Source organism: Mytilus californianus, unplaced genomic scaffold, assembly GCF_021869535.1.
Source record: "Mytilus californianus isolate M0D057914Y unplaced genomic scaffold, xbMytCali1.0.p SCAF_3, whole genome shotgun sequence".
Taxonomy (NCBI): domain Eukaryota; kingdom Metazoa; phylum Mollusca; class Bivalvia; order Mytilida; family Mytilidae; genus Mytilus; species Mytilus californianus.
The window spans coordinates 140815-212903 of record NW_026262679.1 but is presented as its reverse complement, the minus strand read 5'-3'; the positions used below and the strand labels follow the sequence as shown (position 1 = coordinate 212903).

The 72089-nt window shown below is 32.5% G+C and overlaps 1 protein-coding gene across 3 annotated transcripts; it reads left to right on the top strand.

Moving 5' to 3' along the window:
* Window positions 1-26706: 26706 nt before the first annotated feature.
* Window positions 26707-47352, top strand: LOC127733779 (uncharacterized). 3 transcript variants are annotated; one of them, XM_052243093.1, is made up of 2 exons: window positions 26707-26847; window positions 45957-47352. In XM_052243093.1, exon 2 carries the CDS (start codon window positions 46013-46015, stop codon window positions 47252-47254), a length of 1242 nt encoding a protein of 413 aa, XP_052099053.1. In that variant the 5' UTR covers window positions 26707-26847; window positions 45957-46012; the 3' UTR covers window positions 47255-47352. The 3 variants fall into 3 exon arrangements, with proteins under 3 accessions (XP_052099053.1, XP_052099054.1, XP_052099055.1); XM_052243094.1 differs by lacking the exon at window positions 26707-26847 and adding an exon at window positions 33429-33554; XM_052243095.1 differs by lacking the exon at window positions 26707-26847 and adding an exon at window positions 42153-42310.
* Window positions 47353-72089: the final 24737 nt, after the last annotated feature.

Genomic DNA, 72089 nt, shown 5'->3' with positions numbered 1-72089 from the left:
TAGACCAATAGATACATTACATACAATCAATTTTATAATGTTATAACATTCAAAGTGAAGGTAAAAGTTACAACAAGGTCAATAAGAACAAAGCAATAAATCAAATAAAAACAAGATCATTATCTCCAACGCATCTAAGAAAATAAATGACAAGAAATTAACTCAAAAAATTAAAAACTGTGCAACATAATCAGGTGTTAGGTAATCAGACAAAGAAGTCTAACCACACTGTCATCAATAAAAGACACAATCATCGAGAACAAAACATGCATATAGACAACCATAACCACTCAGTTTTGACATCTTAGATATACTAGTTGTGAAAATGTACTGATTGATATTTTAGTCTTAGATACATTTTTTTTTTCATTAGTTGTTATTGGCTTTGAACTAGCTGTCAGTAACTGCGATTACTCTTAGATCTGTACTTAGTGTCTTTTTGTATTTGGGATGTATAAGTACCCGTCCCCGTCCACTTTGTTTTTTTGTTAGATGTATTTCTGCTTTGTATCCATCTGATGAGTTAAGCCTTTTTCAACTGCTTTATAGTTTGTTCTTATGTTGTGCTGTAACACCACTGTCCAAGGTTAGGTGAAGGGTTGAGAGCTCACAAACATGTTTAACCCCGCCACAGTCTTTATTTGCCTGTCCCAAGTCAGGAGCCTGTAGTTCAGTGGTTGTCGTTTGTTCATGTCTGTCATATTTGTTTTTCGTAAACGGTTTTGTTATAAATTGGCCGTTAGTTTTCTCAATTGAATTGTTTCATATTTTTCATGTCGGGCCCTTCTATAGCCGACCATACAGTATGGTTTTTTTTCTCATTGTTGAAGGACGTACGGTTGTCTCCTATAATTGCTTAAATCCACTTCATTTGAACTTTGGTGGATAGTTGTCTCATTGGCAATCATACCACATCTCCTTATTTTTATATTGATACCATTGAGAAATGATAAATTAAAATGATATTAAAACTTAAAATAAAATAATGAACATTTGCTTGATATTAAAAAATAATTACAAAAAAAACGTTTACTTTCAAATATTGTGTATGCGTACTATTTTTCTGTCAATATGACCTATATGAATTCTTCATAAAGAATTTTTATAAAATAAACAAAGAATTCACTTCTGGGATTTATCAGCAAAAGATTGGAGACATATCTTTTCAATCCATTTAGATGTACAGCAAAATGTTTCCGCATTATATACTGACAGAAAATAAGAACAGACATTTGGAAATATACATGATACTTGATACAACCTCAAATGAACATACCATGAGTTAAAGGAAAGGCGATTAAATTTCTCTGCTTCGTTTGAAAGTCAGGAATTCTTAACTGGTCACAAGTATTTTGATCCAAACATATTGTAAACCATTTCAACAGCAACGTAATTCATCAACTATGCAAAGTATTTGACACGAATCTGACAAGTCGCTTTGAGGTTAATTAAAGTCAAATATGATTATTTAGGTTGACTTTAATAGTTATAAAGTAATTAATCATAAACAGATAGACATTAAAAAAAATTACCTAAATATAAAAAAATGCTACGCAATTCTATAATGGAACACATTTAACCGCTGGAAAATAAAAAAAAATAAATATAGTAAACTGGTAATTAGAAATTGGCAATTAATTGCAATTACTCCTATAATAATATTGATAGTACCAATTTTACTGCACCAGATGCGCAGTGAATTTATAAAATTAATTAGAATTAATAATGCAATAAATTCATGAAGACTAAGAGTTATTTTCATTTTCAATGTCTCTTCAGTGATGCTCGAGGTCAAAACATTTGAAAATTCAAAATCTAATACAAACGTTGAAGAGGGGTCAATTGACAATTTATATCAGTAGTTATTTGAAAATGTATATAAGGAGTAAATCCTTGTGTGTTTATATCAGTAGTTATTTGATAAGGTATACAAGGAGTAAATCCTAGTGTGCTGATCAGGCATGATTTTGATATTTTCTCTCTGTACTTGTTAACTTGTCGATTAACAATTTTGGTTAATAAATTCATTGTAGATCGTGTTAATTTTTCTATCTTAATATTTTTTTTTTTTGTATAACGTTTCTCTTTATCGATTATATATAGTACAACAAAATCGGGCCATTCTTGTACACGCCATTGAAGGCCAATAACGCCTATAACAAGATGACTGACGGTTTCTGCCTTGTTTTAATTTAATATTCTAACTTGTCCTTTGTGCTGTTTAATGACTCTCTCTTTTTAAAAAAGTGTTCAAGTTGATTCGTTTTTCTATTTTGAAATTGAGTAGTCGGTTTTGTCTTCGTCTTGAGAAGTTTGATTGTCTCTTTGATATCTTTCGGCTCTTCTTTGCAAAATACGATGTTAGTTTAAAACTAGAGGCTCTAAAGAGTCTATGTCGTTCACTTAGATTAATGTGCATCTTCAACAGTGAACACCCCCAACAATATCTTTTTTTTTTTGCTGATCTTGTATTGCTCTTATTTTTTTTTTCTATTTATGGTTTCTATCTATCTTTTTTAGCTTTTGCACAAAACACAAAAAGGGTAAAACATTGTCATTTAAGGGCAATAACTGACAAAGAGTCAACTTACGATTTCGGTAAAAAATGACTTATTTGTAGATCTTATCTTGTTGATCATTTTTTCATTATAAATTTCAAGATAATATGCAAGAATGAAAAAAAATGGTAAAATTCGTCATTCAAGGCCAATAACCCTTATACGAAGCCGTCTGACACTTCTCTGTCAACTTGTCTGTAGGAAGATCTTAACATTTTGAACATTTCTGCGTCTGTCAGATTTTCTCTTTTCGTAGCGGTTTTCAAGATAATAGACTATTTCATGTTATAAGCATTTTACTCTTATGTTATATTTTTAGCCATATCGGCCATGTTGACTGGATGATGGTGTCGTCGGATACATTTTATTAACTATGATGATAGTGGTCATGTTAGGTTAAACTTATCCCAGTAGTTTCAAAGGAGAAGATTTTTGCCAATGTCAACGTACGACGGACAACAGACGCCAAGTGTTGAGAAAAGCTCACTTGGCCCTTGGACCCGGTGAGCTAAAATAAAGTCTTCTCACTGCGTTTGATAGCTGTGTTTGGTCAGTTTAATTCAAATAAACCTGGAATATATATCTATCCCTCATTTCTTTTATCTGTGTTCTCTATTTCATTTTAAGTATGTAATATTATGCACAAATGTACAACTTCACAAAAGCCAAGATTAAGTCTGAATGGATGTTATCTTCAGGAGTCAACTGATTTTTGCCAGCGGTGCCGATCTGGATTTTTCTTTATCGCAAAAGCCTTGTGGCAAATGCAGGGAAAATGAAAAGCTTTTTAAACAAAAAGGACCTGTAATAAATATTAGTATCCAAAACCTTCTAAAGGGGAGGTGGTTCGAGTTGCTCAGTCTTTGGTTTTTTCTATGTTTTCTGTTTGTCTTTTTTTCTTTTTTAGCCATGGCATTGTCATTTTATTTTCGATTTATGAGTTTGGATGTCCCTTTGGTATCCTTCGCTTCCCTTTGATAAAGCGGAGATAAGAGGTGGTTATGAATAATGCAAAATTATAATGACATAATAGAAATATGAATGTATGAATGAAACTCTCTTTTAATGCACATGTCATTGTGACAATTCATAATAAGTCGTCATCTAGTTCAATTTTTTGGCGTCAAATTTGCATACAATTCAATACCACAATGCTACTTTTTGCTGCGTACAATCCATTTTATCGCAAGACATATTTCTGTAGGTATATACAAAGCAAACCAATCTCCAGGTTATAACGTTATTTCAGTTTGATATAATGATAAATGAGGTTGTTTTCTTCTTTTTGAATTGTTCGTTAAACGTATTGTTTATATGGCAAGCCGTTATAGTCAAAACTATGTTTAAGCTATTTTTCGAGAATAAAAATAATTCAGTGAGATTTTTAAAAAGCATATTGACATTAAAAAAGACTAAAATCGTACACTACGAATTACAAATTACACATATTCACAATGCAGATAAACACATTGAGTTTATAAAAATTAAAAATATACACTGAGATTTAAAATTACACATTATAAGAATTACACAATGATATAAAAACAAAATGAAAAAAACATAGGCCGAGAATTAAAAAATACACATTGAGGTTCGTGCGAACATTTAAGGCGCATATGTCTCAATATGATACTTAGGGAGAGTTTGGATATGTATTTTAGGTCAACTATGATTTTCCTAAAGTACCATAAGGTACCTATCCTTGAAAATTTTGAAGGTTTATCCTGATCATAGGTTACCTTTTTTACCCAGAGTTCACACACCTTCTAATTAATTGACTTCCCATAGTTAATTAATAATATCCACACATAATAAATTGGTCAGTTTTAAAGAGATTCCAGTTTTAAAATGCATTCGTTAATTAATAGATAAAAGTAATATTTGCTTTAGTATGTTACAATAAACTAACAATCGTTTGTGGATATTCACCGCTGAATGTAGAAGTTTTCATCGGAAACAATCTTTTGTGGATATTCACCGCTGAATGTAGAAGTTTTCATCGGAAACAATCTTCAGTATATTATTTGAAGGTGCGTGGAATCGGCAAGGGATGAGAGTGGATGCTGTCTTAAAATTGCAATTGTACATGCTAGGAAAAATACTCAATTGTGATTACTTTTTGTCGCAAATTTTATTATAGAAGTATAAAATAAACTTTACACGAGACAAGAGAAATTAGGGAAACAAGAAACAAATGGCCAATATGGCAACATAGGTTCCAAAACACACTCTAGGTATGATAAAATACATACTGAGATATAAAATATTTAAATATGAGAAATAGTTTTACCCCCCAAAAAGTATTTTGCTACGAAATGTATTTTATAAATATGTTTATGTGTCTAAAATATCTTTTTGGGTAAGGGTTTTGCTCATATATAATAACAAAAATACAGAACTCCTAGGCAAATTTAAAAAGTGGAAGTCCATAAAAAGTGACAAAATCAAATGCTATTAATCAACGGAACAAGTGAAAAATAACTGTCATATTACTTAATTGGTACAGGCATAGTCCGTTATATTGACAAAATTGGGTAAGCAATCCAAACAGACAGAATTGTTTTACATTTGCATTTCGGGGCCTTTTATAGCTGACTATGTGATATGGGTTTTATTCATTGAAGGCCGTACGATGGCCTATAGTTGTTAATTTCTGTGCCATTTGGTCTCTTGTGGAGAGTTGTCTCATTGGCAATCATATTACATCTTCTTATTTTTATATATAATAGGTAAGTGTGACAATAATTATCATCCAGCAGCCAAAACTGTGTAAACATACATCACAGACATCAAACAAAACCACAGGCACTTGTCTCTGAATTTTTTTCCCTATATACCCTTAATATAACACAAGGTACTTAACTCACATTTTTGAAAAATGACAATCGGTCGCGAACTTTCGTTTTATTTCGATTCTTCGATTGTCTACCCCACTAAAACTTATTATGCCGCAAATCTACTCAAATTTTCCCATTCCATCAATTTCATTCAGACTTTCTCTGGACTTTACATATAAAATTGAAATAAATCCAAAACAAATATTCTTAGCAATAAGATTTGACCATTCGGAAACCGAGATATGTATAAGAAAGGGGAAAGATACCAAAGGAACAATTACTATTTGTACTGTTTATTTTTTATACCACACCAAAACTGCATTCTACAGGTTTCATTCATATTTTTATCCGCAAAACAAAAACCTTGCAAGAATAATTCGCAATACCTTTTTCATATCAAATACTGTAGAATCATAGTTCATATTTCTGTTAGTCTACACTATTTGTAATAATTTATTTCTAGAAATTAGGAATCATAAACAAATAAATTGGATATACCATGTTATTAAAACGATTTCATACTGGTAATTTTTTTTTTTATATAACTTCAACCATGCCTTAGAGAATCTAAGAAAAATACAACAGGAGTGTACTTTCTTGCTCATCTAGCCCCATGTGCATGCCCGGTATTATCATCGTTTTGAACTATTAGACATCTTCTAAGAAACAATTTCGAACATTTAAACGAAATCTTTCACTTATGATACTGGAATGATCCTTAACTAATTTACAGTTCCAAGTAAGAAATGACCACCACAACGGACATAAATAGAACCATACGAGAAGAACGAGAAGAACACACATACAGGTTCTCATAAACCATCTTTCAAATTACAATTACATAATGCAGAAATGCAGCTAATGTGTTCCTCCACTAATTTTGAGTTTTTGCTTTTATCCAAAAACAAGGAAGTGGAACATATTTTAACAAATTCATTTGGTAATCCATATAACATTTACAAATAGTGTCCCCTCCATGACAATCTTGAACATAAAACATATTGAATAACTGACATTGCAATTTTTTGTGTTTGGTACTGGTCTGATATACAAGATGTGTGTCACTGTGAAACACAGCTTAACATAGAACACAATGGAAAAAAAACATAGAAAACTTTTTTTGTCAGAAAACACTGTCAAACTTTCAAACATACTATCCACATTGATCTGTGTCCACACTTGTTCATTTATCAATAAAATTAACATAGTATTGAATGACTTGAATATTTTTATTATCTTTGTAATTTCATGGTCAAAATAATGACTCCTCCTTTAAAAATTACCTTAATGTTTAGGAGAAAGTAACATTCAAAATATGAGGAATCAATGTGTTGTGTTTAATGCAAAATATATTTATACTTGTTTCCCGTTAAACGTAAGGCGTTCGTCTGTTTATGACTGAACATTTAAGTATTGTTTTTTTTAACTTTATTTATAAACAAATGTAAAAATACATCTGATCTAAAACGGAAATCATTAACAAGGAGAATATTTATCATGGAAAGTCTTCGGCAATAAATGTCTTAAACATAATATATTAATAATCATAAATTAATTAACACAACATAAATTATAACCTCAATAAAGGTGACAAATAATTAATGTCATTCACGCGTTAGATCCATGATTTTATTCTGATTGTCACGTTACATTATTTCATACATCATACTTTGAACAGTAACATGACATCATAGGACAAGCTGAAAATATGCATACAAATCAGCCATATCATTGCTTTCTACATAGTCTTGCACATATGTGCCATTGATGTTCTATATTCAGTATGTAAAGGGTTTGCTGTCTCATTGACATTTACCAAATATATCCTTTCTCTAAACCTAAATAAGAGGCGTTAGTAGTTAACCGATGTTTAAATCCCGTAAATAAATTTTAAATTTACTATCAAATTAAAATAGAATATGAAATCGCACGAGCTCCAAAAGGAGCCAGACAAATTGTGTCGACAAGGTAACCGTCTACAGTTACGTATGAATCAACAGCCATGTGAATCCGGACTCAGTCAAAATGTCACGATCGGTAATACGAAATAATTAGAAAATTAACAGAATAGACGACTTTTTCGGTATTTGATATGTTAGACCTCAAAACATGTCTCTCGTGATTGTGACCATAATACTTGTGTAATTTCTGGTTAGTCGTTCTTACTCATTACACTGTTGCACAAATTTTAACGTTATGAGCAGTAAATATAATTTTATAATGTATGTAATTCATGTCTATTATTAAACGAATATTTTTAAGAATTTGTGATTCGCCAATCCTCGTGTGTTTAGCTTTTCGTAGGTCAAAAGCAGCATATTACACAAGACATACAGCATGTTACATTCTAGAAATCCCCAATTTTACATTGATCATGTAATAGTTATTGATTACTAATATAACAATTGTAGCCTTTGGTTTAGGTCAATACAATGTTATATCGACCTAGAGAAGCATATCGACCTCGGACTTCGTCCTCATTCAATATGCTTCACTTAGGTCGATATAACCTCGTATCGACCTCATACAAAGGCTATAGCTGTATGATAGCATTGTTATTAAGCATGCACGCACGAAACTATCAATTAAGATATGCAAACGCCATACGATGGGCAGAGTGTATGTTACAAATAATTTGAATTCCTCTATCTGTGTCAATTACAAGAAAAAAATTCCAGGTCTAAAACAGACCTTCTATTTTCAGTAATATCCCTAATGTCAAGTTCATTGGGATAATTGAGACAAGAGCAATCTCTGAAATGTGGATTATTAAGTGACACGACACCATGGGTTATTGAGATACATGCCATCATCGAAAGAAGTGAAAATTAAAATGAACTTTTCCTTAAGTTAAGTAATAATTGAGAAATATAATAATTTACAATAAAAAGATAAAATCAATGCATTTTAGAATGAAGAGTTTTGAAACCTCGGCTTGTTATCAAGAATGGACTCTTAAAGAGAATAATATATCTTCCTTCCAGTCAAATGTTCCTTTTGTATAGTGTTGACATGTGTACATTTGCATACACTAAATTTCGACTTATGAACATTTCAATTTTCATTTCTTGACATTTCAAATTTCCTCTGTTTAGGAGTACTCATTTTGATTATCTAAGTATGATTATTCTCAAACATCTGGAATATCATAGCAGTTCTGGAATAATTTTTCACCAAAACTGAATGAAAGATTGGAATATAAGTTCTTTAAATAACGTCCAACGAAATCAACAATAAGAAATGTAGATGTGGTATGAATGCAAGCAAGAAAGGTATCCATTAAATATAACAAGACCAGGATGTAAACTATTATAGGTCACAGTAATGTTTTAAACAAGTATACGTAGCAAACAGGAATTTTTAGCTGTTTAGTAATTTTGTTGATATAGCCGGATAAGTTACGATCTAGATGGAACTTCGTAAAAAGAGAGGCGGAAGATATCACAGGGATATTCAAATTCATAAGTCGAAGTCAAACTGACAACGCCATGGCAAAAATTAACGATCTAGATTCGTAAAAAGAGAGGCGGAAGATATCACAGGGATATTCAAATTCATAAGTCGAAGTCAAACTGACAACGCCATGGCAAAAATTAAAAAAAAGAAAAGAAAAGACACGCAACAGTTTAAAAAGCACAACCAAGAAAACAATGCCACCACAATACAGTTTATTCTTTTACAATATTGTCTAAGAACAGGGGAGGGTATAACGTTAACAGACATGTTTGAATCCGCCATATTATTTGTTTCCTTGTCCAAAGTCTTTATCCTTTAATACAGTGGTTGTTGTTGATTGTTGCCTTTTATATTTGTATTTTTGCTTATTGTTTAAGCATTAAGCAGGTCGTTGTGTCACATTTTATCATACCGGGGCCATTTATAGCTTACGATACGGTATAGGTTTTGCTCCTTGTTAAATGCCGTATGGTGACCCATAATTGTTTAAATCATTTTTCTTTGGTCATTTGTTGATAGTTGTCTCATTGCCAATCATATCACATCTTGTTATTTTAATAGTAAATCTTAAGAAGGATACACCTTTACAAAGGTCAAAAAGCATGCATCTTGGTTTACTTAATGGACACCTAAATTACGTATATTTTCTGATATAAACACCGTTTCAACATTGGTTTGAAATGTTCTCAGAAAACCTCATTCCAAAGGACTAATTTTCATAAGCATTAAAAACCAGGTTTGAGAATCAGACGTGGACACTTTAAAGATCAGAGATTACAAACCAGTTCCTCTCCTAAATAGGTTAAAACATTTATAGACTTTTAGAAGAAAATTGCAAATGTAGATACAAAAACATTGTTTTTGTAAAGGTCCCAAATACAAAAACCTTGTTTCAGAAAGGTCCCAAAGGTAATGAAATTAAAAAAGGTTTTTCTAAAAGAGAATTGTTTGTTGACGAGAAAAAAATCCACGTTTCTGTAGAGAGTTATTCTATAGAAATCAGATTAAAATAGGATAAATTAGCAAATGCCATGATATATTCCTTTATAGGAAGTATAACAGATGGCTGCTCTGGTTTCCAATAGAAACAGTTATCTTAAAGTACATAAACAAATGTAAATGACACGAGTCAAATAAATCTAACATTTTTCTACAATTTCTAATCATTTCAATAAATTAAAGGATTGTAGCAAAAAGAAATTGATAACGCATGTTTAAGCGTTATATAAACATTCTGCAAACAAGCTTGAACACTGATACAATTGGATCCTTCATCTAAGGTTTCTACTACAAGTTTTAAATCAAAAGAAGATTTTGTGATGCAGTCAGTTACGATACAATATTAATATGATGACTTTTGGTCTTTTCAGTCCGAAAATTAAAAAAAAGTTTCGTAAATCTATCTTTTTTAGATACTATAAAAATATTGGCCTGTCGGATACTATTTACCCCAAAAAACCCATTAGATACGGGTCGGTAGGATACAAGTAAGCACAATAGAACCCATTATATACTGACAGAACGTGAGTCTGTCGTATACAAGTATAAGCACAATAAAACCCATAAGATACTGACAGAATATGAGCCTGTCGGATACAAGTAAGCACAATAAAAGGCATTAGATACTGACAGAACACGAGCCTGTCGGATACAAGTAAGCACAATAAATAGATATATGAAGATGTGGTATGAGTGCCAATGAGACAACTCTCCATCCAAGTTACAATTTATAAAAGTAAACCATTATAGGTCAAGGTACGGCCTTCAACACGCAGCATTGGCTCACACCGAACAGCAAGCTATAAAGGGCCCCAAAAAATTACTAGTGTAAAACCATTCAAACGGAAATACCAACGGTCTAATCTATAAAAAAACGAGAAACGAGAAACACGTATGAACTACATAAACAGACGACAACTACTGTAATCAGATTCCTGACTTAGGACAAAACCCATTAGATACTGATAGAACATGAACCTGTCGGATACAAGTTAGCACAATAAAATCCATTAGATACTGACAGAACAAGAGTTTGTCGGATACAAATTAGCACAATAAAACCCATTAGATACTGACATAACATGAATATCTCGAATACAAGTTAGCACAATAAAACCCATTAGGTACTGACAGTCCATAAGTTTGTCAGATACAAGTTAGCACAATAAAACCCATTAGATACTGACATAACATGAATCTCTCGGATACAAGTAAGCACAATAGAACCCATTATATACTGAGAGAACACGAGTCTGTCGTATACAAGTTAGCACAATAAAACCCATTAGGTACTGATAGTACATAAGTTTGTCGGATACAAGTTAGCACAATAAAACCCCTTAGATACTGACATAACATGAATCTCTCGGATACAAGTAAGCACAATAGAACCCATTATATACTGACAGAGCACGAGTCTGTCGTATACAAGTTAGCACAATAAAACCCATTAGATACTGACATAAAATGAATCTCTCGGAAACAAGTTAGCACAATAAAAGCCATTAGATACTGACAGAACATGAGCCTGTCGGATACAAGTTAGCACAATAAAACCCATTAGATACTGACTGAACATGAGCCTATCGGACACAAGTTAGCACAATAAAACCCATTAGATACTGACAGAACATGAGTTTGTCGGATACAAGTTAGCACAATAAAACCCATTAGATACTGACAGAACAAGAGCCTGTCGGATACAAATTAGCACAATAAAACCCATTAGGAACTGACAGCACATAAGTTTGTCGGATACAAGTAAGCACAATATAACCCATTAGATACTGACATAACATGAATCTCTCGGATACAAGTAAGCACAATAGAACCCATTATATACTGACAGAACACGAGTCTGTCGTATACAAGTTAGCGCAATAAAACCCATTAGATACTGACATAACATGAATCTCTCGGAAACAAGTTAGCACAATAAAAGCCATTAGATACTGACAGAACATGAGCCTGTCGGATACAAGTAAGCACAAAAAAACCCATTAGATACTGACTGAACATGAGCCTATCGGACACAAGTTAGCACAATAAAACCAATTAGATACTTACAGAACATGAGTTTGTCGGATACAAGTTAGCACAATAAAACCCATTAGATACTGACAGAACATGAGCCTGTCGGACACAAGTTAGCACAATAAAACCCATTAGGTACTGACAGTACATAAGTTTGTCGGATACAAGTTAGCACAATAAAACCAATTAGATACTGACAAAACATGAATCTCTCGGATACAAGTAAGCACAATAGAACCCATTATATACTGACAGAACACGAGTCTGTCGTATACAAGTAAGCACAATAAAACCCATAAGATACTGACAGAATATGAGTTTGTCGGATACAAGTAAGCACAATAAAACCCATTAGGTACTGATAAAACATGAACCTGTCAGATACAAGTTAGCACAATAAAACCCATTAGATACTGACAGAACGTGAGTTTGTCGGATACAAGTTAGCACAATAAAACTCATTAGATACTGACATAACATGAATCTCTCGGATACAAGTTAGCACAATAAAACCCATTAGATGCTGACAGAACACGAGTCTGTCGATTACAAGTTAGCACAATAAAAGCCATTAGATACTGACAGAACATGAGCCTGTCGGATACAAGTTAGCACAATAAAACCCATAAACTACTGACAGAACATGAGCCTGTCGGACACAAGATAGCACAATAAAACCCATTAGATACTGACTGAACATGAGTCTGTCGGACACAAGTAAGCGCAATAAAACCCATTAGATACTGATAGAACATGAATTTATAGGATAAAAGTAAGCACAATAAAAATCATTAGATACTGACAGAACATTGGTCTGTCGGACACAACTTAGCACAATAAAACCCATTAGATACTGACAGAACATGAATTTGTCGGGTACAAGTTAGCACAATAAAACCCATTAGATACTGACATTACATGAATCTCTCGGATACAAGTTATCACAATAAAACCCATTAGATAGTGACAGAATATGAGTTTGTCGGACACAAGTTAGCACAATAAAACCCATTAGATACTGACAGAACATGAGCCTGTCGGACACAAGTTAGCACAATAAAACCCATTAAGTACTGACAGTACATAAGTTTGTCGGATACAAGTTAACAAAATAAAACCAATAAGATACTGACAAAACATGAATCTCTCGGATACAAGTAAGCACAATAGAACCCATTATATACTGACAGAACAAGAGTCTGTCGTATACAAGTTAGCACCATAAAACCCATAAACTACTGACAGAACATGAGCCTGTCGGACACAAGTTAGCACAAAAAAACCCATTAGATGCTGACAAAACATGAGCCTGTCGGACACAAGTTAGCACAATAAAACCCATTAGGTATTTTTACAGTACATAAGTTTGTCGGATACAAGTTAGCACAATAAAACCCATTAGATACTGACATAACATGAATCTCTCGAATACAAGTAAGCACAATAGAACCCATTATATACTGACATAACATGGATCTCTCGGATACTAGTAAGCACAATAAAACTCATTAGATACTGACAAAACATGAGTCTGTCGAATACAAGTTAGCACAATAAAACCAATTAAATACTGACTGAACATGAGTCTGTCGGACACAAGTAAGCAGAATAAAACCCTTTAGATACTGATAGAACATGAATTTATAGGATAAAAGTAAGCACAATAAAAATCATTAGATACTGACAGAACATTGGTCTGTCGGACACAACTTAGCACAATAAAACCCATTAGATACTGACAGAACATGAGTTTTTCGGGTACAAGTTAGCACAATAAAACCCATTAGATACTGACATTACATGAATCTCTCGGATACAAGTTATCACAATAAAACCCATTAGATACTGACAGAACATGAGTTTGTCGGACACAAGTTAGCACAATAAAACCCATTAGATACTGACAGAACATGAGCCTGTCGGACACAAGTAAGCACATTAGAACCCATTATATACTGACAGAAAACGATTCTGTCGTATACAAGTTAGCACAATAAAACCCATAAACTACTGACAAAACATGAGTCTGTCGGACACAAGTTAGCACAAAAAAACCCATTAGATACTGACAAATCATGAGCCTGTCGGATTCAAGTTAGCACAATAAAACCCATTATGTATTTTTACAGTACATAAGTTTGTCGGATACAAGTTAGCACAATAAAACCCATTAGATACTGACATAACATGAATCTCTCGGATACTAGTTAGCACAACAAAACCCATTAGATACTGACAAAACATGAGTCTGTCGGGTACAAGTTCGCACAATAAAACCCATTAAATACTGACAGAACATGAGTCTGTCGGACACAAGCAAGCACAATAAAACCCATTAGATACTTTCAGAACATGAATTTATAGGATAAAATTAAGCACAATAAAAATCATTACATACTGACAGAACATTGGTCTGTCGGACACAACTTAGCACAATAAAACCCATTAGATACTGACAGAACATGAGTTTGTCGGGTACAAGTTAGCACAATAAAACCCATTAGGTATTGACAGTACATAAGTTTGTCGGATACAAGTTATCACAATAAAACCCATTAAATACTGACAGAACATGAGTTTGTCGGATACAAGTTAGCACAATAAAACCCATTAGATACTGACAGAACATGAGCCTGTCGGACACAAGTTAGCACAATAAAACCCATTAGGTACTGACAGTACATAAGTTTGTCGGATACAAGTTAACACAATAAAACCAATTAGATACTGACAAAACATGAATCTCTCGGATACAAGTAAGCACAATAGAACCCATTATATACTGACAGAACACGAGTCTGTCGTATACAAGTAGGCACAATAGAACCCATTATATACTGACAGAACACGAGTCTGTCGTATACAAGTAAGCACAATAAAACCCATAAGATACTGACAGAATATGAGTTTGTCGGATACAAGTAAGCACAATAAAACCCATAAGATACTGATAGAACATGATCCTGTCGGATACAAGTTAGCACAATAAAACCCATTAGATACTGACAGAACAAGAGTTTGTCGGATACAAGTTAGCACAATAAAACCCATTAGATACTGACATAACATGAATCTCTCAATACAAGTTAGCACAATAAAACCTATTAGATACTGACAGAACGTGAGTTTGTCGGATACAAGTTAGCACAAAAAAAACTCATTAGATACTGACATAACATGAATCTCTCGGATACAAGTAAGCACAATAAAACCCATTAGATGCTGACAGAACACGAGTCTGTCGATTACAAGTTAGCACAATAAAAGCCATTAGATACTGACAGAACATGAGCCTGTCAGATACAAGTCACCACAATAAAACCCATAAACTACTGACAGAACATGAGCCTGTCGGACACAAGTTAGCACAATAAAACCCATTAGGTATTGACAGTACATAAGTTTGTCGGATACAAGTGAGCACAATAAAACCCATTAGATACTGACATAACATGAATCTCTCAATACAAGTTAGCACAATAAAACCTATTAGATACGGACAGAACGTGAGTTTGTCGGATACAAGTTAGCACAATAAAACTCATTAGATACTGACATAACATGAATCTCTCGGATACAAGTTAGCACAATAAAACACATTAGATACTGACAGAACATGAGCCTGTCATATACAAGTTAGCACAATAAAACCCATAAACTACTGACAGAACATGAGCCTGTCGGACACAAGTTAGCATAAAAAGACCCATTAGATACTGACAAAACATGAGCCTGTCGGACACAAGTTAGCACAATAAAACCCATTAGGTATTTTTACAGTACATAAGTTTGTCGGATACAAGTTAGCACAATAAAACCCATTAGATACTGACATAACATGAATCTCTCGGATACTAGTTAGCACAACAAAACCCATTAGATACTGACAAAACATGAGTCTGTCGGGTACAAGTTCGCACAATAAAACCCATTAAATACTGACAGAACATGAGTCTGTCGGACACAAGTAAGCACAATAAAACCCATTAGATACTGATAGAACATGAGTTTGTCAGATACAAGTTAGCACAATGAAACCCAATATATACTGACTGAACATGAGTCTGTCGGATACAAGTTAGCACAAATAAAACCCATTTGATACTAACAGAACATGAGTTTGTCAGATACAAGCTAGCACAATGAAACCCAATAAATACCGGCTGAACATGAGTCTGTCGGATACAAGTTAGCAGAATAAAACCCATTAGATACTGACAGAACATGAGTTTGTCGGATACAAGTTAACACAATAAAACCGATTATATACTGACATAACATGAATCTCTCGGATACAAGTTAGCACAATGAGACCCATTAGATAATGACATAACATGAATCTCTCGGATACAAGTAAGCACAATAAAACCCATTAGATACTGACAGAACACGAGCCTGTCGGATACAAGTAAGCACAATAGAACCCATTAGAAATTTATAGAACATTAGTCAGTCGGATATAAGTGCGCACAATAAAACCCATTAGATACTGACAGAAGATGAGTCTGTCGGGTACAAGTTCGCACAATAAAACCCATTAAATACTGACAGAATATGAGTCTGTCGGACACAAGTTAGCACAATAAAACCCATTAGATACTGACAGAACATGAGTTTGTTGAATACAGGTTAGCACAATAAAACCAATTAAATACTGACTGAACATGAGTCTGTCGGATACAAGTAAGCACAATAAAACCCATTAGATACTGATAGAACATGAGTTTGTCAGATACAAGTTAGCACAATGAAACCCAATAATACTGACTGAACATGAGTCTGTCGGATACAAGTTAGCACAATAAAACCCATTTGATACTAACAGAACATGAGTTTGTCAGATACAAGTTAGCACAATGAAACCCAATAAATACTGAATGAACATGAGTCTGTCGGATACAAGTTAGCACAATAAAACCCATTAGATACTGACAGAACATGAGTTTGTCAGATACAAGTTAACACAATAAAACCGATTATATACTGACATAACATGAATCTCTCGGATACAAGTTAGCACAATGAGACCCATTAGATAGTGACATAACATGAATCTCTCGGATACAAGTAAGCACAATAAAATCCATTAGATACTGATAGAACATGATCCTGTCGGATACAAGTTAGCACAATAAAACCCATTAGATACTGACAGAACAAGAGTTTGTCGGATACAAGTTAGCACAATAAAACCCATTAGATACTGACATAACATGAATCTCTCAATACAAGTTAGCACAATAAAACCTATTAGATACTGACAGAACGTGAGTTTGTCGGATACAAGTTAGCACAAAAAAAACTCATTAGATACTGACATAACATGAATCTCTCGGATACAAGTAAGCACAATAAAACCCATTAGATGCTGACAGAACACGAGTCTGTCGATTACAAGTTAGCACAATAAAAGCCATTAGATACTGACAGAACATGAGCCTGTCAGATACAAGTCACCACAATAAAACCCATAAACTACTGACAGAACATGAGCCTGTCGGACACAAGTTAGCACAATAAAACCCATTAGGTATTGACAGTACATAAGTTTGTCGGATACAAGTGAGCACAATAAAACCCATTAGATACTGACATAACATGAATCTCTCAATACAAGTTAGCACAATAAAACCTATTAGATACGGACAGAACGTGAGTTTGTCGGATACAAGTTAGCACAATAAAACTCATTAGATACTGACATAACATGAATCTCTCGGATACAAGTTAGCACAATAAAACACATTAGATACTGACAGAACATGAGCCTGTCATATACAAGTTAGCACAATAAAACCCATAAACTACTGACAGAACATGAGCCTGTCGGACACAAGTTAGCATAAAAAGACCCATTAGATACTGACAAAACATGAGCCTGTCGGACACAAGTTAGCACAATAAAACCCATTAGGTATTTTTACAGTACATAAGTTTGTCGGATACAAGTTAGCACAATAAAACCCATTAGATACTGACATAACATGAATCTCTCGGATACTAGTTAGCACAACAAAACCCATTAGATACTGACAAAACATGAGTCTGTCGGGTACAAGTTCGCACAATAAAACCCATTAAATACTGACAGAACATGAGTCTGTCGGACACAAGTAAGCACAATAAAACCCATTAGATACTGATAGAACATGAGTTTGTCAGATACAAGTTAGCACAATGAAACCCAATATATACTGACTGAACATGAGTCTGTCGGATACAAGTTAGCACAAATAAAACCCATTTGATACTAACAGAACATGAGTTTGTCAGATACAAGCTAGCACAATGAAACCCAATAAATACCGGCTGAACATGAGTCTGTCGGATACAAGTTAGCAGAATAAAACCCATTAGATACTGACAGAACATGAGTTTGTCGGATACAAGTTAACACAATAAAACCGATTATATACTGACATAACATGAATCTCTCGGATACAAGTTAGCACAATGAGACCCATTAGATAATGACATAACATGAATCTCTCGGATACAAGTAAGCACAATAAAACCCATTAGATACTGACAGAACACGAGCCTGTCGGATACAAGTAAGCACAATAGAACCCATTAGAAATTTATAGAACATTAGTCAGTCGGATATAAGTGCGCACAATAAAACCCATTAGATACTGACAGAAGATGAGTCTGTCGGGTACAAGTTCGCACAATAAAACCCATTAAATACTGACAGAATATGAGTCTGTCGGACACAAGTTAGCACAATAAAACCCATTAGATACTGACAGAACATGAGTTTGTTGAATACAGGTTAGCACAATAAAACCAATTAAATACTGACTGAACATGAGTCTGTCGGATACAAGTAAGCACAATAAAACCCATTAGATACTGATAGAACATGAGTTTGTCAGATACAAGTTAGCACAATGAAACCCAATAATACTGACTGAACATGAGTCTGTCGGATACAAGTTAGCACAATAAAACCCATTTGATACTAACAGAACATGAGTTTGTCAGATACAAGTTAGCACAATGAAACCCAATAAATACTGAATGAACATGAGTCTGTCGGATACAAGTTAGCACAATAAAACCCATTAGATACTGACAGAACATGAGTTTGTCAGATACAAGTTAACACAATAAAACCGATTATATACTGACATAACATGAATCTCTCGGATACAAGTTAGCACAATGAGACCCATTAGATAGTGACATAACATGAATCTCTCGGATACAAGTAAGCACAATAAAATCCATTAGATACTGACAGAACACGAGCCTGTCGGATACAAGTAAGCACAATAGAACCCATTAGAAACTTATAGAACATTAGTCAGTCGGATATAAGTGCGCACAATAAAACCCATTAGATACTGACAGAAGATGAGTCTATCTGTTACAATTAAGCACAATAAAAACCCATTAGATAATGACATAATATGAGTCTTTCTGATACAAGTAAGCACAATAAAACCCATTAGATACTTTCAAAACATTGGTCTGTCGGACATAAGTAAGCACAATAAAACCCATTAGATACTGGCAGAATATGAGTCTTTCTGATACAAGTAAGCACAATAAAACCCATAAGATACTTTCAGAACATGAATTTATAGGATAAAAGTAAGCACAATAAAAATCATTAGATACTGACAGAACATTGGTCTGTCGGACACAAGTTAGCACAATAAAACCCATTAGATACTGACAGAACATGAGTTTGTCGGGTACAAGTTAGCACAATCAAACCCATTAGATACTGACTGAACATGAGTCTGTCGGATACAAGTAAGCATAATACAACCCATTAGATAATGACATTACATGAATCTCTCGGATACAAGTTATCACAATAAAACCCATTAGATACTGACAGAACATGAGTTTTTCGAATAAAAGTGCGCACAATAAAACCCATTAGAAAATGACGGAACATGGGTCTGTCGGATACAAGTTAGCACAATAAAACCCATCAGATACTGATAGAACATGAGTTTGTCGGATACAAGTACGCACAAAAATACCATTAGATACTGACAAAACATGAGTCTGTCGGATACAAGTTAGCATAATACAACCCATTAGATAATGACATAAAATGAATCTCTCGGATACAAGTTAGCACAATAAAACCCTTTGGGGACTGACAAAACATGAGTTTGTTGGATATAAGTATGCACAATAAAACCCATTACAAAATGACAGAACACCCGTCTGTTGGATGTAAGTAAGCACAATAAAAATCATTAGATACTGACAGAGCATGAGTCTAAAAAATCTTTAGATAGTGAAAACATCGTATATGTGTAGACAAAATTTCACAATTTACTTAGTAGCCGATCACGAGTTTGTTGGATATAAGTAAGCACAATTAAACCAACTAGATGCTAAGAGAACATTAGTCTGTCAGATATTAGTAATCACAATAATATAAAATAAGGAGATCTGGTATGAATGCAAATGAGGAAAGTATCAAACAGAGTCCAGACTACGTAGATTTAAGCAATTATAAATCAGCGTATGACATTCAACAATGAGCAAAACTAATACATTATAGTCAGCCTGACAAACAATGTAAAACAATTCAAACGAAAACACCAAAGACCTGATTTATGACATAACAATAAATGGTATATCAGACGGCAACCAGCGACAGCCATTGAATTGCAGGGTACTGACTCGGGACACGCATAACAAATGTGGCGGGTTTACACATGTTTGTGAGCATCAAACCCTCTAACATGGGACAGTGGTGTAACATAACAACATAGGATCAAACTTTAAACATTAACTTGAAAATGCTAATTTACTAATTTTGTAAAAAATGTTTACTTACGTAATCCCAACAAAAAATTATTATATTTAAACCTGTGTACGTTGTTTTATTTAACGCCATTTGTCCCAGGTAAGAGTTGTCTTATTGACACACTTCCTACATCTTTTTTTTATTACTACCGGTAACGTCTATGTTATATAGGCACCTACGTTTTAATATTGTATTTATATTGTGTCATATATCAAACTTATTCGTTCAGTGTATGTTTACTTGTTTTTGTTTAAATGTCTTTTCGATCAAGTTAAGCCATTTCAATTGATATTTTATAGTGTGACTTTTTATGTTGTAATGTTACACTACGGTCTCAGGTTAGGGTGAAGGTTGGCGCCTGTTAAAAGTTTAAACCCGCTACATTTTTATGCACCTGTTCTAAGTCAAAGGCCTGTTGTTCGAGGTCGTCGTTTGTCGATGTGGTTCATAGGTGTTTGTCATTTTTCATTTTTTATATAGATTAGACCGTTGGTTTTCCTGTTTGAATTGTTTTACACTAGTAATTTTTGGGCCCTTTATAGCTTGCTGCTCGGTGTGAGCCAATGATCCGTGTTGAAAGCCGTACTTTGACATATAATTGTTAACTTTTTATACATTGTGACTTGGATAGAGAGTTGTCTCATTGGCACTTATACCACATCTTCTTATTTATAAAGACCCACCAGACTGACATGAAACACAAAATGCACTAACAGAAAGACAAAAGATCTAAGAGTACTCACAGTTACTGAAAGCTATTTCAAAGCCCATTACATCAAATAAATAATCAATTTTCAACCAAAGTTAAAAGCCTGACTTAGTGCAGTGCAAAACTATTAGTACATTATATCGACAGGATATATGAAAACCATACGTTTTCATAAAAGCAAAACCCTATAGTTTTTAACCTATACGTTATTTGGTCTCTGATGGAGAGTTGTCTTATAGACAATGATACCACATATTTATGTTATGCCTAAAATTTCGTGCATATTTTCATACGAATAGTCTAAAGTGATTTAAGAAATCGATTTCACCATCATTATTCGTGCGATGCGATATAGACATTATATTTTAATATGTAGAACATTTTCCAACTCTCAACAAGCCTCGCGTTTTAAATTAAAAAAATATAACTGTCGTTTCTGTAGAGAAAATACTGTATCACACTCGATAGACTGATCACATCTTCTTATTTTAATAACCTATCAACCTTGACACAGACAAGTACATATCAACCTTGATACAGACAAGAACATATCAACCTTGACACAGACAAGAACATATCAACCTTGACACAGACAAGAACATATCAACTTTGACACAGACAAGAACACATCAACCTTGACACAGACAAGTACATTAATAGATCATAGTGATATATGTTGGTCAATAATTCTTAAAGCCCGTTTTACACAAACATTTTCTTTTACCACTGTACATGGTCAAAGTGACAATTTATCTTACAGATGTATGCATCTTAACTAAAAAATACTTCACGGAACAACTGAACACATCACTTTATAAGTTTTTCACTCGCCATCATGTCTTGGTTGATCTTTACAGTATCTTCGTTTCTAACTTACTAAAAATACAATGTCCATCTCTCGGTTAAGAATATGAATGCTAGGTATTCATGTTCAAAGGTTAGGGGATAATGCTTGTAAAATAACTGAATTGTTGACCGATACTATATGTATGTGTCTCAAATAACAAGCGACATGTTTTATCGGTCTTAGAACTTTAGATACTAGAATTGTTGCCTGATCTGTAATCTAACCTATTGTGTCGAATACCCGATTGTGATATTTTGACTGTGTGTGGATTCGCATAGGTGATAAAATTGAGAATGGAATTGGCTAATGTGTCAAAGAGACAACAACCCAACCAAAGAGCAGAAAACAGCCGAAGGCCACCAATGGGTCTTCAACACAGCGAGAAAATCCCGCACCCGGAGTCCCTAAACAAAAATGTGTACTAGTTCAATGAAAATGGACGTCATACTAAACTCCAAAACATATAAATGAACTAAAATTAAAAAAAACATACAAGACTAACAAAGGCCAGAGGCTCCTGATTTGGGACAGGCGCAAAAATGCGGCTGGGTTAAACATGTTTTGGTAGATCTCAATCCTCCCCCTATACCTCTAGCCAATGTAGAATAAACAAACACACAGCAATACGCACAGTAAACTCAGCTTAAAAGAAGTCCGAGTCCGATGTCAGAATAGGTAAAAAAAGAAACTAAGCAAAATGACAATGATACAAAGATTGTCAAAGGACTACTATCAGTCACTGACATGCCAGCTCCAAACCTCAATTAAACTGATTGAAGGTTATGTCTTCATCATATGAAAATCAAGCACAATCCCTCCCGTTAGGGGTTTAGTATCATACCATCACAAAATATATGAGAAGAACATAACCTGTATCATGCCAACAACTGATTTTAGAATAAATGTATTTATTTCCGATGCAAAGACCCTATGAGTGAATCAATATTAATACCAAAATATGCCATCTTTAATGACCTGACAACAGTATCGTACTATATTCCTTCTGAATAAGTCTGTTAAAGGGTTTAGTTAGCTTTTGAGGTGAATGTCGACATTTTTTTGTGCTTTGTATAGAATATTATCATAAAAGATTGGATGTGAAATACCTGAAAGTATAAGATGTCTGCATGTTGATTTATATTTACGAATGATGTCCTTGTACCGATGATAAAATTAAGTAAATGTTTTGACTAGTTTGTGATATCGAAAACCCTGGTGTATATATTTTTCAGTAATACAGAGGTTCCTTTCGTTAAAATCAAATACGTTGTTACATACACGAGCGAATCGAACAAGTTGAGATATATAAACACCATATGATGGTGACAATGAAAAATCATCCGTTTTATCATAAATTTTGGTATTAAGCTTCCCGTTAAAGATATAGATATAAAGATCCAGGAAAGGGCAGTGTTCATTGTTAGTAATTTAGCTTTATTTAAAGTCAGTTCAGCAGGATAAATCTCTTTAGTGTACATACTAAAGTCGTCATTACTGAGAGCCAATATATCATCCAAATATCTAAAAGTGTTAATAATTTTTTTGTATCAGATGTTGTTTCGATGGATCTTTGCTGATTTTAGTCATAAATTGTAACTCATAACAATACAGAAACAGGTCCGCAATAAGTGGTGCACAGTTAGTCCCCATTGGAATTCCAATAACTTGACGATATACGGAATCTCCATAGCGAACAAAAAAGTTATCTAGTAAAAATTCAAGGGCATGTATAGAAGGAGATGCTTACACTATCGACACACACGATCCTGCTTCTTATGGAGTTCATGCAATTCAAACAGCGTTTGTTTAACCAGGTTTAATCCACCATTTTCTACATAAGGAAATACCTGTACCAAGTCAGGAATATGACAGTTGTTTTCCATTCGTTTGAGCTTTTGATTTTTCCATTTTATAAGGGACTGTCCTTGGAGTTCGGTATTTTTGTTATTTGACTATTTGTTACCATGGTTTGTATCTTCTTGATCGAATTATGAGATTTGAAAATCGGTATAAACTATTGTTGACCAAATTGGTAAGAAGCATTTATAGAATTAGGCATTAATGATTAACTGGAATTAAAAAGAATACTGTAGATATTAGGAAGATGGAAAACATGCAACGGTCCCAAATAATTTAGAGCCAATCGATAAATGCGTTCATTTCCATTTTATCAATTGATACAATAACAATTCTGATTGAAAAATCTCATCCATAGAAAAAAGTATTAATAAAAAAAATATTGTAGAAAGAAATCAAAGTTATATTTTACGTAAAAAGCAGCCAGAACTACAATTACAACATTCTGTATCAATAAAAATACAGGAAACTGTATTCAATTACAGTACAACAAATGTATCCAATAACGTTTGTTAGTATTAGCCTGTAAAGTTAGACAGAATTTGTTTTTAATGACGTTTTGATAAAGCCCAAAAAGTTTGATGCCGAGGATGAAAAGTGTCCCGACAAACCACTTGATTTCTGGAGTCTTTTCATATATAACACCAGGAACTGTTGAGACAACTGTATCATAGACAGTTTCGGCATATTTCTATTTTTTTTGAACTCTGGTCAGTATGTATTCCAGATACAGCCATTAACAGTGCTCCCCTGGTCGTTCAAATCTGAATCTGATTTCAACTAATATAAATATGTAAGACGATTTGGATAAATGTGTGCGCAGTCGTCATCCAGTGCCGCAAACTCTGCAAATAGCACAGCAGGCTCTTAAGCAAGAATGGGGAGAACTCTGCAAGACGGTTTCGTCGAATGATCGAGTCTATGCTGAGACGTACCGTGCTGTGTTACAGGCTAATGGTTGACACAACAGATATTGAATTTGAAGTGACGTCATCTAAACGCTATGGCCTTTTATCTGATAAATTTTGACATTTTCATCAGCGCAAAATTTCGGTGTAATGTGCGGCTTATTTCTTTATTTAAAATGATGTTGAAAACTTGAAATAAATCATATTTTTTCACATGTTGCATTTCTTCATATATATATAGAGTATATTGTAGCTTTCAATATAATAGGCAATCATACAACATTCCCTTATTATATAATAATGAAGAAAAGTAACCAAAAGAGATTGAGCTCTAACAATTCTGAACATTCCTGCCACTGTCAGATTTTCTGTACCTATAGACATTTTCGAGATAGAAGACAAATTTTACATTTTACCCTATGGTCTATTTTTAGCCATGTCAGTCATGTTGGTTGTTATTCGGGATCATCGGAAAATTGTTTCAAACTAGATAACCGAATGATGACTGTGGTCAAATATGGTTTCAATTGGCACAGTAGTTTCAGAGGAGACTGAAGACTTTTGTAAAAGTTAAGGACTACAACGGACGAGGTGAGCTAAAAATGAAAATTGTTCAGTAATGTTCATGCTTTGCAGCATATCAACTCCAAACAAGAGCAAAAACTCGTAAATTCGGCTATCAACGAAGAACTTCTGAAATGATCGGAGAGTCGACGATCTTGCTTTGGAAGTATGTAAAATTGAGAATGGAAACGGGGAATGCGTAAAAGAGCATTTTTGTCGTTTTTGATGTTTGTCTGTAAGTTTTCTTTCTCGAATGAGTTAGTAGTTGCATGAAGAAACTAGTCGGGTCTAACCAGTAATTAAAAAATATATGTCCATAAATCAAACTTGGAACTGCTTCTCGGTGAACATATTGAGTCACCTTTTTTATTTTGATCATGTCACCATATTTGCACACCTTATTCCAACTCTAAACCGAATTATCTTTGCTCTTATTCTAGAATACAATTTTCATAGCAAAGAAGCAACAAATACCAATTTTAAAGTTTTTGATTCGATGTCATTACTGGGATCAAACCCTAAAAACCTAACGCACAAGTTCGAGTATGGTATTGCGGTTTCACTTCAGTTGCATTTCAAGAAAGTATTGGTGAAATAAAAGCTCATTCTATTTATATAGATATCAAAATGTAACAGAAGATGTATCTGTCCATCACTTATTTAAAATACTTTATTTATGTCATTTAATAAATAGATTTGACGCTCAATATTTATCATTCATAGACTTGCTGTAAAACTGAAGATAAAATCGCAAATTGATATAAACGTGAGTGTACTTATTGCGTATTTAAAATGTACATAAATGAATAAAATTAAATAAATGTATGTGATTTGCATGGGGGAGTTCAGAAATTTGATATCTATAGATCGAAAAAAAAAGTAACACTTTAAATTCAACATTTACATTAAAATAAAATAGTTAATTACAAGACTATAATTTATTAACAAAAACAGGTATGAGATTTCAAACTTCCAGGTACCAACAAGGTATTTAAAAACGACCATAAAATTTGTGTGAGGTAAAAGTTAAATAACTTGTTAGAAAATTGTACAGTACATACTAGGTAATTTGCTATCATTTCTGTCGATTTGTATTGTTGCTATGCGAGGGGAATCCTCTACAGTTTATCGACCAATGAGAGATAATTATCTGATGTAAAAATAACTGTCTCAGGTAATTCCTGAGTCAATATTGACACAACTGATCATCTACCATCTACCCGGTTCACTACTGTTAGGTGTCAATGGATAGTTTTATTATCACCACGTAAAATTGTCACCTACATTTTCCTTCAGGTAAGCTTTCATATTATTTCAATATTTAGATGGTAGTGATTTTTTTTCTATATTTTCATAATGCTATTGATATCATGTACATGAAAAATGAAAAGCCATAATTATTTCGGAACGTAGAAATTAACAGTAGATCGACATTTTCTTTTTCTTGATATGTTATTACATTTACAATTATAAGTTCATTGAAGCAACATGATACATGGTAACACAACGTAAATCTAACGTTAAGCGTATAATTGCAAACATCGATATAAGATGTAGGAACAAGAGACTGTTTTATAACATATAACAAAAGATTTAGCTTGTAATTTATTGGTAGTGGTATGTTATTTAAGACGGTATTATTTAAAAAAAACAAACTTGTGAAGAACATTTAAATAAAGTAATTGCATTTTATATTAAATTTATTTTATCTACTTGAAAAGTTTAGTGAAAACTGTAAAACTGGTGTCTCTTATTGTTAAACATACTAGACTATTTTATTATGTTTGATATTTTGTAAGCATTACAATATCCTATTTTCAAAGTACATTTTTATGTCAATGATTTTTCTTTTCATACAGTTTTGATCATTTTGTGTACCTAGTTCCATCTTTCCTTTAGTCCGTGCTTTAGTTTAAAATTTAATTGTTGATACATGTATCATTGGGTGCGTATTATAGTATAACATTTGATACGTGGATCCTTTGGTCTGATACATGTTTACTTTTAGTCTTGTCTCTTGGTATGTTTGCTCCTAGTACACCGAGGTGGTTTTTCTGTATACAAAAAAAAATTAATTAAAAAAAATAAAAAAAACAGTAGAAAGGTCCAATGGGTTAATCAACATTTACTTCTATCTGTTGCCAGTTTGGTTGTCTTTAGTCATGCTTTAAAGTTAGCCGGTAATCTTGGTCATTTCTATTAATAAAGAAAGAATAGCTGAAACTATTTTGGAGTTGAACTTATGGAAAAGTTTTGGTGTGGAAAAGGTATTAATTGTACGTACTGCATATGTGCATCAAGCAATAACCGTCTGTTATATCTTCATTTTAGTGGAAAATGTATTATTCTATTTCTATTAACTTGCATAAAATCCCGGGCATAAGCCGATGATCAATTATATATTTACCAGGGGCCGGTTTCACGAAGCTATCCTAAGACCTGTCATAAGATATGTCTTATCACATGTCTTATGATCATCTTAAGACTATCTTAGGACATATCTCAGATATCTCCTCGAAGCTGTCTTAAGATGATCTTAGCAAAGATATCCTAAACCTGTCGCAAGTTTTTTAAATTTTTAAATACTAACATGGATTTATGGAAAATTTATGTAAATGTAGCATATGTTTCTCATAGATTAATAAACGTATTGATTGATATTCCATAATTAGATAATTTGCAAAATTAATATAAGAAATAAGTGTAATTTTTATAAATAATCTATTAATAATACACCAATATACATATAAAAATTCAAATACAAAATGGAGAAAAAAAAAGAATAAGATGTTAACAATAATTTTTTTTTAATTCAATTTGTCACTGTATCGGCAAAAATAAGTTTAAGGATAAAATCGTGCATTCTTGCTATAAATACATCGAATGTTCATTGTTGATAAATCGTTTTGATAATCTGTCAATCTATAAAGGCTAAGTTATGGACAGGAAAAGGAGTCCCAATCTCATCGAATCAGAGCTTTTTCTGTGTATATTTTGTTGTCGTCGTCTAAGGTGCATTACAATTACAGCAACCATATTTGTTTATAACTCGTGTTAGGACATCGTAACGATGTTTTTAAATTATGACTATCTTAAGAACATCATCAGACACCTCTCGTGTAGTCCTAACTTTATGACCAACTTTAAGAGATGTCCTAAGTTATGACCACTTTGTGAAACCGACTTAGGACTAAGATATGTCGTAAGACCATCCTAAGACATGCCTTTGTCCTAGGAAAGCTTTGTGAAACTGACCCTAGTATACATGTTAAATTAACAATATATACAGTCTAACGGTTTAAAAATATTCTAGTTATAAGAGTTTAAGCATAGCTGAAACATTACCATTTTTGTAAGGTTTGTTGGTTTAACAATTTATAAGTATAAAAAAAAAGATGATACTTTATGCAAAATGAAATATGTGACTATACTTAAGTTAGTTCCCAAAGTTTATTATTATTGAATGCTACTTTTTGATTTTAAGTTGCAATGTTTGGGAGTATCTGTTATCAATACACTAGTCAATGACACTCTAATTCTAACCAACAACTTACCATGTTGCTGTGGATTACATTAAAGTAACCTATTGAAAACCAGAACTTAACTACGGAAATGACAGATAGGTTCATATTACTTCAAGTATTTAAAACATTCTGATTGACAAAAATAGTTAAAATATTGTGTAAATCAATCCGCAGTACGCTATCTAGAAGAGTTTGTGCAACCTAATGTATACTTATCAACTAAACTCAAGTTAGATTTGATATTGCTAGGAAACACGTGCTAAGAATAAAACACTATATATATATATATATATATTCGAATAATTTAAATCTTTTTTTCAATAATTGAAAGTCTTATGAATTGACAGAAGCTGCAGATATTATTTTATTGTTGATGTATGTTGTTTTTTTTGTAGTCGAATAAAAGCTCTTGAGAGCTTGTGTTTTCTATGTTCTACAAAACCGACTTTAGATAAAATTTATCGTATTTGTCTTAACCCATCTTATCCTAAGATACGTTATTTAATAATGTACATCCTATAGTTCATAGGGATTTTTTTATTACCAACAAGGGTGACAATTTTTTATAACCAACGTTCAGTTCCCTTGTTTTCGGTTCTCCGTTGGTCAAAATTCAATTCGGAATTCTTGCTTCCATTTGATGTTCACGTTAAAAAGGCGACTCTGACTGATGACGTCCAACAGATATTACATAATTTTTGCATATCATCAGACAAAGAACTAAATATGCCTATATTATCAATTTTTCAAACGTATCGTCTAAAATGGTTAAAGAGATCGATTCCACCATCGTAACTCGTGCGATGTGATATTGACATTATATTTTAAATATGTATAACATTTCGTAAGCCTCGGCAAGCCTTGCGTTTCAAATTAAAAAAGATAACCGTCGTTTCTGTAGTGAAAATACTGTATCACACTCGATTCACTGGTTGAATCTATATTGCAAAAATATAACAAAACGGGATCTGGCTCTAATATATCTTCAATATAAATGACTGTACACGATACTTAAAAGGAACACACAAGAAATGAAACTGGAAATAACATAATGATACACGATAATAGTTTTTGTGTCTTTTGTCTTGGTACCTATTATTGACTGCTTGTGTAGACAACGTTTATTGGAATGTAAATGTTTGTGGTCGCTTAGATTCGTTATTTGTATTTGTTTTGTTTTGTTTTGTTCAGTATATCAAAAAAACTAAAAGTGCAAAGAATCGAAATTAAGTAAGCGATATATATCCCACAGAATAACCAGTATTTCATTTTAAAACCGATTTCGATTTAATACCAAGAATACGTTTGACAAAATGTCAATTTTGTACTATCAACACTTCGATTTAAACTAAATAAAACCACGAACCATTCATTTCAAAGTAATTATATATAATTTTTGAAACTTGTGTGTTTGCGTTTTTAATTTTGTTTACAGGTAGAGTGATTGTTAGGTCATTCGAATGACAAAAATGATATATTAGATCATAATTCTAAAACATATTTTATTCCAATACATTATTTATGTGCTTTCATTCAATCGGGGTTAGTTTTACAGGATTATCATATTGAAAGCAAATCTCTGAATTTATTAAGAAGAAGTTCATCATTCATATCATTAAATGAAAGTTCGAAGATTAATTCCTGACGATGAATGTGGGAATTAACTCCTGCACTCTGAGGAGAAGTTTAATAGAAAGACACAAAGAAATGCTTATCATTAAACCATTAGGTTTCGTGGGATTAAACATGTTCGCATTTAGATCATTTCTACGTTCTTTCCATCAAAATTGTGAAATTATGGGATTTTCTATTTTAAGTAGAATGTGTTAATTAATCTTAGCAGGAGTCACGATAATAGGACTATCTTGCTTTAAATTGGTCCTACATTAGTGTGTTGAATGCCAAAGTACAGCTTAAAATAGGTCCTACATTAGTGTGTAGAATACCAAAGTACAGCTAAAAATTGGTCCTACATTAGTTTGTTGAATGCCAAAGTGCAGCTTAAAATAGGTCCTACATTAGTGTGTTGAATGCCAAAGTTCAGCTTAGAATAGGTCCTACATTAGTGTGTTGAATGCCAAAGTACAGCTTAAAATAGGTCCTACATTAGTGTGTAGAATACCAAAGTACAGCTAAAAATTGGTCCTACATTAGTTTGTTGAATGCCAAAGTGCAGCTTAAAATAGGTCCTACATTAGTGTGTTGAATGCCAAAGTTCAGCTTAGAATAGGTCCTACATTAGTGTGTAGAATACCAAAGTACAGCTAAAAATTGGTCCTACATTAGTTTGTTGAATGCCAAAGTGCAGCTTAAAATAGGTCCTACATTAGTGTGTTGAATGCCAAAGTTCAGCTTAGAATAGGTCCTACATTAGTGTGTAGAATACCAAAGTACAGCTAAAAATTGGTCCTACATTAGTTTGTTGAATGCCAAAGTGCAGCTTAAAATAGGTCCTACATTAGTGTGTTGAATGCCAAAGTTCAGCTTAGAATAGGTCCTACATTAGTGTGTACAAGTACAGCAGGTATTGTTATTCTGGAGATGCTGATTAAATCTGCAACTTTCTGTTATGTCAATCAAAACACGAGGTAATGGACGTATTAAGCTTATACAATTGTAAATGTTCTCGATGTTCTTAATGTTTCTGATCGATCTCATATTGATTTTCCTTAATATGCAGGAATCTATTATACATCGAGACACAATAAATCTCTGTCGTATTTTTTACCTTAATCATCTAAATTATTATGACAACATAAAAATTCCAAATCAGTCCGACGTTGAAAGCCACATCCAGTTTTAAAATATCCTTTCACTCGTATTAATCTGCCTTTGCAAAGAATCTGACTTTTGAAAATTAAAATGTAAATTTCGTGTTCTTCCTCGGATTTACATTTGAATGGAAGAATTTTCTATTGTCGTCAGGAAGTATGATGGAATTTGATGGCTTATTTGCTTTTATGTTTTTCATACAGTTAGGATTTACATGTAAGATAACAGAATCAATTTCACAGTACATTTTATCTGAGATTTCTGTTAACCCCACACATTGGAGCAACTGGGAAATCTCAAACATCTTGCAAACATTAGAAAGTCCCATTAGACTAGGTTTAGATTAGAAAGGTTTCTATGCGACTGTCATACAATTGAGATGTGTTTGTAGCTAGATATAAAACCAGGTTAAATCCACCATTTTCTACATAAGGCAATGCATGTACCAAGTCAGGAATATGACAGTTGTTTTCCATTCGTTTGGTGTGTATGAGCTTTCCATTTTACCTTTTGATAAGAGACTTTCCGTTTTGAATTTAATATTTTCCCTGGAGTTCGGTATTTTTGTTATTTTACTTTTTCCAATACAATGGAAAAAAGAGCCCAATAATATGGACTAAAGGGCCCCACACTATGGACCATGTTAGACTGATTGAACTTTAATATTTCTCTAATACATTCTTCTTCTTTGTGACAATATTTTTGAGTTTCTCAGATGATTTTGCAAATCATCATTTAATTGCTGCTTTAGAACCGGATAATTTTAGCTAATACATGCATTCTGTATTGAATATCAATGATGTTTTAAATATAGCCTCATGCAATGCTAGGTTATGTCTGTCATTTCGATGTTATATTCTGGTAAATATAGTAATGGAATATTCCATACAACTCAACAGTCAATAAACTTTAATTATTGGTGTAAGAACAAACAACGAGTCATCATATTGTGATCATTCAACTTTGCTTCAGACTTTAATAATCTTGTTACCAATGAAAGAACTGTTTTTGGTATGTTATTTTAGGACTGTTGTATCATGGGCATCAACCCATACCGAGGCCTTTTATAGCAAACTATGGTATGGCGTTTTCTCATTGCTTAAGGGCGTACGGTTGCCTATAATTGCTTACATTCACGTGTGGATATTTGTCTCATTGGTATTAATATCACATCTCCTTATTTTTTTATTGGTAACATTCCGTTGACAGACATTTAAAATGTGTATATTTGCAGGATAATATTATACTATTAAATGGTCGTAACTTAGAATATGTTTAAGACTTCAGCGGACAATAGTGTTCCTATTTAACAAAGAAATCCTGAAAGCACTCAAATAGAAATTTGGCCGATATACTTTATTTTTCTTACAGTTTTAAACTTTTTGTGATTAAAAACAAACAAGTTTTAATATCAACAACTATATGTGACATAGACAATTATACACGTACGCACAATTATAATGCTTCCATTAATAAACTGATTTCAATTTTGTATAAAAAAATAAGTACGTTAAACCTTATAGTTAATTGAACGTCAAATAAAATAATGTTTTCATTTCTTCTTATTGAAGAAATTTGATACAAACAACAACACGTTACCCCACCTAAATTATTTAAACTGGACCATTTCAATGTATTGGCACATAGAATGAACTTGGTCAACAGTAAGTAGATGCACTGGCATATCTTATACAGCGTATACTTGAGGTAAGAGCATCTTTATCAACAACGACTAAACATTATTTTGAGAAGAATTGTAAATGTATTGTGTAATAACAATGTATCAGGACAAGTTGTGGCAATTAAACCATACAAAAGGAGAAGTTGCAAGTTGTGGCAATTAAACCATACAAAAGAAATGATTGAATGAGTTTTAATTATACAATACAGATGCCGATAACAAAATCTAAATTGTAATCATAAGTTAATATTTCGATTCTAAAAAGTTGATAAAAAATAAAGTTAAGTTGAGAGAGGGTAAATAACAGTATGATTATTACTAGTAAGGTACCTCCATCTAAGATTATTACTAGTAAGGTACCTCCTTCTAAATTGAATACATTGGGTCTGTCCGTCTATTCTTGAGCACCAAGGTGGCCTCTGATAGATAGGAGACTCAATATTCATTATAGATATACATGTAAATATATCCTTTTTGCCCGCCCAAGTCATTCACACAATGAAAGTGCTGTGGACTGATTATTAGAAGAAAAGGAGAGAGAGATAAGAAAAAACTTTCATGTTCTGTCACTATTGTTTTATATTACTGTCTTTTAATATTTTTACTTTCGTGCGTTTTTACTTTTAATCTATATTGTAGAAATTTGTAACAAAATAGCAATTGATTCGTCAATTATCACAATCACACCAGACAATCACAGTATTTTTTAGGTTTATGACAAGATCAATAGAATTTAAATCAGCTTGGTACGGCTGTATGTTGCGTGACTTATGGTTGAACAGTTATATAAATGATTGCAGTTCACACGAGAGGTACTTTGGTTTTTTTCTGCATGTTGATCTGCCTAATATACGAGTTTGCTATTGTGTTTACAAATATCATTCAAACATTCAGTATATATATATTACGCCCGAGGGCGTTAGCCGGAATGGGTGTATCCAATTTACACCAAGATATTATTGTCAATGCAGAATGATAGTTATTTATTTAGGAAAGGGTCTTTCATCAATTTGATCATATTTTATCGAAAAGCATGATAAATGCAGGTTATCCAATTTCATTTAACGACATCTTGGTGTAAGTCCCTATATTTCTGGGAATCTTTGAACAGAACTGGGCCATTGTATTAAAACAGAATCAACTGATAGTTTGCTTTCTTAAATTTTGTTATTCTTTACAAATATATTGATTTGATTTATTTTATAATTGTGAATTGAATAAGCTGCAGATTTATGGGGAAATCTTTATTACCTGTTAAACCTATTCTAAAATAAACATATATGATATAAAAAAACTTATTTGCAATATAAATTCCTTAACAACACGTAAAACTCCTCAATAACTGATCTTACCCTTTAACTTTATACAATTAATTTTGGTAGATATTTACATCGGGTATACTTTAATTTGAGAACTGTCAACTTGAACTTAAAATACAGTCATCCAAAATTTACTACATTACACTTTAAAATTTCATAGTTTCACAACCATCTCAGAACTAGAATTACTGATATAAAGGATGTGTTTATTACTTTTATACTCGCCAGAAGGTAGATACATGAAAATTCGTTTCGTTTTAGCTTGTCATAGATTTAAACCGGGCTTTAAAGCAGTTAAAACATAATAATTGAAGTTTCGGTTTTTTTTTATCGTGTCTGAAATCTACACCCTGCACATGTTTAACTTAACATTTCTTGTCTTTAAATGAATATTCAACGTTTTTTTACCTCATTAAAACGATAATAGATAGATTTATTAAATATTAGTAGGCCTATACAAATTCCTATTGACCAAGTTGAAAGTCGCCATCAAGACTTTTAACTATTAAAAATAGAAAACGGTTGAGTTGACTAATCATTTTATTTAGTTGGTAGGACATTAAGATGTTAATTGAAGGGAATACAACTATTCTTGTTTTAACCTGTCTGTCATACATTTAAATTTCATTGAATTGTCGATTTCAATTGATAACATTTGGGACAGATTTAAATGCAATTTATGTCAAATTTTTAACAAGTGAAATGGAAATACAATAAAGTACTTGTATGTTTCAGTATGATCAGTTAAATTACAATGTTCACAGCTATTAATCACGAAAATCGATGTTAAACTATTACGTATGAATATTTGTTATCATAATGTAAAATGAAAATAGAATTTAATTGCAGCACAGATTTGACAACCTCTGTTTTATTGACTTGATTAAATGGACACATCGTCATTATTATAACATTAAAATATATTTTTTCCCATGGATAGACATTAATTTTGTTTCGTTTTATACAATTGTTTTGCATTTCTTAAGCTGAAATACTATTGGGATTTATTCGATGATAAATTCAAAAAATTAAACACTAGAACCAATAATTTTACATAACAACAACTATTATAGATCAGCTCAAAATGTAAATGTGAAACCAAAAGTCCAAAAGCATATCGGAAGGGGTGGACTTTTGATGATGAAATATTTCAGAATTATGAACAAAATTATCCTTTATTATTTTGTCTCAAATCAAGTCGTTGGTTTTCTTGTTTAAATAGTTTCACATTTTATCATGTCAGGGCATTTTATAACTGACTATACGGTATGGGTTTTGCTCATTGTTGAAGATGCCTTATAGTTGCTTACATCCACGTCATCTAGATCCTCAGTGGATAGTGACAATCATACCACATCTCCTTATTTTAATATATTTGTTAATCCGGGCAAATATTTATTTGGTGGTGTCAGACGACCAATTTCACCTACTCCAATTTGGAACATATATTTTGTAATTACAATGTATCAGCAGAAGCTGCAGGTTTGGTAATTAAACCACAGGCGAAAAACATCAGACCTTTTCAAATTTCACTGACTTTGTACCCTCAAAAAGTAAACAAAGAACAGTAAAATAACACTACTTAAATTTGATACTAGAGTTATTCATACCATGGCAAATAACAATCCATATTTATCTTAAAATTCTTTATTTGAAAGTAAATATCTTCAAAACAAATTACGAGTATATCGAAAACTACATGTACGTGATGAAGTATATTGAAAAGGAGAAAAAGTCAACTGTCAGATTAGGAGTGGTAAAACATTGTGCAATGTTGTTTATGCATTGCACCTTAACACAGAGCGGAGGAATGTTTTTATAGAAAAAAAAAATAATATTACAATCTTATATGACAATTAACGGATCACACGCGTACTCAGTTTATTACTAAAAGTTTAATTCAGCATTTGAAAGTCAAATAAACACAGTTTGATGTTTGTACCTGAGAGAATAAACATTGATTCTTGTAATGTAATGTTGTATCAGAAGATAAGTCAATATGTGTGATTTGTTCAGACATCTAATATCAAACTACTGATCTATAAATTGTATTGAATAATCAAGATTATTTCAGAACAAGGAAAATTTATGTTATAGTAAAACAGCCATTTAAATGGAAACTGTTTTGACATCACAAATACATCAAGTGGAACTGACAACACACACACACAAAATATTTTCATGAAATTCAAAGTTGAAACAACAGATACAACGAAAGCAACAATTATTGTACAAGATTTACGAAAGAGAATAAGGCAGAAAACACGAACCTGAAAATCAACTATTAAAAGTATAACTAAAAGCATAGGAAAAACACACATAAATCTGACAATACATTTGGACGAGGGACCACCAAAAATAAAGTTAAAAACATAATACACCGTTCATATTAAGAACATGAAAAGAAAAAAAAGTTATTGATATTGAGTCAAAGGTGATGATTAAAAATTTGACAGTCGAACAAAACGAACATAAACATGCAAGCTATGAAACCAAAAGGTGGAAGAAATAGATCTCTAAAGGAGAAAAACCACTATTGTTTTCCCCCTATTAGTCATTGTTAAATTGGCACTTTTCAAAAAAAAATTGTGCAGATTTTATCTTTGTTTCAAATAAAGAAATACTTGGCATGAGTAAAGTTTGATCCTGTCTAGTACTACAGACAAAATTTCACATACATTTCATTGCATATAAGATAATAACCATCACTGGAGGTTAACCAATCATTTCCCCCCTTTTTTTCTTGTTGACAAGCTTTAGTAACCATGTAACCTCAAGTTTCCAAAATATCTTATAGAAACACCAAGTTTTGAAAAATGGTACTTTGAAACACCCAAGATATATGTTTATGACTCAGAATTTTTTTTCTGTAATGAAATGCAGAATTTACTTCCAACATCTGTCAAATTCAAGGGAATTTTTTTTCGACCCTTTTTCGCATGAAACCGGATGTGACGTACTATGATTTGGTGGTACTACACCAAAAGCAAATACAAAAAAATCAAAAGCTTGAACAAAAGGAAAATTATTAGTTCCCTACTAAAGATAAAACATGAATATTGTGAATTGGCATTATACATGTGTACTTCCAAAACCATTAGATTGTAATATATGTATATGCAACAGGATGTTGTCACTAACAGATTATACGTTGTAAGCGAGACGTTTTAGCTTGTCGACTTCATTTCTTTAAAAAAAAACCTCTTGTTTACTGTTCTTGGGGAAGCAACGTATACAATATATTCACATGTATATACATTTAAGAATAATTTAAGAATAATATATTTTGTCTTTAAATTCAATTTAATGGCGTAATTCTCGTACTACTATGGCTTTTAAACGAAATATGAGTAACTAAAAAAAAATCATATAAAAAATTGTTTGTATAATATTAGAAATATTAAAAAAATGTCTTATGCCTAATATATGATGCGTGCTTTGAACCTTGTTTTATATTGTATTGCCAATATTTATTGATAGAAATGTTTGCTTGGCTTAATTAAGTTCTAATTTTAGTCCATCAAATATAAATAAAGTAAATTAAGCCAACTTCACACAACCGCCGTTGATGGCTCAGTTGAAGCAGATACCTTTATTGACTTCTCTTTGTTCTGTAATATATTGCGTCAATACATATTTGTAGTATTGTCATCGCGAATGAGACCTATAGTTTTTATAGGGGAAAGCGGAAATTGATTAATTTTCCATCTCGAATGTAAGTTAGGTTATATAGAAATTTATTGTAACAATCTCAATAAAATATTCCCGTAGTTCAATCCTTTTGTAAAAGATTTGGTAATTCGTATTCTGTTTTGTAATAATCTTGTTTACCAGCGTATTAATGCAGATTTTCCAATACAATTATTCCTTCATGATGTTATTTGTAAGTTAATATATTCAGTCATCGTAGAAAACAGATTTGTCACTTCAAAAGTTAAATCTTGTATTAAAGTTTACAAACGATTTATTTTCGTATATATATATATATGAAAAGTTTCTTGTGGTTCGATTAAATTGAATTTTCGTAAAAAAACCTAAGCTATTTTTGTTAATGACAACTAAATCTAAATAATTTACCACAATTATTCAAATCTTATCTCCTCGAAACAATTATAACTGCGAAAAGAGCGGCCCGTGGAGCCTCTGCTGTCACGTATTAGAACTTTTTTTTCTGAATCATTCTGCTAGAATTCCTTAAATATTTACAAATCTTACATGACATATTATGAAAAAAAATGACGTTGTTCCATTTCATATTTTTTTCAAATTTGCATTAACCCAGTATGACTCATTAGCCCAATTGTAAGTTGGCCACACGTTGTAATGTCTTTCTGTGTTTTATTATTACAGTTATCCATCCCGTGGGGTCGTTTTACTGCTAGTGACTTTGAACTTTTGTATGTATTGCATAACAAAGATTTATATAAGCTAAAAAACAATAAAGAAGCCTCGAAATAAATGACAAAACAGACAGTATTAATAATTTTATTCAAAGGAGAAATAATGAGATAAAATATAAAGGAAAAATTAGTACACCTGTTATTAAAACTCATCCAAGTTACCAGGTTTATAATTTGGTACGATCTCGAGGGTACGACAGACGCATGTCTCCTCTACATACTCACCAATGGAGCAGGAATAGGTTTGTAATTTGGTACGATCTCGAGGGTACGACAGACGTACGTCTCCTCTACATACTCATCAATGGAGCAGGAATAGGTTTATAATTTGGTACGATCTCGAGGGTACGACGGACGCACGTCTCCTCTACATACTCATCAATAGAGCAGGAATAGGTTTATAATTTGGTACGATCTCGAGGGTACGACGGACGCACGTCTCCTCTACAAACTCATCAATGGAGCATGAATCAAACTGTTAGAAGGCCAACTCAAATACTAAGTTGAAGAATATAAAAAAATGAAAATTCCAAAAAACTATGCCAAATAGGGCTTAGACAACCAATATCTGGAGGAAAAGAAACCTTGGTGATTCCAATAATTTAACATTTTATGTAAATTTAAAGAAAATTAACATATCAATACTATCTCGTGTCAACACAAAAGTGCTGACTAAACGTTGAACTATAAAAATGTTTCAAACCTTTACATCATCATCTTAATTTGAATAATTCTGGATTTTAGATCATTCGTAATATTTCATAATTTGTACATAGGTAGTAAAAATTAAGTGAGGTGATTAAGTGCATAATATGTTTGAGACATTTGAGTGTGTAATATTCCAATACGATGTAGCTTTTCATTATACGAAAATGCCTTTTTGAATTTATGTAAAAACATGTCTTCATCAAAATTATTATAACAGGAAAGCCGACTTTGTATGCAAGGTTTCATCCATATTGTGTGTTTCTTTTATAACAAAGATATGCATATAATTTGCAAAGTAGTCGACGAAGATCTGTTTGCAACACTTTATTTCTCAATAGACACAAACATTTTTATATTAACGAAGAACAAGGGCAACACAACTACTGACGATGTTCCTGACTGTAGAAAGTGTCGGAGTCTAGCAAGTAACTCTACACAACAACTGACGATGTTCCTGACTGTAGAAAGTGTCGGAGTCTAGCAAGTAACTCTACACAACAACTGACGATGTTCCTGACTGTAGAAAGTGTCGGAGTCTAGCAAGTAACTCTACACAACAACTGACGATGTTCCTGACTGTAGAAAGTGTCGGAGTCTAGCAAGTAACTCTACACAACTACTGACGATGTTCCTGACTGTAGAAAGTGTCGGAGTCTAGCAAGTAACTCTACACAACAACTGACGATGTTCCTGACTATAGGTGTCGGAGTCTAACAAGTAACTCTACACAACTACTGACGATGTCCCTGACTGTAGAAAGTGTCGGAGTCTAGCAAGTAACTCTACACAACTACTGACGATGTCCCTGACTGTAGAAAGTGTTGGAGTCTAGCAAGTAACTCTACACAACTACTGACGATGTCCCTGACTGTAGAAAGTGTCGGAGTCTAGCAAGTAACTCTACACAACTACTGACGATGTCCCTGACTGTAGAAAGTGTCGGAGTCTAGCAAGTAACTCTACACAACTACTGACGATGTTCCTGACTGTAGAAAGTGTCGGAGTCTAGCAAGTAACTCTACACAACTACTGACGATGTCCCTGACTGTAGAAAGTGTCGGAGTATAGCAAGTAACTCTACACAACTACTGACGATGTCCCTAACTGTAGAAAGTGTCGGAGTCTAGCAAGTAACTCTACACAACTACTGACGGTGTTCCTGACTGTAGAAAGTGTCGGAGTCTAGCAAGTAACTCTACACAACTACAAACGATGTTCCTGACTATAGAAACTGTCGGAGTCTAACAAGTAACTCTACACAACTACTGACGATGTTCCTGACTGTAGAAAGTGTCGGAGTCTAGCAAGTAACTCTACACAACTACTGACGATGTTGCTGACTGTAGAAAGTGTCGGAGTCTAGCAAGTAACTCTACACAAGTACTGACGATGTCCCTGACTGTAGAAAGTGTCGGAGTCTAGCAAGTAACTCTACACAACTACTGACGATGTCCCTGACTGTAGAAAGTGTCGGAGTCTAGCAAGTAATTCTACACAACTACTGACGATGTCACTGACTGTAGAAAGTGTCGGAGTCTAGCAAGTAACTCTACACAAGTACTGACGATGTTCCTGACTGTAGAAAGTGTCGGAGTCTAGCAAGTAACTCTACACAACTACTGACGATTTCCTGACTGTAGAAAGTGTCGGAGTCTAGCAAGTAACTCTTATTTGTATGACGTATGATTTTTTTTCAATTGCAAGATGGAAACATTCAGATTTCTTTTTTCCTTTTTTTCTGAATCCATATGATATTATTTTTTTCATTAGTGAGATACTTTTGTTGCTGTCGGGTTTTTTCGCGTTTTATCACAAAAATCTTACGAGAAAAAATACCCAGTGGTGAAAAGAGCCCTGTCTCGTCGATGTATACCCCATGTGCCACTAATATGATTTTTTAAAATACTTTTATATCTTTAAAATAAAAAGGATCTATTACCCATCAGTAGGTATATAATATTATATAACATTGATAGTGTGATAAAACAGATTATATGGATCCCTGCTGCTCTAAGAACTCATTAGTATTAGTTTATATTCAGGTAAACAAGTCAATCACTATTCATACCTCCATCATAGCCAATAACTTTCAACAACTATTTCATTATCGCCCCATAGGAAGCCATACATTATCAAAAATCAATATCTGTGTCCTCTGGATGAGAAACCCGTTACCAATAGTTGATTTTAAGTGTTGTAGATGATTGAGGGTTATCTAATGTGTACTGAAGTCTTTGTTTTAACTTGTAACGACGACAGAGTTATCATACTCACCTGGGTAGCTTCTTATCTAAGGCTTGGTCAAAATGGATATGTAAGACACTGATATTTCACGATATATACATGTTTTGACGGGTAAGATTATAATATATATTATCTATTATTTAAATCGGTATTTATTTCCTTTTTTCTTAATTGAGGTATCACAGTTTTATTTACTAATTGCTATATATATATAGAAAAACTAAAAACATACAATAATATTCTCGTGAAGTTAAATTCAAACACATTGAAATGTTAATAAAAGGTCATTTAACCAGTCGATGGTAGAATTTATTTTAGAGTTGATACAAGGATCCTAAAAATTTATAAAATGAAAAAAGAGGGGCATTTTCAGTCTAATACGTCTACAGTACGGTTTCCAACACCAGCGACTCTTTTCACAAAAAATCTTACGATTAAAATTGATCGTAGGTTATACTGAAATGTGTATGACTTACGCGTATTTTTATTCTTAATATTTTTTGTGAAAAGAGCCGCAGAGCTACCATGCCACTAATTATAATTACGTATACCAGTTTGTAAATGTTTCTATGCAGGATCCTAGATTTAAAAAAAGTAGGTCTGAAGAAGTGGAAGCTTTTGATTGCATACATTGATTTATTTGTCTGGAAACTATGAAACTTAAAACATACGTTACAAAGTTTAATTTATATCAAATTGCTATCTTGCAGCTTATTTCAGTCTTATCTATAGACAAATCATTCTATAATATAAACAAAAAGGATAAGATTATTTATAAACAATGATAAATGTCAATTCACACGAGAATATAACAGCTGGTATTAAATACCGTTTATTTTTAAATTCTGTTATTGAATTTATTGCTTATCAGATTTGTATAAATTGTACGATCTTTAAGTCAAAATATTTCATTAAAAAAATGACAAATAAGAATAAAAATGTAAGTATTTGGAAAGTCATTGTCTCATGCAATAACATTAACGGTACCAATTTTTCTGCACCAGATGTGCATTTCGACAATAAATGTCTCTTCAGTGATGCTCGAGGCCAAAATATTTGAAAATCAAAAGCTTATTAAAATTTTAAAGAGCTTATAAACCAAAAATTACAAAAGAGTAAAGTCAAAGTCGGGCAAGGAATCAGAGCTTTGCGTGAGGGAGATATATTCCTTAATTTAAAATGATTTCCAAAATTTTTTAACAGTAAATTTTAATAACAAAAAAAGCCGCATTTTCATGCCAGTACCGAAATACTGGCTACTGGGCTGGTAATGCAATTCTTGTTTTCACAATAACGTTGTGTAGACGATCTACAGTAACAACAGGCATTCTAAACTTTAGAACATTAAAAAAAAACTGCATTGGACTTGTAAGGAGACAACAGTTAATCACTTAATGTTGAAGGCCGTACGGTGACCTGTCTACATCAGAGTCCCTGATAAATAGCTATCTCAATGACTCTTTATTATTTTTTTTATCAGGATTAAAATTTAATACAGGTACTGAGGTAGTCAGATTCTCACCGATCGCAATCGTTTGAATATCGCGCATATCCTATCAAAACAAGGAAACAAGATGAACGTAAATCATAGTTGAAAAATACATAAATACTTTCAAATGTAACTACGATTAAATCTGTATTCAGTAAGAAAAAAAATATATAATTTAAAGATGGTGACTAGTCACCTATTACAATGCAGCGAAAATGCAGATCTGCTTTATGTTGTAAAGTGTTATAATAAAGTCTTTAATCGGAAACACTACTTAACAATATGCTTTATTGTCTTCATTTTTCATGTACTTAAGTGTTAATATTTGACATTTATCTCGAAAAAGTTGTTGTTGGGTTTGAAAACATGAAGTAATGACACTTATTAATATTTTTACAAAGGATATATTTCAACTTACCCTTTGTATCAAAAAAAAATATGACATCTTAAGAATTGATTTTTTTTTTTTAAATAAATATAAAAATAATAGTAATAAATAAGTAAAACAGCCCTTTACCAACATTGAAAGAGAGATATAATGAATTTGACACTTCAAATTTAATCTATATATTTGATATTCATTGAGTGCAATTCTCTTTGGTCTGTTTTAAGTGGAGGTTAATGTAAAATAAAGTCTTTGATGGTGTATATTCTTAGAAACCGATCTTTATTACAACACGTATTTATTTAAACAAATCTGATCTTTTGAGAGTACGAGTAAAACGCCTATTCATAAATAATATTTCATCTACCTTTACATATTCTAACCAGATATTTCTTAATTTGTCCAAAATAATAAATCCTTTTAAAGAAGTAAAAGGGATTTTAGCGCAAGGACACGAACAAAAGCGAGTCATGTAAATATCTGTGTTAATTTGAATGTTTAAATGAAATTTCTTTCGTGTCAGTGTGTCATATATGATATTATAATTCAATCTTTCTTAACCTGAACCATATTTATTAGCTTTTCTTTACTTTTTGTGTGGTATTTGAATGATAAATATTTGTTTATAAGGAATCTTTGCTTAAGTAAATACATATACCTTTCTTCACTCCTATTACCAATTGTAAACTTCAGTGAAAGAAGGAATAAATGTATGATGGTAAATAAGTGATATTTTCTGTAAAAGGATTAAATTCGTCATGTAGGTTTTTGAACTGCATGAATTGAATATAATCATAACTAGTTAGTATATATGAAAAAATGAAGTTTGAATGGTTTTCTGAAAGAAAACAGTAGAAATATTGCAAACTAGTAGTTAATTTTTAAGTTTTATTTGTGTGCAAAAGTTTCCAAAGCAAAGATTGCTACATATCAAAAAGTAAAATAACAAAAATACCGAACTCCAAGGAAAATTCAAAACGGTAGGTCCTTTGTGAAATGACAAAATTAAAAGCTCAAACACATCAAACGAATGGAAAACAACTGTCATATTCCTGACTTGGTACAGGCATTTCCTTATGTAGAAAATGGTGGGTTACACCTGGTTTTATAGCTAGCTAAACCTTTCACTTGTGTAGGACAGTCACATATAATTCCCTTATATTGACAACTATGTGTGAACAAAACAAACAGAAATAATAGGTAAAAATGTCAAAAATAGGGGTGCAGCAGTCAACATTGTGTTCAAATTTTAATCACTATAAAAACAAATATATATATGTAAAAAAATAAGAATAACATGGCATATAGACAAAGCACATAAGCACAAATGAAAGACAAGAATATAAAAAATAACCATAGCACAATAACACAATGGACGAAACAATAAGGTTAATAATTTACAAAGACAAATAAAAGACTTGTAAAAAAATTATGCACCCGATTAATGATTTTACAACACGTAAAAGAGGCATTCATTTCACATTTCATTTTTATGCTAAATCCATGAAATTGCGAGCTTTTCGTTTGATTTGTATTAAATTATCTATAAAATCCGACCAATGGCGTTTTTGCCTTTCTTGTCGGACGATACTGAATGTAGGGGACGACTTGTTTGAAGAACGCAGACAAAAGTTTCTAGATAAAGAAAACAAAAAAAACAGAAAAGAAAAGAAACACAAACAAACATTGCTGTAACGTTGTCACGGTAAAAAATGTGCAGATATAGATGTTGCACTGCATATGCACAAAAAATAATATTTATAAAGCTCGTGATTTTTAACAGCGATAAATCCAAAGTCCGAAGTCTATAGTTGCAGATCTTATATTGATTGAATTCTTTGTAACATCTATGCATCTTAATTATGTACTATTTTCTATTTCAGATTTATTGTAAGACCAGAAATTTAATAGTATATAGGAGACATTTTAATATTTCAAGATGCCTGGTCGTAGAAAAGTGGACAAGGAAATGACGGCAATGGCCCACAACGTCAAAGAAAAAAGGTGCCTCGTAAAAAGTATGCAGACTCTGGATCTAGAAAAAACATATTCTATGAAATTAATCAATCTTGATCATAGAGGAATAAAATTATCGTACAAGAGGCTGAAGGATAAAGTGTCAAAAATTAAATCTCATCTCACTACGGACGAAATTGTCAATTTGAAACAGTTAGAAGCAGACGGTAAACTTAGGAATACAAGTAACACAGTCAATCTTGGCAGTGCCCTGAAAATAGCTGCTGCAGCAAAAAGACTGAAACTACAAAGTGCACCACGCCCGGTAACGAGCGTTTTACCTGCGCTTCCACCTCGCGAATATACTGATGTATCATTTACCAGGCATCAAACTGTGCCGTTCAATCTAAAAAGGAGTAATTCTGTTACTGGTGTATTTATTGATGCCCCGGATGAAAACAATAATAATGAAAGGCGAAATTCTATCAGTGGACCATCACTACGACCATTCAGTGTGGCAAATATACAAGCGACAAGTAACAATTCAATTGACAATAATAAACTAGAACGTGCAATTACAGCAAATCCCATTATAAGAGAAAAAAATCTATCAAGAAGTGACACCAAAACGTCACAGCGTGCAAAAAGTTCAATGCCAGCTCACTCACCATACTCTTCTCATTCCGCAAATGAAAAGGAACAGCGGAATAATCCGACAAATGGCGATGTTAAAACGCCTTTCTTGTCGGACGATATTGAAAGTAATTTAGGAGACGATTTGTTTGAGGAACGCAGACAAGAACTTCTAGAAGAAGAAAAAATAACTTATGAAGACATTGAACTCAAAACGAAAGATTTTCTTAACAGACTTGAGAATTATTTAAAAGAAAATCCCATAGCTCGGCTTGACGAGGAAGAAATACCGATATTTAATGTTTCGGATGCCTTGCACGGTCCACCGGAAACCGAAGAACGTGTCCAAAGCGCTGGTTTGAAAAAGCGCAAACGCTTGCTTCCTCACAGATCGCCTTTAGAAATGAGGGCATTTCCAAATGATGAAGCGTATCAAAAAAAATTGGGAGAATTATGGAAAGACATGTACAAGTGTCGCTATCTACGTATTCCAGATGAACGAATTGACCTGTCTGGAATTACGACTCTTGCTAAAGACCAAATGAGATTGTATACGTATCTCAGGGAGACAGAGGCTGACAAATTGAATTAAACAAGGTGGTTATGGGATATTGGTTTTGGGTATTGTTATACAAATATACTGTTAAAATTTATAAATAAAATCGTTTTGTTATCATAACAAATATACAATTTAGGCATTCTTTTTAAACTATATAGAAACAAGTCTAATCACGTTTTCATGTAAAACGTATACGCCTCACATATATGGTTATTACGAAAAGTAAAACGTATACGCTTCACATATATGGTTATTACGTTTGGGTTGAACATGCCAAACCAGATGAGGCGTTCATCACGGCATGCCTTCTGCACGGATCTTATTGTCAAAATGAGGCGTTCATCCCGGCATGCCTTCTGCACGGATCTTATTGTCGAAATGAGGCGTTCATCCCGGCATGCCTTCTGCACGGATCTTATTGTCGAAATGAGGCGTTCATCCCGGCATGCCCTCTGCACGGATCTTATTGTTGAAATGAGGCGTTCATCCCGACATGCCTTCTGCACGGATCTTATTGTCGAAATGAGGCGTTCATCCCGGCATGCCCTCTGCACGGATCTTATTGTCGAAATATATATTTCTCTGATAAGGTTGAAACACAGCAAGCCTGATAGCGTTTCTAAATAGACATCACACTCTGTAAAAACTGTCATCAATGAATTTTGAAAGTTAATCTAGTTGACGAATTGGTTAAGCAACTTCAAGTGGCAAATACTTCTTCAAGACCAGAAAAATACACGATCAATCTGAATATTCTATATATATATATAGATGTTGTAAATTTGGACTGTCACTGGAAACAACTAAAATGTTGGATATGGCGCACTTTTGTCCTTACCAGATGCCACCTCCTTACCACACGATTAGTTGTTACAAGTGTTCTTTAACGCACAAAGAACGTGGCATTGTCCATACCCTCATAATGCACACAGTACGTCGGTCTTTTAAGTAAACAAAAGAAATACTAAACACAAACAGAAGAATATAAATTGTTCAATTAAGGCCTTTGAAAATAGTGGAATTAACTACTTTTGGAGTGTCAAAATCTCGTTGGAAGTACTTGATAAATTGCATGCATATATTGGTGATTTTGAATCTGTTCAAAGTTTTGATTTTTCTACCCTATATACCACTTTGCCTCATATTCTTATTAAGAAAAAATTCACACACCTAATTAAATGGGCATTTAAAAAGTCGGAATGCGAATACATATGTTCAAATTCTTTTAGGTCATTTTTTAGTAGCAACAAACAAAAGAGCTATGTCAATTGGACATGCTTTGATACTATATCTGCCCTTGAATTTTTACTTGATAACATTTTTGTTCGCTTTGGAGATTCCGTATATCGTCAAGTTATCGGAATTCCAATGGGGACTAACTGTGCACCACTTATTGCGGACCTGTTTTTGTATTGTTATGAGTTACAATTTATGACTGAAATCAGCAAAGACCCATCGAAACAACATCTGATACAAAAATTTAACAATACTTTTAGATATTTGGATGATATATTGGCTCTCAATAATGACGACTTCAGTATGTATACTAAAGAAATTTATCCTGTTGAACTTACTTTAAATAAAGCTAATACTAACAATGACCACTGTCCTTTCCTCGATCTTGATATCTATATCATTAACGGGAAGCTCAATACAAAAATTTATGATAACAGAGATGATTTTTCATTTCCTATCGTTAATTATCCATTTTTAGATGGTGTTTATATATCTCAACTTGTACAATTCGCTCGTGTATGTAACAACGTATTAGATTTTAGCGAGAGAAATTTATGTATTACTGAAAAATTATTACACCAGGGTTTTCGATATCATAAACTAGTCAAAACATTTACTAAATTTTATCATCGGTATAAGGACATCATTTGTAAATATAACTCAACATGCAGACATCTTATACGTTCGGGTATTTCAAATCCAATCTTTTATGGTAATATTCTTTACAAAGCACAAAAATGTCAGTATTCACCTCAAAAGCTAACAAAACCTTTAAACAGACTTATTAAGAAGGGATATAGTTACGATACTGTTGTCAGGTCATTAAAGATTGCATATTTTGGCTTTAATATTGATTCACTTATAGCCCTGGTCTTTGCATCGGAATTAAACATATTTATTCTAAAACCAGTTGTTGGCATGACACGGGTTATGTTCTTCTCATATATTTTATGATGGTATAATACTAAACCCTTAACAGGAGGGATTGTGCCTGATATTCATATGATGAAGACATAATCTTTCAATCAGTTTAATTGAGGTCTGGAGCTGGCATGTCAGTAACTGCTAGTAGTCTGTTGTTATTTATGTATTATTGTCATTTTGTTTATTTTCTTTTGTTTCCTATTCTGACATCGGACTCGGACTTTTCTTAAACTGAGTTTTACTGTGCGTACTGTTGTACGTTTGTTTTTTCTACATTGGCTAGAGGTATAGGGGGAGGGTTGAGATCTAAAAAAACATGTTTAACCCCGCCGCAATTTTGCGCCTGTCCCAAGTCAGGAGCCTCTGGCCTTTGTTAGTCTTGTATCATTTTTAATTTTAGTTTCTTGTGTATAATTTGGAGTTTAGTATGACGTCCATTATCACTAAACTAGTATACATATTTGTTTAGGGGCCAGCTGAAGGACGCCTCCGGGTGCGGGAGTTTCTTGCTGCATTGAAGACCCATGGTGGCCTTCGGCTGTTGTCTGCTCTATGGTCGGGTTGTTGTCTCTTTGACACATTCCCTATTTCCATTCTCAATTTTAATCATAATATAAAAATAAGAAGATGTGGTATGATTGCAAATGAGACAACTCTCCACACGAGATCAAATGACACAAAAATTAACAACTATACAGTTGGGTGCAGACCAAGCATTACATGTAGACGGGCGGAAAAAGTTAACGCGGCGTTTACTCGCGTGCACTTCAAGTAAACGCCGCGTTAACTGTGCGTTAACTCCGAAATTTCAGTAGACATAAAAAGTAAACGGGCGTTTACTTTCGCGTTCACCTCCGCGTTAACGTGAAAAAGGCGATTCTTCTAATTTTGTCAAAAGTAAATGCACTTTTACTGTTTGTAGTAAACGCGCGTTAACGCAAATTGTCATCGTATCCTGGATACACTGACCTAAAATATCAAATGACAAAGTACATCAAAATTAAATGACCAACTGTTCATTTTCGATTGACATTAACAGTTAATTAATAATGTTATCTGTACATAATTAAATGTTTCCTTATGTTCTAAGGTGTATATAGTTGCTACAATTATACCCTATGGGTAGTGCTCCACAATTAATGGAGGAATATACAAGAAACTGAACTATAACAACCTCTTTAATTAACTGAAAATTGATCATAGTGAATTTCTTTTTTCTGCACAAACAAACAGTTCAAGCATGTCCTTCTTTTATTCAAATAATTAAATCATTACAAAATCCAGCAGTTTTCACATCTTAGACTTAGAATGCCTCGTTTAACAAAATTATTTGACCTCATTAACCAAAACTGACCATATTTGCACTTTATCAAGTAAATATATATAGCTGCACAGTAATAATTACTAATTCAGTTATATTTTCAGGTCAGGAGGTACTGTATAATACAAATTTTGTTCGCATCAGTTGTGAGTACCAGCATGTCCTCTTTTTATTCAAAATATTGAATCGTAAACAAATATCAGTAGTTTTTATGTCTCAGAATGACACGTATAACAAAATTATTTGTTCGCATCAACCAAAACTGACCATATTTGCACTTTATCAAGTAAATCTATGTAGCTGCACAGTAAGTATGTTATATTTTTAGGTCAGTGGGGAGGGACTGTATAATACAAATTACAGCAATATTAGAACAATGACTACAAAATTTTGTTCGCATCAATTGAGAGTGCCATATGTCCTCTTTTTATTGAAAATATTGAATCGTAAACAAATATCAGTAGTTTTCATACCTCAGACTGACTCGTATAACAAAATTATTTGTCTGCATTAACCAAAACCTGGGACTATTATACTAATAGTCCCAGCCAAAACTGACCATATTTGCACTTTATTATGTAAATATTTATAGCTGCATAGTAAATCAGTTATATTTTTTTTATATCAGGATGGATTGTATAATACAAATGACACCTATATTCAAAAACAATGACTACACAATTTTGGTCGCATTAATTTTTAGTGCCAGCATGTCCTCTTTTATGCAAAATACTGAATCGTAAACAAATATCAGTAGTTTTCATACCTCAGACTGACTCGTTTAACAAAATTTTTGTCCGCATCAACCAAAACTGACCATATTTGCACTTTATCAAGTAAATATATATAGCTGCACAGTAATTCTGTTATATTTTCAGGTCAGGAGGTACTGTAAAATACAAATTACAGCAATATTAGAACACATTGAGTACAACATTTTGTTCGCATTAATTTATAGTGCCAGTATGTCCTCTTTATATTCAAAATATTTAATCATTAACAAATATCAGCAGTTTTCATACCTCAGACTGACTCGTATAACAAAATTATTTTTCCGCATCAACCAAAACTGACCTTATTTGCTCTTTTTTATGTAAATCTTGTAGTCGCATAGTAAATCAGTAATATTTTTATGTAAGGATGGATTGTATAATACAAATAATAGCCATATTGGAAAACAATGACTACAAAATGTTGTTCGCATCAATTTATAGTGCTAGAATATTCCCTTTTTATTGAAAATATTGAATCATAAACAAATATCAGTAGTTTTCATATCTCAGACTGACTTGATAACAAATTGTTTGACCGCATCAACCAAAATTGACCATATTTGCTCTTTTTTATGTAAATCTTATAGACGCATAGTAAATCAGTAATATTTTTATATCGGGATGGATTGTATAATACAAATGACCGCTATATTGGAAAACAATGACCATAAAAATTTGGTTCGCATCAATTTATAGTGCCAGCATGCCCTCTTTTTATTCAAAATATTGAATCGTAAACAAATATCAGTAGTTTTTATACCTCAGACTGACTCATATAACAAAATTATTTGTCCGCAACAACCAAAACTGACCATATTTGCAATTTATTATGTAAATCTTAATAGCTGCATAGTAAATCAGTTATATTTTTATATCAGGATGGATTGTATAATACAAATGACAGCAATATTGGAATCAATGACTACAAAATTTTGTTCGCATTAATTTTTAGTGCCAGCATGTCCTTTTTATGCAAAATACTGAATCGTAAAAAAATATCAGTTGTTTTTATACCTCAGACTGACTCGTATACAATTTTTTTTGTCCGCATCAACCAAAACTGACCATATTTGCACTTCATCAAGTAAATATATATAGCTGCACAGTAATTTAGTTATATTTCAGGTCAGGAGGTACTGTATAATACAAATTACAGCAATATTAGAACACATTGAGTACAAAATGTTGTTCGCATTAATTTATAGTGCCAGTATGTCCTCTTTATATTCAAAATATTTAATCGTTAACAAATATCAGTATTTTTCATATCTAAGACTGACTTGATAACAAAATTATTTGACCGCATCAACCAAAACTGACCATATTTGCTCTTTTTTATATAAATCTTATAGTTGCATAGTAAATCAGTAATATTTTTATATCGGGATGGATTGTATAATACAAATGACTGCAATTTTGGAAAACAATGACCACAAAATTTTGTTTGCATCAATTTATAGTGCCAGCATGTCCTCTTTTTATTCAAAATATTGAAACGTAAACAAATATTAGTAGTTTTCATACCTCAGACTGACTCATATAACAAAACTATTTGTCCGCAACAACCAAAACTGACCATATTTGCACTATATCATGCAAATCTATGTAGCTGCATAGTAAATCAATTATATTTTTAGGTCAGGAAGGAGTGTATAATACAAATGAGTTATATTAGAAAACAATGACTACAAGATTTTGATCGCATCAATTTATAGTGCAGGCATGTCCTCTTTTTATTCAAAATATTGAATCGTAAACAAATATCAGTAGTTTTCATACCTAAGACTGACTCGTATAACAAAATTATTTGCCCCCATCAACCAAAACTGACCATATTTGCACTCAGTTATGTAAATCTTAATAGCTGCATAATAAATCAGTTATATTTTTATATCAGGATGGATTGTATAATACAAATGACAGCAATATTGGAATCAATGACTACAAAATTTTGTTCGCATTAATTTTTAGTGCCAGCATGTCCTTTTTATGCAAAATACTGAATCGTAAAAAAATATCAGTTGTTTTTATACCTCAGACTGACTCGTATACCAATTTTTTTTGTCCGCATCAACCAAAACTGACCATATTTGCACTTCATCAAGTAAATATATATAGCTGCACAGTAATTTAGTTATATTTCAGGTCAGGAGGTACTGTATAATACAAATTACAGCAATATTAGAACACATTGAGTACAAAATGTTGTTCGCATTAATTTATAGTGCCAGTATGTCCTCTTTATATTCAAAATATTTAATCGTTAACAAATATCAGTATTTTTCATATCTAAGACTGACTTGATAACAAAATTATTTGACCGCATCAACCAAAACTGACCATATTTGCTCTTTTTTATATAAATCTTATAGTTGCATAGTAAATCAGTAATATTTTTATATCGGGATGGATTGTATAATACAAATGACTGCAATTTTGGAAAACAATGACCACAAAATTTTGTTTGCATCAATTTATAGTGCCAGCATGTCCTCTTTTTATTCAAAATATTGAAACGTAAACAAATATTAGTAGTTTTCATACCTCAGACTGACTCATATAACAAAACTATTTGTCCGCAACAACCAAAACTGACCATATTTGCACTATATCATGCAAATCTATGTAGCTGCATAGTAAATCAATTATATTTTTAGGTCAGGAGGGAGTGTATAATACAAATGAGTTATATTAGAAAACAATGACTACAAGATTTTGATCGCATCAATTTATAGTGCAGGCATGTCCTCTTTTTATTCAAAATATTGAATCGTAAACAAATATCAGTAGTTTTCATACCTAAGACTGACTCGTATAACAAAATTATTTGCCCCCATCAACCAAAACTGACCATATTTGCACTCAGTTATGTAAATCTTAATAGCTGCATAATAAATCAGTTATATTTTTATATCAGGATGGATTGTAAAATACAAATGACAGCAATATTGGAATCAATGACTACAAAATTATTCGCATTAATTTTTAGTGCCAGCATGTCCTGACTATATTTGCACTCTATCAAGTAAATATATATAGCTGCATAGTAATTCACTTCAGTTCTATTTTCAGTTCAGGACGTACTGTATAATACAAATTACAGCAATATTAGAACACATTGACTACAAAATTTTGTTCGCATCAATTTGTAGTGCCAGTATGTCCTCTTTTTATTCAAAATATTTAATCGTAAACAATTATCAGTAGTTTTTATACCTCAGACTGACTCGTATAACAAAATTATTTTCCGCATCAACCAAAACTGACCTTATTTGCACTTTATTATGTAAATCTTAATAGCTGCATAGTAAATCAGTTATATTTTTATATCAGGATGGATTGTATAATACAAATGACAGCAATATTGGAAAACAATGACTACAAAATTTTGTTCGCATTAATTTATAGTGCCAGTATGTCCTCTTTTTATTCAAAATATTTAATCATAAACAAATATCAGAAGTTTTCATACCTCAGACTGACTCGTTTAACAAAATTATTTTTCCGCATCAACCAAAACTGACCTTATTTGCTCTTTTTTTATGTAAATCTTATGTCGCATAGTAAATAAGTAATATTTTTATGTAAGGATGGATTGTATAATACAAATGATAGCCAAATTAGAAAACAATGACTACAAAATTTGTTCGCATCAATTTATAGTGCCAGCATGTTCCCTTTTTATTGAACATATTGAATCGTAAACAAATATCAGTAGTTTTCATACCTCAGACTGACTTGATAACAAAATTATTTGTCTGCATCAACCAAAACTGACCATATTTGCTCTTTTTTATGTAAATCTTATAGTCGCATAGTAAATCAATAATATTTTTATATCAGGATGGATTGTATAATACAAATGACAGCAATATTGGAAAACAATGACTAAAAAATTTGCTTCGCATCAATTTATAGTGCCAGCATGTCTCCTCTTTATTCAAAATATTGAATCGTAAACAAATATCAGTAGTTTTCATACTTCAGACTGACTCGTATAACACAATTATTTACCCGGATCAACCAAAACTGACTATATTTGCACTATATCATGCAAATCTATATAGCTGCATAGTAAATTAGTTATATTTTTAGGTCAGGAGGAACTGTATAAAACAAATGACAGTAATATTAGAAAACAATGACTACAAAATTTTATTCGCATCAATTTATAGTGCCAGCATGTCCTCTTTTTGTTCAAAATATTGAATCGTAAAAAAATTTAGTGTTGTCAAATTATTTGTCCGCATCAACCAAAACTGACCATATTTGCACTTTATTATCCCTTTGCTGCAAACCTTGTGGTAAGGTTGCAGCAAACTTGCGGCAATCTTTTTAGTTCGACAGAAGACCTGAAAGTTGTTCACCAGTGTTCGCCGCTAGCAGCGACCTTTCGGCAAACGGATGTAAAAGTGTGCCGCAAGTTTGCCGCAAACTCTTAACTTTCTTAAAATTGAAGGAACTTTGTAAACAAACTTTACAGCAGTCCTAAAGTTTGCTGGAACTTCGCCGCAAACTTTATAGCATACTGAGCATGCTCCCTGCACTAAAATCAGACTTCCTGCTTCTTTAAATTTGAAATAGGAGGGAAGTTTTAATGTTGGTGTTTTCATGTAAAAAGTAAATGGATGTTATATATGATAGATGTCTGAGTTATATATGATTCAATTAGTTCCTGGAACAGGCAATGCACCATTGATCATCTCTTTGTAAGTCATTTTAAACATTTTTTGCATGTTAATTTGGTATTATTGGTACAAAATTTATGTCAAAGAAGCCCCATTTTGAAAATAACAATAGTGTTACACCCTTATATACTGCCCTTAGAGAAATATCATTACAGTTATGAACTTAAACTTTGTGGATAATGATGTTTTGCAGGAATGGTCTTCTTATATGTTCAAATAATTTGTAATGCTTTATTGTTAAATCACATTTGATTAATATTTTAGATATAATTTTATGCTTAATACAGTATAAATGTTGTCATGCCGTAGTCCCAGTTCTTTTTAATTGGCCTTTTAAAAACAGGTCTGTTCTTGATTTTTTCATACATTATAACATAATAATATTTTATTATGTATCTATTAAGAAATAAATCAGCTCATTCTGAATTCTGCACTGAGTAAATAAATAGATATACATGTACCTATATTGGTTTTTTTGTGGTCACAATTTATATTTCTCTCTTTCACATTTCTTTACAAATGAAATTTTGATCAGCAGGTGAACAGGTAAATAACAATTATTGGTCATATTAATTAATACAATTTAAATTTTGATCCATATGTGCATGTTTTGAATGAAAAGGACAGTTTTGAAAAAGAATTAACAGGAAGGTAGTCATAGGGTATCATTAGCATTTGATTTGCCATAAGTTCACCGCAAACTATATAAGACTTAGAAAGTTTGCCGGAAGTTCACCACAAAAATTGCCAGAAATTCGCCACAAACTATATAAGGCTATCAAAGTTCGCCAGAAGTTCACCACAAATAGTCGCCAGAAGTTCACCACAAACTATATAAGGCTATCAAACTTTGCGGCAGACTTGCCGCAACCTTCATTTGCATGGTAAAAAGTCGCGGTGAAGTTGCCGCAAACTATTTGCAGCAACCTTACCGCAGTGTTTGCGGCAGATCTGCCGCAACAGTTCGCCAGAAGGCTGATTTTTCAGTAAGGGATGGAAATCTTTAAAGTTGCATAATGAACTGTCACTAAAGTCAGTAGTTCGGGATGGTTTGTATTTAAAACAAAACTATAATATTTAACGGCATCATCCAACACTGACATGACTGATTGAGATAATTTATAATGAAATGTATGAGAAGTTCTCTTCTTGGAATAGTGTATTGTTATAAATATATTATGGCGGTTGGTTGATTTCGTTTGTAGCCTAACGTCCAGGGGCAAATATTTTTTTTCATGTTCAGAACGAGTATATTTTTCTGACGTCCCAGATATCATTTATAATCGTTATGGATAAGTCTGTCTAAATTGACGAGATGGACAAATGTACATACTTATACTTGAAAAGAAAATATAGAAAATCTGCTACTCAGCAAGATTATTGGAACTGATTTTTTGTAATTAATAAAAGTTAATATTTCGAATTAAAAGTGTTTTTGAATTGTTCTGGTTTGAAACACTTGTACGTAAAATATTAAGATACAATTCGTTTTAATTAAAATAAATGTACAAATGAGCACGAAGTTTATTTCTTATTTTACACTATCAGTTAACGCGAAAAGTAAACGCGCGTTTACTTTCAAGTGCACGTAGAAATACACTTGCGAAATCTGTAGTAATAGCCCGTTTACTTTTAAGTGCACTTAAAAATAAACTTGTGAAATCTGAAGTAAACACCCGTTTACTACTGACTAAACGGACACAGAGTAAACGCCCGTTTACTCGGGTAGACATTAGAAATTTCCATTTTGACCGCGTTAACGTAATTATAGTAAACGCAAAAATTGAAGTTAACTAACGAAATATGTGCACGCGGCGTTAACTTGCGTTTAATTTATGTAATGCTTGGTCTGCACCCAACTGTAGAAAGTAAAATCACAAAAATACTGAACTCCGAGGAAAATTCAATCGGAAAGTCCCTAATCACATGGCAAAATGAAATGACAAAACACATCAAACGAATGGACAACAACTGTCATAGGTCACCGTACGGCCTTCAACAACGAGCAAAGCCCATACCGCATAGTCAGCTATAAAAGGCCCCGAAATGACAAATCTAAAACAATTCAAACGAGAAAACTAACGGCCTAATTTAAGTACAAAATAATGATCAAAAACAAATATGTTACACAGCAACAAACGACAACCACTGAATTACAGGTTTCTGACTTGGGACAGACACATACAGAATGTGGCGGGGTTAAACTCGTTTGAAGGCGCCAACCATCCCCTAACCTGGGACAGTGGTGTAACAGTACAACATAAGAACAAACTATAAAAATCAGTTGAAAAAGGCTTAACTCATCAGATGGATACAAATAGAGATACATCTAACAAAAACACAGAGTGAACGTGGAAGGGTACTTATACATCCCCACAACGAAAAACCTCCAAGAACATTGAAGACATACAATAAAGTCTGGATTGGGAGTCCTTTGAGACATTCTTTTATCTTTAAATATAGGTCTATGAATTGTTAAGGTCAGAAATCACCTTTAAGTTGTAGCCAACAAAAGACAAAAATCAATAACAAATTTAAGAAGATTTATTATGCAATTTTACAAGAAATATTATACAAAATGAAATGTCAACTTAACTGTTAAAATATATGTCCGATCCTTTGTTTTTTCTTTATCCGGAATTCTTCTCTTAACTGTACGGAATCCAATGAAATATATATATCCAATAAGTTCACGAACTAGTATGATGCCGTTCGTAAATAAAAATGTCAATCCAACAACTCCAGAGAACTTCTGAGAATACAAGTATATTAATGTCTGTCTGCAAGTCTAACTTTGGTGTCTGTATATATATATATATATAGTTGTCATGGAAACTTCAAGAACACTGTAGAACTGAAACTTCTAGAATATTGCAGAAATTTAAATCAAACATCGTAGATTATGATCATTCCGGAATTATTATGCAAGTCAAATATAAAGTTCTAAACATTCCATCAGTATCTATGATTGTTCCAGTGATTTCTAAACTGGACAATTATAACATTATTTTATAAACAACTATAAGGCCACATAAAACAAATTAGGCCAAGATAAATAAATATGATAATTACAATATCATAACAGAATAACCAAAGATGAAGAACTGGATTTTCCTTCACTGTATTGGATACCTCCTAAATTACATAAAAGAGAGGCGAAAGATACCAAAGGGACACCCAAACTCATAAGTCAAAAATAAACTGACAATGCCATGTCTAAAAAAAAATACAGACAAACAACAGTACACAAAACACAATATAGAAAACTAAAGACTGAGCAACACGAACCCCACCAAACCATAAGTGTCCTTAAAAAACAACATTATATTGCTGGGGCTTCCAAGGGCTCTACGAAACCTCTTTTTAAATCATTAAAATTAATTTTATCAGCAATCAAAGCCGGTCTTCAAAGATATTGTAAAAATACATATTCCAGAGGCGGCGTGAATCAGATGTAGATACTAAAAAATTCCAAAGATCTGTTGGAGTACATAAAATCTCTTTTATCTTGCAATAATATAAAAAATTTGACTTTTCTACACTTTACACAAGTATTCCCCATTCCAAACTAAATGACTTACTGAGTTGGTCCTGCTTTGTTTCATTAAAAAAATGGCCAATTTAGATAAAAGTATCTTGTCTTAAGGAGGGATACATCGTACTTTTTTAACAATCACTCTGCTTCAAACAAAAAATTCTCTGAAACTGACATTTAGATGCTTTATTTCTTGATTGACAACATTTTTGTAACGTTTGATTGACGTGTTATTTTCAGCAAACAATCGGCATTCCCATGGTAACCAACTGTATTCCTCTTCTTGCCGACTTGTTCCTTTATTCATACGAGGCTGACTTCATCCAGGAGCTTTTTAGGAAGAACAAAAAAGCTAGCATTATCCTTTAACTTCACTTCCCGCTATATAGATGATGTCCTCTCACTAAATAATTTAAAGATTGGTGACTATGTCGAACGTATCTATTCCATCGAACTTGAAATAAAGGATACAACATATATCGATACATTTAAGTCTGTCTGATATCTTGACTTGCAACTATATATTGACAATGAGGGTCACATGTCGAGCAGAATCTGCTTATACTTCTAGAGCAGCTGAGATCAACCCCGGTTTTTTGTGGGGTTCGTGTTGCTCAGTCTTTTGTTTCTATGTTGTGTTTTGTATACTGTTGTTTGTCTGTTTGTCTGTTGGTCTTTTTCTTTTTTAGCCATGGCGTTGTCGGTTTATTTTCGACTTGAGTTTGAATATCCCTTCGGTATCTTTCGCCTCTCTTTTGAAAATAACATTCTGTAAAATTACTATTAAATTTTTCTGTAATTAAATTATTTCTTTATTCTGTATATCGTTCATTTCTGTAACCAGTATTGATGCACTTAATTCTTTCATTTTATACAGTCATTCTTTATATTTTTCACACCATTATTCTCAATTCTTTATATTTTGCTAATTTATCGCTTATCATTATTTGTTTTGGTCATTATTCTCTATTCTGTAAACATAAAGAATGTGGCGGAGTTAAACATGTTTGTGAGCGCTCATTTCTCCCCTTAATCTGCAGGGACAGTGGTGTTACAGCACAACATGAGAAAAAACTATAAAAATCAGTTGAAACGGGCTTGACTCATCAGATTGATACAAAACAGAAAACATATAACAAAAACACAGACCGGATGTTGCAGGGTATTTATACTCTTCACTTGAGCTTTTTTCACGCGAAGGAATTCTACTTCCCGAAAAGGGACGTGACAAACTTTAAACTATTACTTTAAAACAAAACTCGTGATTTCTGAAATGAGTTTCTTGAAAGGGCTATAAACACAATACAGAACACACAAGAAAGTTATATATTAAAAACAGACACTATCTATATAAAACAAAATTTAAAAGCTAGCCTATGTTAGCACACGCAAGTAAACTAGTATTAACAATCATTCAAAACTCCAAAGTAAATTCAAAACTCCAAGGTAAATTCAAAAGTAAATTCAAAACTCCATGATAAATTCAATAGGAAGAGTCCATAAAACCGGACAAATCAAATGTTGGATTATATCAACCAACAGAACGAATGAAAAACAACTGTAATATTCATAACTTGGTACAGTTCGGAAAATGCTGGGTTAAACCTGGTTTTATAGCTAGTTAAACCTCCCATTTGTATGACAGTTGTTTATTGTTCAGTTATATTGACAAAATTAATTGAGCAACCCAAACAGACACTATAGTATCATTGGTTAAAAGCCCTACAATTTTATTTACATGCAGCATTGTTTTAGCACTCACAATGATAGAAGCACTAATGCCATTACAACATAGCTGTAAGGTGGTCGTGTACAAAGGTGCAGTAAGACAGAAGACGAGGAATTAGATTTTAACCAGAGAGCTGAATGTAAATGTACATATATACACTTTCACTATCCATTAAAACAGGAACCCATGATAGAAAAATAGTATAGCTTGCAAATAAAAAGGATTTGAGCCACATCTTTATTAGTATGATATTAGTATGACCTTTTAATTCTAAAATATTCTGTTTCATAGTAATCTTTATCTTTGGTGAAATTTTACTGAATAGATATATTATGTTCTGGAGGAGTCATAGCCAATAAACTATAAAAATTAGTGGAAAAGGGCTAACCCCATCAGATAACAAAACACACAGACCGGACGTGGTAGGGTATTTATACATCCTTAACAACAAATAAGACGCAAAGTACATATCTGGGAGTACTCGCAGAATCTACTGCTAAATCTCAGATCACAATCACTGCAATTTTGCAGCAACATTAAGACCTTTGATTTTTCTACGCTTTACACTACTATCCCCTTGATAAATTGAAAGATTGACTTCACCATCTCATTAAACAGAGCTTTTTCTATAAAAATGGGAATCGTAGATATAAATTTCTTGTTTTGGGTTATAATAATTCTTATTTTGTGAAGAACCACACTGTTTCTATCAGAAAATACAGTGTTGATGATATTATCAAAATGCGGGACTTTCTAATAGACAATAAATTTGTTGAGTTTGGAGGATTGATATTACAACAGACAGTCGGTATTCCAATGGGTACTAATTGTGCACCCCTTCTGACCGACTTGTTTCTGTACTCGTATGAAGCAGAATTCATTCAAAACCATCTAAAAGACAAAAAGAAAAAGCACCTTGCAAAGTTCTTTATTTTTACTTTCAGATATATTGATGATGTCTTATCACTGAAAAACCCATATTTCAGTAAGTACTTGCATTTCATATATCCCAGTGAACTTGAAATTAAGGATACTACTGATACAAAAAAAGACTGCTTCATACCTTGATCTTTTCCTCAATATTGACACAGATGGACGACTTCACACTACAATCTATGACAAACAGGATGATTTCAACTTCCCAATTATCAATTTCGCATTTCTCTGCAGTAACATACCCTCTGCTCCGTCGTATGGTGTGTACATATCTCAATTGATACGTTATGCTCTTGCATGTTCACACTATACTGACTTCATATACAGGAGTGTGCTCCTTACGCAGAAACTGCTACAACAGATTTATGAGGAGGAAAGATTAAAAATGACACTCCGTAAATTTTATGGACACCATCACGAATTGGTTGATCTATACGATGTGTCTGTGTCTAAACTAACTAATGACATTTTTACCACGTCTTTGATTGTGGTTTTACATCTATGTCGTCTGTGTGCTAAGTACCGAACGTGACCTATTCCCGATTATGACTGTTATACCGAGAGTGAATTTACATTGCTATACGACGTGTCTCGGTATTTTGTACATCCAACATTCATGTATTTATTTTTGATGTTTTTGTTATGGTTTTGGTTGAATAATGTGTTATGTCGTATCGTTTGTAGTCCAAATAATTATATTATTGCCTTTCCATACCATCATTATCATGAAAATTGTTTGGACGAATATTGTGAAAATAATTGTATAAAGTTCGAGATTGCATGTTAGTTACGTAAGCACGTCACTGTTTTTGATATCCTGTGGTGTTTTCCGTTGATGGAATATGTTCGTTGTTGTTCTGTGGTTTGCATGTTTTGTCGACTATTACATAATTTGTTTGTGCGTTTCTCTGTTATGAATGTAACTGCGTGTGTTTGTGCTGTATTTCTGTCACGTATTGTTTTAGCGATATTTTTTAACATTATCATATTAGCGGGAGGTTTGGCATGCCATGAAACCAGTTTTAACCCACCATTTTTTCTTAAAATGTCCTGTACCAAGTCAAGAATATGTCAAATAGTTCGTTTCTATGTGTGTTGGCGTTTGTTTTTGTTGTACTTCGCTGTTCCTGTTGTTCCTTTGTTTTCCTCTTATAGTTGATGTGTTTCCCTCGGTTTTGGTTTGTAACCCGGATTAATTTTTTCTCAATCAATTTATGACTTTTGAATACCAGTATACTACTGTTGCCTTTATTTACTTACAGCTAGTACAAAGCCAATAACAACTAATACAAAAAAAATCCATGTATTTAAGACTAAAAGTTCTTCTTTGTAATAAGTGCAAAACAAGTAAGCTAATAGCAGTCAAATATTAGAACTGTCGTGAATACAAACTTTAATTGAATATCAATAGAACAAAATCAACTCAGTATGTTAATAACTTTAAATTGGGTGTTTTTGTTATTTGAATCAGTTGGGATCATAAAAAAGTGGGATAGTTATTGGTCTAGGATAAGAAATTATATTTGCGTTTTATCATTCTTATGAAGAAACTCATTTTAAAAGAGAATGCGAAGTCAAATATTATAGATTGAAATAAATTTTCACAAACTTTACGAAATAAAAATAAAACTAATAAAGGAATTGTTATTGTAATGGCTTTTTTATTATTCATTTGCGTCACTATGTAAATCTAATTGATATTTATACTATTTGAACTGGTTCCCTATCTCTATTTGACCTGCAGCTTTTTATTGCATATATACCAGTAATTGGAAATCAATGCACTCAGCTAAATAATATCAGTCACGGAGTCTAAGCAGATAAAACAATATTATTGCGAATTTGTAGTTTGTTGTCATGAAATGCTTTGCAAGTATTATACAAATCAAAGCGAATTTTCGATTGAAACAAATCGTTAAGACCTGTTTATGCTTACTATGAAATGACTTTTATCAAGCAAGAATTTTAAATATGCACACGGTAAGAAAAGAAACATATCAAAATTTACCACATATTGTGGAAATATGATTCCATATTCAAGAATTTAACAAAGATTGGTATTCAACTTCCAGCGTTTTACGATAAAAATTATGTTAACAAGTTTAGGTAATTGTCATTCAAGTCCAAACCGCCTCGGTGGTCTTGTGGGAGCGTGCCCGTCTCGGCTGTTCTGCGATTCCTGGCCAAATCAAAATCTTTAAAATTTGTATTATCTACTTTCCACCAAGTAGAACATTAAGAAGTAGGAGCAAAGACTGACCGGACTGAATCCAGATTTATATGTCAAAGTAGTGTTACCTGTCTTCATGTGGACTGTTACTTTATGAACTAGCACGTTAAAAATACTGTTCAGCGTGTCGTGTCGGTCAAGTACAAAGCTGACTCCATATTACAATCGCATTAACATGTTCTCGTCCCGAATATGCTGTTGATTTGCCTATGGACATAAAACAGCCATCTAAAATCATCCTTAAAGTCGTCTTTCTTTTTTGTTTAATAAACTTACTTCCCAGATTAGGTAAGAGTAAAGCACTCACAAGCATGTTTTTAACGTTAGAATTGTTTCACATTTTGTCATGTCAGGACCTTGTATAGCTGACTATACGGTATGGGTTGTTTGTCGTTGTTGAAGGACGTTGGGTGACCTATAGTTGCTTACATCTACGTCATTTGGATTCTGTTGGATAGTAATACCACATCTCCTTATTCTATATTATTGGTGAAGGTCATAATCACACTGTTGTTGTCAAATCATTGCGTCTGGCGTTTTGAATTGATATCAATTCGCTTATCAATAGTTTGAAGCAAGAAAAAAAATCGTTTTGGTTTGCTGCCTACAAAGTATGTCCTGATTATATCACAAGTTTTAGTCTTTCTGTACTATTTATAACGATGCTGTATGAAACATCATATGAAATAAGCCATAAAAATGATTAGACTGTAGGAAACTTGATATGATGAAGTACTTTGCGCTTGCTTTCAGCAACCGCGTGTTGTCTTTGATACAATCATTAATTAATGTTTCATTTGTGCTAGGGTTTTTGTTATATATCAGAATAAAGAAAGAACATATCATGTGTAATATGACGCTCTGCTTTTGCCTTAAAAGATTCAATCTCTTGTGGATAGTTGTCTCATTGGAAATTATACCACGTCTTATGATCTTATTAAAATATTGAAGTATGCCCGATTAAAGCTGAGAAAACAATAATTATACATTCTAACATACAAACGCTTATATTCCAAGCATTTTGTCTACTACTTGTTTCCTTCAGAAGTGTAATAGAATTCCAAATGGTAACACATTTTTAAGGTCTATATTTTTGGAAAACATTGACTGTAAATTGGTTCCATTAATTTTGTACATTCATGCGTGTTGCTAGAATAAATAACCTCACGTGACTTTCTGTATATATAAAACTCTCAGGGTGTACTTATAAACTCTGTTTAACAGTATTGTAGACTCAGCCTCTTTAATCTTTTAATATCATTGCCTGCGTTTTGCAGTAAAATGAATGCACACGATTCTTAACATATTTGTATAATTTGCAGCATATAATAAAATATACGTTGTTTATTCGGAAGATTAATATCTACAGATTAAGGGAAAACGGAAGAGGCTAGTCAGGGTTATTTCCAGTTGCATGATAAATTTGTAAAAAAGTAAACAATTTTGTGACTTTTTGAGCGATATCATACAAGCAATATATGCATTTTCAGAATCAAGGTACAGTTAATAAATTGATATCTTGTTGGAAGAAACACTCCGGTTCTTGTTATTGCGTTTTGAAAGGAAAAGTAGTACTACCTTTTTCAATTAGGACAATTCTTCCCTTTATATTAGAAAAAACATTATTTACATTCTTTCTGTAAGTTTTTGTCTTTCCAAATATTAATTATTCTTTTAATAAATTATAATTGATAGCAAGAATAACTTTTGTCTGGAAAAACATGATTTATTTATTAGTTGTAATTGTCTTTGAATTAGTTGCAGTAACAGCGAGTACTCTCGGATCGGTAAGATTGTGTGTATTGTGCTTCTCATCGATCTGATGAGCCAAGACCTTCCCAACTGATTTTGATAGTTTGGTCTCAAGCTGTGTTGTTACACCACTTTAACAGGTTAGGGAAGGATTGAACACTCGCAAACATGTTTAACACCACCATATCCATGTGCCTGTCCCGACAAGCTACTTAAGTAATACCAGAAATTCATTACCCTTGTAATGGACTTCTGTTAATACTTAAAACAATTAGAGGACTTTTAAAACATATCTGTAATGATTTTGTTATGAGTGATGGATATGTTTCACATTTGACTTATTTTACGTTTGACAGACAAGATTTTATGTATGTCTGGCAATCCCAATACATAAGTTAAGTATATCATATGTCTGGACGCCTATACTAGGTCTTTAACTCATGGTTAAGTGTCGAACGATTATACAACAAAAACATCTTATATAATGTACTTTACAACACAAGAAACATACCACCTATTGCATCCCTTGATCACAAACTATCTATATTAAGTTTTGTCAATATAATTGTTTTATCTTCTAAGACTCCGTGACTGTTGTGTTTAATTTTCCGTATTGAAAATGCAATAAAAAGGTGCTGTTCAAATAGAGATAAGAAAACGGTTCAACAAGAAAACAGGTAGTATCAAATAGGTTTAGATAGTGACGCAAATGAATTAACAAAAAACATTATGAATACACTTCCGTCGTCCGGTTAACCTTCATTTTATTCTGTTTTTGTAATATCTGTATTTGCAGGTTTTAATTGATTTATTGATTGTTGTTTACTTAATTCCAATGTCAATATCTCGAGCATATAAAGAACGAGAGAAAAATAACAAATAATCCAGTACATATGTTCTTTAAAGTAGGATGACTGGGATGCAGTCACTTACTGACCCATAAATAATTCCTGAAATAGTCTTTTGGCGTATAGATTGCATGGTACTCTCAATACACGAGGCTTCAAATTTCCGTCACGATTCTACCGGACGTGACTGCGTAGTTATATATTTCACACAACCAAACCATACATACTAGCATGGGTTTCCCGGCTGGATGGGAGACGACCAGGTGACCATATTTCTTTACCCCATTAAACATTTGAGAGACTTATTTTTTGAAGTAGTCCGATGATTTGGAGGCATACATCATTGTTGCTACATGCTATAAAGAAAATATATCGAAATTGAAAAAAGTCTTTCAATAATTTATTCTAATTATATGTTAACTACTTATATCTTAAAATTCATCTTTTTTATATTTCAAATGCGTTGTAAATATCAAACTACTAGTAATTGCGGATTTTGTACGTTATAAGCGACAAGAAAGCAACTGGCGTAGTACTGTTTTTTTTTTCTCAACATTTTAAAGCACTTCATGCAAAATCTGTTACTGTCCTTTTCTATCACTTCAAACTTACAAAATTTGATGTAAATCATCGAACAAAACTTCACAGAAAATACGTGATAGAACATATTTTTCACGATGAACCGATACCAACGATTATTTTATTTTTAGGGGGGAAATTCATTCATTGTTTTATACAACCTCGTAAATATAGTAAAATCAACAGTTTTTTACACTCACCAATTCAGTTTAAATTGTTCTTCCTTCCGATCTCATCAATTTAAGTACTGACTGGCCTCTCGCAAACACTGTTGATTAAGATTAACTTTTACGATGAAAATTCATGCAACTTGTTAGAAAATTTCACCAAAGATACATGTAACAGGCTTATAATTTTGTGAGTGTTTAGGAGAGGTGTTTCTCGTTTTGTTTTTGTTTTCTTGATCGGCAGTATCCAACCAACAGCTGTCGTTTGCTACCTTTAAGTAGCAAGCACATTTTGAGTCTGCTTTCCAAATTATGTACCGTAATGTATGTCCTCGATCAAGTTGGTGGTCATACTGTTGGTAGCTACATTGTGAAGGTATTTAGTGTGCGTTTTATTTAACTATATGCAGTCTATATAGGTAAAGGGAGGTTTGTGCGCATATAAATCTTGTTTTACCCCACCTCATTGTACTAAGTCAAGCTACCTGAACCGTTTTTTTTTTGTTTTATATAGACAAAAATACAAGGGTCTTTGTTAGGAACATCGTACAATGTCTCCCGCGAATGAACTGCTCATTTAATGAGAGAAATCATAGTTATTTCAAGGGTTCAAAATACTATACAAATAAGGAGATGTGGTATGATTGCCAATGCGACAACTATCGACCAGAGTTCAAATTAATATAAAAGCAAAAATAGCAAAAAAAAAAAAACAATACAACTGAACAATATAAGGACATGCACCACAAGCACTGGGACAGATACTACTAAATCCATACACTACGAGCAACAAACCTTACACTCAATATAAAAAAAGTAGATATATGATTGCCAATCGGACAACTATCCACCAGAATTCAACTGAACTAGTATACTTGGAGGAACAAATAAACCTGTATTACGACTGCTATTGTCAATTTTTCCCCTGTATAAATGTGTTACAATTCATTTGGATACCATCGCAAAAACTAACTTTTAAAAATATATTTTAGTTACTATGACTTTGACCTGTTAACCCCATAAGAAATATACTTATTTCCTTCCATATATCTTCCGTCTGTAACAGTTTCATTTCAATCTAGAAACCATTTCTAACCCCCACAAAAAATACAACCAAATAAATCTATTTTCAGTAACAGTGACCTTGACCTAAAACCCATTGACACCAAATCAATAGGAGTCTTCCACTTATCTAAATGTTCACTCTGTATAAGTTTCATTCCATATCAGCAACGGAAACTAAAGTTATCATTTTTATTTTTTTTTTTGTAACAGTGACATCGACCGTTTACTTATTGACCACTAAATCAATAAGCTTCTCCCACTTTCCTTTAATCTGTATAGGTTTCATTCCAACCATGTAATGGAAACTCAAGTTACCATCCGATAACAATTTTCCATTGTTAGTAACAGTGACATTATAGATTTCTTTGTGTGAGTATTTAAAAAAAAGACGATGCAACGCTAGCTACGGGTAGAAGGGTTTGATAAACAACATGTTAATTTACCTGTAGGGAAAAAAATGAATTAAAATGTATCTCTGCAAGTAAGAAAAATCAAGGCAAATTATTGGATTGAAAAAAATCGTCTAGACCTGTCTAGTCTTATTGGAAAATTCTTTATATCAAACACGTTGGAATAATAGGAATGAATATTGTTACACATAACTTATAACGTGTCATCGACAAAGTCATCATATTGCAATTTACATTCATTGAAAAATATTCATGACTTGAAGGAAATATGTTTCGGTAGATATAGCAAGTATTTCTATTTTGCATCAACCATCATGCTATTCAAAGTTATAAATTTGTTTTAATAAGATTTTGATTTTCAAGTATTTTGACCTCCAGCATCACTGAAGAGAACTTCGGTGCTGGCTTGAAAATACGGATATTGTGATATTAAAATTTCCTGTTTCAAAATTTCAAAATTAATCTAAATTAAGGAATAAGTCTCCCTCATGCAAAGCTCTGATTCACTGCCCGGCTTTGGCTATACTTTTTGTCCTTTTTGGTTTATACGCTCTTAATTTTTTTAATAAGATTTAGATTTTCAAATATTTTGGCCTCGAGTATCACCGGAGACATTTATTGTTGAAATTCGCATATAAGGCTGAAAAAATTGGTACCTTAAATGTTATTATAAATATTATTTGAAAAAGAAAGAAGAGACTAAGGGTGCAACCAAAAAAAAACAAGCCAATGGAAAACAGACAAGGCCACGGCCAATAGAAAACTAAAACGAAAATACATACATAGCGGGCTATACAAAGAAAGCTTGAATGAACTTATCAATAATTAGCTTTTAGAATTTAACATACATTTAACCATGTAGTTCTGCTTTGAATAGTCAAACACACAAGAGTTTGCAGAATATCGCATCTTTTGTGTTTAAAATTTCATTTTTTCTTTATTTTAGTTTGTTTATTTTAAATTAATTTTGATAAGAATCAGTTAAACTATCTTTTTTGGGCCTTACACATAAAGCTCCGCCTACTTTCTAAAATAAGCATGGACTTCTGAAACAACGGGAATATCAGTTAGACAAGATTCTTCGACAGCGATAGATGCACATTTACATTGGTGTCGCATAACGTTACAGACGAAAAAATGCTGAAGGAATTAAATGTTCTGGATATGCTGTGCAACAAAACAAACAGATATAAGCCGAATATGTAGGACTGTAACGCTACAATAAGGATTCAAGGGTAAGGATGAATTTCGTGGCCGCAAGAGACTACAGATTCGGATATTTTGAAAGATATCTGCATAATCTGGAATCCCAGTTTAAAGGGTTAGATTTTTTTTTATTTTATCAACATTTTCGAAATGTTTTCATTTTTAGATATTAATTTATAATTCTGAGAAATTAATTTCACTAAAATCTTTCTGACATTTTGAATGAATCATACATCGTTTTAATTTGTATCAAAAGCCCAAGTCTTACATTAATTAAAAAGGGTTTCAAAATGTTCACCACTAAAATAACATGTTTCTTATAGAAAGTCCTTAAAATGTAACTTTCATTTAGAGTAACCAGACGCGACATAATTCTAACGGCTCAACATTATTATTATTACTTGAACAACCTCTTTAAACTCTAGATGTGAGCAGTGTATAGCAAATAATTTTAAAACCTACAGGTTGCACTTGCGTAAAACCATCAATGCAATTTCCCATTGAAACTGCCTAAAATGCATATGCAGTCACTCTTCATTCAGGAAGTTTTGAGGAGAATGTTATATTTCCCTGGAAAGGAGACATGCACTACTTTTTTTGCACCAATAAAAAGATATAGCTGTGCGGCATATTTTCTAGTTTTACTGGCCTCCATTTATAAACACTGCGGGATCGCACTGAATTTTTCCATTAATTTTGACTCAACACCCAAATGTCTTCCAGTTCTCCTGAAAAATAAGTTAAAAAAAAAATAGACAATTTTATTTCTATCCATTTAATTCTCCAATCAAGTCTTAATTAAAAACAAAATAGTTTGCATCCATGGCAACAACCATGTAAACAGTAGCAGCAATGATATGCATATTAAATTTCTCCCCAAAAGAGGCGTGACTTGCAAATCACACGTGATTTACAAAGTGCAACCTATACTGAACTTTTAAACCCTTTTAAGGGTCAAAATGTTCTTATATTCTTGTTGTTATTTGTGTGAGTAATAGAAAATATCAGGTTACAATGGTAGTTTATTCATTATTATTTTTTATAGTACTTCAAGTAACTACACCCTGTTTGCGGCAAAGTGTGTTTTTTTTCCTTTTCACTAGATTTTTTTTGCATTCAATATATTTTTTTTTGTCTGCTTAATAAATTCATTATATATTTGTGTTTTTCTTGTGCTTTGATGTACAGCTATTAGAATCATGGTTAGATTTTCTACAATATGTCTATTATGTAGAAATTCTGTCTTCTTTATGTACTATACCATAAAATGCATTGAAAGTTGTCATACTAGCTTAAAAAAACTATCTCTATAACATAAACATACACCTTATCTGTTTATGTTTTAGCAAACAAGCCTGTCAGAACTGATAAAAAAATAAAATGGAGAGAGGTCAAATTAAATGAACTTGTCAAATTACAAAATAATGTGATCACCTTCAGTACCATCAGATATAAACAAAAAACTTAGT

Excerpts from the sequence above, each read along its gene's own strand:
- LOC127733779 (XM_052243093.1), top strand. The coding sequence starts at position 46,013 with ATGCCTGGTCGTAGAAAAGTGGACAAGGAAATGACGGCAATGGCCCAC.